Source organism: Gymnogyps californianus, chromosome 15, assembly GCF_018139145.2.
Source record: "Gymnogyps californianus isolate 813 chromosome 15, ASM1813914v2, whole genome shotgun sequence".
In the NCBI taxonomy this organism is placed as follows: domain Eukaryota; kingdom Metazoa; phylum Chordata; class Aves; order Accipitriformes; family Cathartidae; genus Gymnogyps; species Gymnogyps californianus.
In genome coordinates, this window is record NC_059485.1 from 3669945 (window position 1) to 3730892 (window position 60948).

Sequence of the window (60948 nt, forward strand, 5' to 3'; positions counted from 1 at the left end):
AAATAATGAGTTAGCCACAAAACACATGCCATGAAACACATGAGGCAGCGGTGTTTGCGCTCTCGATATGCAATCATGGCCTTGAAGCAATGCTGCAAGAGCCTGCACCGGTGCTCAGTGCCTGGCCCGGGCAAGGATTTCTTCCCTCACCTCCCGGATGCACACCCTGCACGTTGGGAAGGTGATGGAGCGGGACAGCACATACGTGTGCATCCCTGGGCACAGGCATCCCTGTATGTATCCCTGTATGTGTGCGCATCCCTGTGCGTGTGCATCCCTGTGCGCATCCCTGTGCTCGTGCATCCCTGTGCTCGTGCATCCGTGGGTCCCAGAGCAGCGTTGCCCTGCGCATGGGCACAGTGCGGGTTTCCCAGCTTGCTCTCTTCAGAGGACAGACTTGTCGAGATAAATTTATCTGGATGCACGTAGCAGAGACTTGCTAATGGGGCCGCATTAAGGACTTTATTGAAATCCCCGCTCCCTTTCTTGGTGTAGTTCTTATTCTGCTAAAGTGGGTCAGGCTTTGTTTGTGCGTTTGTCAGGTTCCCTTCAAGTGTGGCAGAAAAAGCCATTACCTGATGTTTGAGCACTCCAAAATGTTGATCTTTTATTACTTAATGCAGGGGGAGAGGAAAGGAGCTTTGTTTGGACTTTGTTTTGGCACCACTGAAAAGGCATCAGGTTAAGATTTTAGCCTGTCCTTTGCTCAAATTGCAAGTACCATTTCGCTATAATTGGCCTAATTACTGAAAACAGACAAATTTTACATGGGCTTTGCAAGATGAATCAGGTGTCCTTGAATAGTTTTATATGCCAGAGCACTGGGTTTCTGGGGCAGCGCTGGCGTTGTGGGAGACACATCTCTTGCAAATCAAGGCGCTGGAAGATGGAGAAGTCTCCATTCAGCACCAGTGAGAAACCATTTAATCCTTCTCCTGACCTGGGGAAAGGTGCATTTCTGCAGGGCCGTGGCCACGGCGAGAGCAGCATTTTGGTGAGCCTTCCTCCTCCCGGCCCTGGGCTCCCTTTGGCAACCGGAGCCGAGCCCGGACCCCCGGGGTGCTGCCGTCCCCTCGTCTGGAGCAGCCTGTCCCCCTCCTTGGCCGCGCTGGCACCTCTCGCCCGTTTTTGGGGCTGGCAGCCCGCGGGGCAGCTTGTCACGGTCACGCATCCCCAGCCCCAAAGAGCCCTGTTTGCCAAGGGTTTAATGTTTAGCTGCTAATAAACAAAGTGTATCAGAGAGGTTTTGCTGACTAGGTAGCTAAACTTTCCTGGAAATTTTGCTGGCTCTTGCGGCACAAACAAGGCCAGGATGTGGTGGCATGCTTGCCTCAGATAAAATTTTCAATGGAAAATGGCCCGGGTTTTCCTAGAGCAGGCTCCCTGCATCCTTCCAACTCCCACTCCCTTGCTCCTGGCCACCCCTCGGGCATCGGCTGGTGATCCAGCGCTCAGCCACATCCCATCCTGCCCAAAAGCTTTCTCGCCATCCCGGCCACGCTCTGATTTATCCGAGGAGGAGTTGTTTATCGGGCTGGGATTGGTTTCGGGTTTTGGCTCCGAGCAGCTGTCAGGGAGCAGGGCTTGCTTCATTCTAGCAGCGTCAAAACAAGGTTTTCAAACAATGTCGAGGGGGGAAAAGAAAAACCCTCCTTGTTGTTCTGACTTGAGAAATGAGTGAAGTTGTCCTTTATGCCTTTACCCCATGGGCATTTCTCAGCCAGAAGCCTGACTTTTTCCCCCAAAGGAATGTGCCCTAAAGCCCAGCTCAGCAGCCGCTGCCCAGCTCAGTGACCATTGGGTGCCCATGGCTCGATCCAGCCTGGAGCCAGCTTTTGCCCATTTCTACCTTGCGGATAAAGCTGAGCCCAGCCTGGCTTCTCCCATGACGGCAGCCGGCAGAGAGGCAGGCCGGAGCATCACGCGAAGCAATTCAGTCCAGAACACCGTCTTCTAAACCCAGCGTGGCTCAGCCCATTTCATCATTAATCTGAACGCAAACAAATGTCATTAGAGAGGGGCATTTGCCTTTCAGATAAACGCTTGCCCGGCCTTGCTCTCACTCCCGCGCAAAACCGGCCCTCCTGGCACTGCTCTTCGGGTGCTCCTGCTGCATTTTGCTCTTCCTCCACGGCAATGGCAGCTCCTGGCAAGGCTGGGCACCGTGTCTCTCCTGCCCGGGGATTACACCGGGAGCTGGCTGCCGGCTGGCCCATTCCGGCATCTCTCAGCAACTGCAGAGATAATTGCCATAAGTCTAATTGTTCCTGCTGGATAACGAGCATTTTGCATCATCATCCCCAGCTGCCGAAAGCATCATCTGAGTTGCTAATTCAGGGGCAGAAAGCGGCTCCTCTGAGCCGGGAAAGGCTGAACCAGGCTGGATCCGGCCATACGAAGCAAAGCCCCCGCACCGAGGCCCCGCTGACAGCAGCGCAGGTTTGCAAGCGTGCTTTGGGACAAGGCGCGGGCCAGGGACTATTCCCAAGAGGCAGCCCGGACAGGAGGGTGTGCAATCGCGGGATTTTCGGTGTGCTGGTGAAACACAGCCAAATCCCCAGGGAGTCAGGTCTCCAAAGGGCCTTCTCCCACCCGGACATGACATTGTCCCTGTGGGATGCAGAGGGCTGGAGATGCACGTGCACACGCATGGACGTGCATGCACATGGATGCACACAAGCATACACGCATGCAGGCAATGCACAGCCATGTGAACACATGCGTGTGTGTGTGTGTGCACAGAGCTACTTCCATGCTGGGAACCCATGGGCCCGTTACCCTGCTGACCTGGTGGGCTTCTGCTCCAGCTTTCCCCCGGTGAGGGCTGCGGTTTGAACCTCTCCTTCGTACAGGCGCTGGTGTCCATGAGCTCCAGAGGGTGGGGGATCTCTGAGGTCCCTCTTTTATTCCCTTTGCTAAATTTTGTAATGTTTTAAACTAGCTAACAGGCTTCATAAACCGGGCAATTGCAGGGGGAAGCTGGCAGATGAGCAGACAGAAACCTCCTCCCCTTAGAAACCAAGGAATTGCCTTTACAGCGCATGGTCGCTGCTCGGTGTAACGAGCTGTGTGTGTTCCCAAACACACCATGTTGCTCTCGGTCTGGTGGTGCCCCTCATTTTGGGCGATGCCGTTGCAGACAGCAGGGCTTGCCGCAGCCTCCCCACGCTGTTGCACCGGGGAGAGCTGCTCCACGCTGGCAAGACACGCAGCCCGGGCTGGGACCGCAGCGAATGTCACCCTCTCTCCCCAAGCGACGGGGCGGATGAACCAGCCATGCGGCAGAAACCCCTGACTGGGCATTGATTTCTCCTCCACCAACAAGCACTCTGCAAGACCCGGGAACCCACCACTTCCTGAGCAGGGCCGACCACGGCCGAGGCTGCTCTGATGCACAAGGCTTACTTGGCAGCAGGGCGAGCATTTGAGCAAGCCAAGAGCGCAGTGCTTCGCTCCCTGCACCCCATCCAGCACCTGGCATGGCTGCTGGTAATCGTTCGGTGCCGCAGGATGTATTGAGTAGCCAGCTGCGGGATCCCCGCTCCGCTCATGCTTACAAACATGCAGTTTTGGGGCAGCATCAGCAGAGGCTGTCCATCCCATCTGTCCCATCCCGTCCCATCCCGTCCATCCCATCCCATCCCATCCCATCCCATCCCACATCCCATCCCATCCCATCCCATCCCACAGCTCAGCCTTGGGCACCGCACCTCGCTTGCTTTTTACTTATTCTCCACGAACCATGAGGCTGCAGCCAACTGTCAAGTGCAAACCCTGTTCTCAGAGCAGCACGCCTCAAATTAACCCTCCAGGCTCCCCGGGCTTGCAGAAGCTTTCAAACACTGTTTTGTTTTCAAACAACTGCTCCGGAGGTTGCATGGCTGCAGCCCAGTGGCAAGGAGGCAATGCTGGGCATTGGATTCCATGCTCTGCTGCCTATGCCCTGTGACTGCGGCCAAGCTGCCTTCGCCATACCCTGCCTTGGCTGCTGGAAGGGGTTTGAGGACATCAGTGTGGCATAAAGATGTAAGGCACAAGGGTTTTGCTGCCAGGTTGTCATTTGTGCCCCTAATGTCGTGCACAAGCCCCTGGAAATGGGTTTACAAAGGATGCTGCTGAGCATGCCTTGGGACAGGGTGATTCGGGGCTTGAGATAAGAGTCCTACGAGCTGGCTGGGAAAGGAGAGAGGAAAAAATGTGTCAGGGCAAGAGAGGGGAGAGATAAGCAGTGCATCTGGGCTGGGAGCACGAAGCCGTCAGCCTCCCTGGCGCCATGGGGCTGCAGGGCGGCCGGATCCAGGCCGTGACAGCCTTGGATGGAGCCGGCCACGCGGCAAAGCCTGCTTGCTGGCAGGGCTTGGAGAGAGCTGTGTGGGAGCCCTCTGCCAAAACCCTCTGGCCGCAGAGGGCAGGGAGGAGGCAGCCCTGTCCAGGGACCTGCTCCGGCTCCCAGGGGCTGTGAGGGGAAGGGGTGATGGGGATGGCTCCCCCCAACCCCATGCAACCTGCACCTCGCTCCCTGCCACGGGCGCCATCCCGGGGCCCAGGATTTGGTATGTGCCAGGGCACGGGCCACGCTCGAGAGGGCAAGATGCCAATTTAGCGCCATGAGCTTGTTCTGTCAGTGACCGTATGTTACACCTTTGGGAATTGCAACGCGCTGCCTTTCGTATCCGCTCGAGCTTTTAGGGCTGGGGTAGGTCTTGTACTGAAACAGCCTCTGCTGCTGCCCAGAGGCGGTTTTTGGGTGGCCGAGAGGGAAAGCACCGTCCTTGGGAGCCAGCTGGGCCCTCGTGGCTGATTTTGCATGTTGTCTCCTAATTGCAGTTCTTCATGTTCTCTCAAAGCAAAAGGTGTAATTAGCTGGAGAACGGGAAACGCGGGGAGCCGGGAGCAGCCTCTGGAGTGGCGGCGAGGGGGCGGCCGCTCGAGGGCCGGGCTGCGGCTCCCGCTTTTGCAGAATCCCTTTTCCCCCCTGCACGAAACCAGCTGCTGGCATTTCTCCTACCAGCATCACCGTCCTTCTCCCTTGGTGTGCCACATCCGCTTGGGCGTCCCGGGAGGAAAACTGGGTGCTGGCAGCAGCTCCTCGCTCTCATCCCACCACTGCCGCACCCCTGCAAGCACACAAACACGCTTCTCTTCTGCCAGCTCCATATTTGCAGGCACTGTATATACAGTATAATCCACCCACAGGGTATCCAGGCTGTACTTGGCTGGGAAGGACAGAACATCCTTGTGATTTGAAAGGTCAAAACAAATGTCAATACCCTGTCGGCTTGAGTCAGCAAGAATGCCAAAGCTGCCTTGGGGACGCAGGGTGCTCGGAGGGACAGTCGTAGCTGTCGGGTATGCTGCTCCCTGAACAACAGGCACGGGGCCCCCAAAAGCGCTCCGCTTGCTGCAGGGTTGGGCAGGGCAACTATCCCTAATAATAATAATATCATGGTGGGCAAACAGCTTTGCCTGCTCAGCCCAGAGGTGCCTGTACCCCCTCTCCGCTCCTGGATAGTGAGGGGGTAAGCAGGTCGTGATGCCCCTCCACGACATCCTCCCAGCCTCCTCCAGTTTCTGGCATCAAAGCCCAGTTCCGCAGAGGTCTGGTGCAGGATTTTCCTCCCAGGGCTCAGCCGCAGAGGCTGGTCCAGGTCCACGGGCAAAATGCAGCCGTTTGCTCCGGGATCCGGAGGGCAGCGAGTCCCACAGAGCCCCAGGCCAGGAGCAGCCACCCAGGGCTCAAGGCTGGAGCAGGACCAGCATCCACCCTGGTCAAACCTCCTCCTCCTCCTCCCTGATGGAGAGAAACTGCTGTCACTTTGGGCTGGGCTGGAGGAAACTCAGCTTGGGCGGACAGCTGGGATTGATTTCCAAGTGACAGAGGCACTCGCGTGTCCCTTGAGCTCCCGGCCCTGTGCCTAACAATTTTATCTGCTAATAATCTTTGCTGAGCAGGCAGCAGCACATGCAGGCACCGAGCATGGGGACGAGGGGTACAGTTCAGAGCCTGACGTGGCGATGGCAGGGCCCTGCTGCTCTTCCTGCCATATGGACCCTTTGCATTTCTCCCCGACCTGTCCCAGCAGGAGGGCTGCCCACGAAGCCCTCGATGCCAGCAGCACCAGCACCTCTAATGAGAACGAAGCCTTCTTGGGGCTTGGGGGATTTGGAGGTGAATTAGGAAATCCCTTCACAGTGGCAGGGCAGATCCCGGGAGCTGATGGTGTTTTGCAGGAGGGCTTTGGAGTCTTCGGGGCCGTGCTGGGTGCAGGGGGTCCATGGTGCGGTCCTCTCGGATGCAGTATTCCCACGCATCTTCCCTTCCCTCTCCCCAAGCAGTACAGGGAGCAGGAACGCGAGCATGAACTTGGGTGCAAGATTTTCCAAACATGGGCTTTTGGGGAGGCCCCCGGCTCTCGCCAGCCTGGCACTGCCGGCAAGGAGCCGTGCAGCCGGGCAGGAGCAGCGGCACGTGTCGGTCCCCACATATGCCGAGGTCAGGGCGGGCAGCAGGAGCTGGCAGTGCTGCCCAGCCTGGCAGGGCTCTTGCAGCCCCGACCTTTCTGGCTTTGAAAACAGGACGGGAACAAGACGCACTTTTGTTTTCAGGTCAGGAGCTGGAATAGGACCTTCAGGCTGTTCCTGGGATGTTACGGCATCCCGGCTGTCGCGGGGGGGGACACACCACGCTCCGACAGCCCGAACGCAGCAGGCAGCCTCGCTGCACCCTTGCTCCGTTCCCATTTCATCCTTCGGTGGCAGAGCCCAAAGCTCTCCCCGTCCTCTCCTGCAGCCAGGCTAGCTGCGGGTGCTCCCCCAGGGCCACCGGCGGGGACGAGTGGCTCTGGCAAAGGGACAGCCTTCAGCTGGAAACCCCACCGGCTTTCACCACGGCTCATGAGCCCGGTGAGCCCTAGGGAGGTCAGGGAGTTTGTGCCGCTCCTTGATGCAAAATGTGACTGTTGCCCTCAGTGGCACGGGGCACTGAACTAGAAAACCAGCGTACGAGGAATGCGGGTGCCCCCACCTTGTCTCACCCCTAAAACCTAGGTCGTGGCAACCAAGCAGTCCCTGGCCAGTGACCCCAGACCGTGCTGCAGGGACGCAGCTGGGGACGGGAGGGCAGGGAGCGGCTGTGGCTTGCAGCGAAGCCATGCTTATGCCCATCACATGGGGAAAAATGGGGTTGAGCCCCGCATCCAGCCACAAGCAGGGTCAGCTGGTCCTTACCCGGGGACCTGGGGACCTTCAAGTCACAGGAATTAGGGACAATATGACCCTGCATCACCAAAATTAGGAAGATGCCCTTGGGGAGCCTGTCCCTGCACAGGGCTGGCACCGGTTTGCTGCTCGGTATATTGACCATGAAGCAAGCAGGCAGCAGATGATGAGGGTATCTTTTCCTCTGGTGTGGAAAGGGCTATTTCTAGAAGAAAAGGCAAATCACCGCATCCCCCCGATAGCCGGTGGGGACCTGGCACCTCGCTGTCACCCACCGCACGCCCCGGAGCAGCCCCAAGGACAAAAAGCTCAGCGGCTCTCTGCTTCCCGGCCCCGCTCCTTATCAATCTCCCACACCCACAGATGGAGAAATAATCTGCTGGGTTCCTGTATAAGAGATTGCGGAGCCAGCCAGTGATGAGAAATGACACGGGCCCTGCCACGTCAGTGCACGCGGCAATTGCCGCCGGCGCGGAGGCTCCTCCAGCACTTCCCGGCAAATCCCTGGGATGTGCCCGATAACTCTCCAGGAGCCACTCGTGCTCACCCTCTGGGGTCGCCTGCCCCTCTCGCGTGCCGAGAGCCCGTTTAATCTTGTTGAGTGACAAATTCATGCCACCCTTAGCAGGCTCAAGCTTTCTGCGGCAGCGGTCAAAACATGTTTTTTTGGAAGAAAATCAAGATTGCCAGGTAATCTCAGCAGCGGGGACTTGAGGAGTTCACTAGGCAAAATAAAGCCTGTTCTCAACTGCCTGTGCTACAGAAAGCTGGTGTGAGGCTGTTTGTGTGTCCTGTGGTGTTTGGTCCAAAATCTCCCCAAATCTCCCCAAATCCTTCTGCTGGCAGAGCTCAGCCAGGGCTGGGTGGGGACAGGTCCCCACGGGCCAGGAGCCACTATGGAGCTGGAAACAGGAGGGTTTGTAAAGTGTGGGGCTGGGAAAGGGGCTGGGGAAGGAGCGGGGAGCCCCCGGGGCAGCTCCGTCCCTGTCCCCTTTGGCCACAGCCCCTCTGCAACGCAGGAACACCCAGCATCGCCTTGAACCCCCCAACGCTGCGTATTCCTGCCCCGTGCCCCCGTTGCCCTGATCAATCCCTTTTCCTTGTGCTGGCATGAGGATTCACGCAGAAGCCGGGTCAGGGACCGGATCCAGCTGGAAGCATCTGCCCTGCCGAAGGTTTGTGCCCCGAGTCGTCCCTGCACGTGTCCGGCTGGATGGGTGCCGCCCCGAGGTGCCGCGGTGCCAGCACCCCCTTGCTCCGGGCTCTTCTTTCTGCCTGCGGGTAATATCGACCCTGTGAAAAACATGATCTTTGGTTTTGCTGCCTCAGGGCTGAACCGTTGCCCTCCCTGGGGACGGGTCCCTGAGGGCTGGTGGGGATTTATAGCTTGCCGTGATTTATGCTGGATGTGGAGCGGGACGGAGCCGTCGCAGCCGGCACCAAAGGAACCCAACAGCAGGACTGTCCCAGCGTGACCTTACCTGGCCATGCGGGGCAAAGCCCTGGGGACAGACAAGTGCCCCCTGAGACAGCAGTGGCATCCACAGGACGGGTGACAGGGTGCACGTGTTCAGAGTCACCTGTCCCCCTCCTGGAAAAAAAACAGACGTGAGATTTTAAAATGCGAATTTTTGCCTCTCGTTCAGGGGTTTGCTCCTCTGCTCCCGTCCAGGAGGGACATGGTGGGAGCTGGCACTGGCAGGAGGGACACCGGGTGATCCAAACGCAATGCAAATCGGGGCAAGTGGCAGCAGACATGGTGTTGGACTCAGGGAAATCAGCTGAGCAATAAAGCAGAGCAGAGGAGCTGTGGCAATAAGGAGCTCCCAAGTAACTGGGGCCTGGGGACACCCCCCAGGCACCTCTTCTCCTTGAACCATCGCCCTCCTCTACGGGGGAGCGGGGAGGGGAGAGGGCAAAGCAAGCCCCAGAGCTGACCCCAAACCCCAACCACTTCCCCTCGGCCCTCGGCCACCGCCGCTCCCTTCCCGCCCGGCTCCTTCTTATCAGCACGGGGCTCTGCGGCCAGACCAAACAGCCGCCCCTGCCGCCGCCGCACGTGGGGCAGCGTGGGGAGGGTTGGGACCCAGACGATTAAATAAAAGCATCTTGTCTTCTGCAGGGTGTCGAAATCCAACCCTGGGTGCCCTCAGGCGGCTCCGCTTCCCCTGCCCTCCTCCTTTCCTGGGTGAGAGGTCTGCGGTTGCTCAGCTCTGTTTACTAACCGTGGATTTTTCCCCTCCAGCTGTTTCTTTATTTTCACTGCAAAGCGATGCAGAACCACCTTGGCTGAAAGCAGGTGAAAGCCCAGCGCTGATGCCTGCACCACCAGTTCAGACCAGCAAGGAGCTGGGTATCCTGCCAGGGGTGTGGGATGGAACACGAGGGGACACAGGGAGGTCCCTGCGGTGGGATCGGGTACTGCCATGGGGGCTGGGGGACATCTGGGGTGCTGGGGCACGTGGGATCACACCAAAACCAGTGCTGGCTGAGGGACTGCTGGGGACCACCAACCTCCAGGGCATCTCGGGAGGCTCCTGGGGCCATCAAGATGGGGCCATCCCCCTTCTGAACCCAGCGTGGAGGTGTCCCCTGCCTCCCACATCACCAGCATCCCTCCTGGGACAGTCGGGGACAGTGGCTGGCCTTCCAGACACTTTGGTGATGAAATGCCTCTTGAGCAGCTTGGTACCAGTGGGGCCGGACACACAACCAACCCGTGCCAAGGTCACGCTCTTCCCACTGGGTTTCTACCAGCCAGTGAGTTATTGCAGGAGGAAGAAGAGATGATTTAGCCTTAATTTATCGCTGCTGCAGAGCTGGGCGTCTCTCCCCACAGCCCCGAGCCTGCGTGGATCAAGGGCAGTGGGACCCCATTCCCCCCGCGCCCCTGCGCATCCCTCACTGCCTCGCTCCTGCGAGGTCCCCGCTGCCAACCCGGTGTGTGCGGGACGCCCTGCACGATGCAAACTTCTTCCAACACACTTCCCACTCGCTGGAGCCTTTCAGAGACTTGGGTAGACCCCGGATCAGCCCCATTTTGGGTCCTTCCCGAGTCCCCCGGCTGGCCCCGCTGCCCAGCCTGCCCAGGCAGAGAGAAGGCAAAGGGCTCCAGCACACACGAACTGTGCCAGCCCTGTTCCGGTCACCGGTGCTGGGAAACACCCCGGTGAGCCCGCAGGATTGTACTCACAGGAGTATTACCCGATTGTTTTTGCTGATAACGGCCTTTTACGGCTCTTACCCGGGCTCTCCGGGAGAGGTGAATCGGGTTCAGCCTCCCACAGCCCTAAGGAGAGGGAAGGGAGGTGCAAAGAGCTAAAAATGAGTTTGGGGAGAGCCAGGGCCAGGCTGTGCCAAGCCTTCCTGCCTTCCCAGTGGGTATCGAGGAAGGCATCGCACCCTGGGAGAGCCCATTTACCTGCCACTTACCCCCCGCTAATACTTTCCGACCCCAGTGCTCATTTTCACCCAAATGGCACACAGAGGTAGAAGTCAAAAGGCTATTTCTATGCACGTCAGGAGAATTGCCGATGGAGAGGAGACACAGCTCCTGCTGAGAAAAATGCTGCAGCGTCAGCCCAGCCCTTTACTAGACACCGGAGCAGCCACCAAGCAGCAAAACTTCATGGGGAATCTGGCTTCCTTGGGCTGGTCGCTTGCGGCGTTGCTGGGTTTGTTTTGTTCTGGGCTTGAGATACTGGTCGGACAAAAAAAGTGCTTTGTAAGTATTGAATTAAAAGGATGATGCAAAAGCCGCAGGGTGCTTCGGCTAGAAAACGTGAACGGTTTGCAGTCAGCCCCGGCGGGGCGCAGGCTGTTTGGAGAACATGGGGTTCCTGCGATTAGCCTGCTCATATGACTCAATATGTAACCACCAGTTATACACTAGATTTAATCTTGGGTCAAAAGTCATGGATAATTCAAACCACGCAGAAAATGTTGATCGCATGCTTGCTGGAGCTGTTTTTTCTGCTCTTCTTTGTTTGGCCCAAACAACCTCTGCAAAGCAAATGCACCCTGGCCCAGGGCAACAGTGGGTTGGCGTTACCTGTGCTGGCTCCTGCCCTGGCCGGAGTGAGCTCTGCTCCCGCTCCGGGAGCTGCCTGCTCTGCCTGCATCCCGCATCCAGCTTTCCGAGTCTCATTTCATCTCATGCACTTGCTATGGGGGAAAAAAAAAGGATGATTCATGCCCTAAACCTCCCGTTGGAAGCACAGCATCGGTCCTCAGCCCAGTTATTTTGCTGTTCGTGCAGGTGACCGCAGTGAAGGTGCCCTCCTCACCCCAAATTAGCAGGGGTGTGGATGCTGCCTGCTGCGTCCCTGTAGCAGATCGGGTACCCGGTTCAGTGCATTCTCTATTTCCGTTGGTCCCTCTTGGGTGCTGCCCCAATTTCTTGTCTTGGGCACTTTCTTTCCTGACTGAGTCATGAAAGCCACTTCGGTATCAAAAAGATGTCATGGGGATGCTCAGGAACGTCCTGCCTGGTTAGGTTAATTGAGCAAAGGATTTAAAAGCAGTGTCTCGGAAACATTGATCGAGGTAAAGATCTTGTGCTCTGAAGTTTCGGCATGGGCTGTGGGGAGCATTGGCTGCTCCATGCACCTACGAGCGGATCGTTGCCCTCTCACTCCTTTCCAGAGGCAGCATCCACTATTTCTTGTGAGCTGCTTCTCTGATGAAGGCTTCACTGAGCAGGGAAGGGAGAAGCCATCCTGCAGTTTTGCAGAATACTGTCTTGCAAGGATGGTTATTCGTAGGGAACGCGTCGTCCCATCTGCTGGTGGCAGCAGACGTCACTGCCTCGTTGTTGCATGGGGACAAGGGCCTGTCATGGACCACGGCTGAGCTCATCCATCACTGAACCTCCTCTGTGCCTCGGTCTCCTCTTAGGTCATTAGGAAGGATGAGTGATCCCTCCCTTCTCTTGCAAAACCCTTTGCCGTGCAGCGACAGGGAGAAGGATGCAAATAGCCCCTACAAGCGCAAGAAAGCTTTTCCTTGTGGGAACGCGAAGGAGGCAGGGAAGCAGCATCATGTCCATTTTGCAATCAGGAGAAGCAGTGAGACAACCATCTCGCCCAAGGTTGGGCATGATGATGCTAAACCCCATCTCTGGGCAGACCCTCCCGGTCCCCGGCTGCTCCTGCCCTCACCGTGGAGCTGGTGGCTCCAGCCTGGTGGTGCTGGCACAACCAGAGGGTTTTGCTGGCAAACCAGGGATGTGAGCCTGGGCTAGAGCCAGCCGGAGCCTGGGAGGGCTGATTCCTCTTCCCAGCCCCAGTACAACTGCACAGGGAAGAGGAAAAGCCCTTTGGGACAAGGTAGAGAAAGCACTGGAACAGGCATAAATCGCTTAGTAATAATTCTAATGATAGCACTTAGCACGTAGGCAGCAGTTTGCAGAGCAGAGCGCTTTACAAACATTAATTAGTGCTGGTAGACAATTCAGCGATATGGTTCCCATTTTGCCAACTATGAAGAGCAGAGAACCGACCATCTGCTTAAATCCTCTTTAATTTAATCCTGGGGCATTCATAGGAAAATCCTGAGCCCATTTCAGCATCGGATGAAACCGCCCGAGTGCGTACGGGCCCTTCAGAGCCGCTCGGAGGGCGGCAGACGCCGAGCGTCTCGGGAGAGGGATGTTTGGAAGGGTGTTGGTGGCTGTGGGTTGTGCCTGGGGCGAGGAGCTGGAAAACACAGGGTGGCTGTTTTCCATGTCAATAAATACGTGTGGTGTAGCCAGAGCGCTGGTGGTTTCCCTGACACGTGTTGCTGGAGACTTTGGGGTTTGCCAGCTGGGGATGGAGGGTTTGTTTGGGCTCCTCTTGGCCTTTGCTGGTCTCTGCTTGACCTGTGGCAGTTTTTATGACCTCTCGGGACACCCAATTCACTAGCAAAAATTAAAGTAACTGCCAAGGATGATTGGGGCGAGTCAGGTGGGTTAAAGCTGTACCCGGGGCTCAGCCCTGCGGGGTGGCCGTCCTGGCCCTGGGGACATGTGTGGGCACTGGACACGGCAGCCAAGGATGCCTGGTACTGGGATAAGCTAAAACTGCTTAATTTAGGGTACCCAGTGCTTTTTTCTTTAAAGATACCTGCTTTGTATTGCACAGCAAGCAACATCCCTGCAACACACGCTGCAGCGGGGTTTTGCTAAGGATGGGGGTCAGGGCTGGGAGCTCGGCCAAGGGGCTGGGAACAAGTTTAACACCAGCATGAGCCGGACGCAGGAGCAGCACCCCAAAAAGTCCTGGGGGAAATGCAGATATTGCAGGGTGCCAAGCCAGGAGGGCGAGCAGCTGCGGGCAGCGGCCGGCCGGCGCTGGCACGGCTCGGTTGGAAGCAAAGCTGCTATTGCACCTTGAGACGGCGGCGCAAACGGCGTGCGGGGCGTGCAGCCACGCGTGGTGTTTTTCTGCGGCTTTCACTCTCTCCGTGGATAATTTGCAGGCAGGAAAAGAGGTAGGTGAAAACACGGGGGATGGGAAAGGCCAATCCTCCTGCAAGGAGTACCCCTTCCACTTCAGCAGCAGAAAAACATGTTTGTCTACTCTTAAGCTAATATTGAAACCTGCAGTCCTTTCCCAAACACTGCATTTAAATTTCCCACTGCATATGAACTCATCAACCCTACAGATGGAACACCCAGCTTAGCTACGGCGCTGCCTAGTTTTCTCAGGCTGATTTATTAGGATTAGTGGCTTTTTTTATTAAGTATAGATTTAAAAGTCTGTAATGATGGAATTTTTCCTCCTCACTGGGCAGATGGGTCCTAGCACAGAGCATGGAGGAAAGGGTCAAGTAGGGCTTACAATGAGTTTTATTTCTTCTCCAGACAAAAGAGCTCCCGAATCACTTTGTCCCTGACTGAGCACACCACATATCTTGCATAAATCCCGTGCTGAGCTGAGCTGAGCTGGACTTGCAGCTACATTGCAATTATGCAGACGCTTAAGTGCTTGGCTAAATCAGGGCCTCCCGCCTGCTCACCATCTCCAGGGCCTTTCCAGATTATCCCCCAGCCCGGCCACATTTTGGGACCAGGATGGTGCAAATGGTCCAGATAATACAGATTTCAGCAAGATCCTCTAAGCTCAGGCTCAAGCTCGCCCCGCACAGCTTGGGCTCTTGCTCGGTTTTGCCTTGTGGATGGCTTTCCCGGGCAGCTCCCGCATCCCATCTCCACACCAGGTTGCCTTGTTAAGTGTCTGATTTTAATTTCTCTCAATCAGGAGCTGGGCCCGAGCAATTACATAATAACGAGCTATTCATCCAGAGGGAGACACGGATCTAGGTTAATTGGTCTGACAATTGAACCTAATCCTTTCCGGTTTTGCCCAGTTTTCCTTATTTTTCTCTCCTTCTGCACAATATCTGCAAAGCTCTCAGCCTCGTTAATTAAGAAGGTAGCTTCACCCCGAGGGCTGTTTTGTTCTCCCCTCCCTCCTTCAAAAGCAAGAATAGAAAAAGCAGCAAGAATTAGCTAGTTTGGGATGAAGCAACCACCTCCGAGCAGGACGGAGCCGGCTGGGTCTGACAGGGGTCGGACTGTGTCGAGCTGCCGGTGTTCTCCTGGGCTTTGGGGAAACAAAATGCTGCACGGCGAAAGCAGGTGCTGTACCAGAAACACTCCTCCCGGCACGTTCGACGTGTTCAATATAGACACATCGCAAAGCTGAGCAGCGAAGAAAACAGCGGAATCCCTAGGGCTGGACGGGTGCTGGGTCATCGCTGGGGCTGCAATGCTATAAATTTGGGGGGAGAGATGCAGAAGAAGGGTTTATGGCTTCTCGGGAACACGCAGCCCTAAAGGTTCAGGCACTTCTGAAACCCTTTTAGCCAACAAGCGCTGCTGGAAAAGCCCCGTGCACAGGGGTCTGATGAAAGGGGGATGCTGGAGTCCGGCATTGTGCTCCAAGGCCACGCCAGGTGGAGCAGAAATGAAGCTTTGCCCTTTTTCGTGGATTTTTTGTGGTCTCTATTTATGAAGACCCAAAACCAGGGACCCCGTCACAGAGCTGGGCCCTGACCCGTGCCGATCGGGGTGGGACACTTGCCTCCCTATTTTCCTGGCGCCCATAGATGGGTGGGCAATCCTAACCCCGCTATATGTGAAGGAACTATAACATATTTTGTGCCTCCATTTTCATAATCTGAAAAGTCACGGGTAACCCAGAGATCGATTTTGGACCAAGGAGCTGCCAGACTAGCGAGGTTTAGAGTCAGACGTGTTTCCTCGCAGGCTGGTACGTCTTGCAGAGAATAAACTGGCATCTAGAGAGGGGAGGCCCATCACAAGGGCGAAGCAGTCCCAACACGGCAGCACTTGTGTCCCGAGCTGCAGCGAGGGGCTGTGCCCGGCCGGGCTGCGGCTGCCGCCTGCACCAGTGCCCGTCCCCAGGAGCCAGCGCGGGAGCACTTTCCTCGTGATAAAAAAGGATGTGTACAAGATGCACGAGCAGGAAGCACAGCCGTGAGACCGCACTGCTGGACTGGAAAGGAGGAATCTGTTATAAAACAGGCATCCAAGGCACGAGTTTGCTTTTCCAGAGGCTGCGGGGAGCCGGGGGGGTCTGGGACCGAGAGCAAAGGCGATGCCTGCAAGAGAAGGGAGTGGTAACACCTGAAAAGCTTCGGAGACCTGCTCTCTGCAATGCTTCCTCAGGGTTGATGGAGTCATTAGCTGGCGCGGCTGTAACTGGGAGGGGAAGCAAGCAGGGCCCTCCGGCAGGACGGGGCCCGGCTCGCCCCAGCAGCCCCCGCCGGGTTGGGGTGACGAGCCAGGCCGTTCCCAGCTGACGCCCGGCCAAAAGCTTCGTGCCGGCGGGCATGGTGCCGTAAAGGGTAACACGGGCACCAGCGATCCCAGTCCCACCGAGATGGAGAGCTGGCTGAGAGCAGGCTCTGGCTGCTGCCTGCTCCCAGCCGGTGCCTTCAGCAGCGATACGGCGGTGATGGCACCGAGCCTCGCTCGGGTGGCACCAGCGCTGTGTGCAGGTGGCTTTGCAGCACCCAGTGCAGCAGGTCCCTGCCTTTCCCATCCCTTCGCCTGGGAAGGACTCGCCCCGTGCCGCACGAGCTGCTCCCCGTCGTGGTGCATCCCCCGGCACACGCGGTGGGGCCCCCTCGCCTCCTCTTTACTAAACAGAGGCCGATTCCCGGCATCCACAGCTGCTCCCGCTGCATCTCCCAGCACATTTGGGAGTTTCGCCGAGTCCGCCGGCGTTTTGGAGCCGTCCTTGGGAGCCGTTGGATGACTCACCGCCATCACCGCCATCGCCAGCGGACGTGCAAGCGTTGAAGGCAGCGCAGGTGCTGCCCAGCTGGGGCTCCCACTGGGCTGGCATGATGGAAACGCGGCACGGGCACCAAGCAGCTCACAGGGGACCTGTGGGGCTTGGGGACAGCCAGCTATGTTTTCATAGACCCTCAAGTGCTCTCACCCGGTATCTCACTAACAGCCTTTCAGTTGCTGCTGTTAATCTCCCTTTTCTGGATCTCAAGAGACCGGACACGGCTCCAGTCCTGGCTACCCGGGGATGCTGAACGCAGACTCTGGGACATGGGGTATTGGGCTGGGCTTGACCCAGACACAGCCAAGGCAAGTTTCCCCCAAAATCTGGCAAGTTAGAGTTTAAAATAGTATATATTCAGGGTGAGTCTATTCTGGGAGAGGAGCAGCACCATGTCCCCAAGGCACCCTCTCCATCCCAGGAGCATTGCTGGAACTCGCCAGCCGAGGAGGAGCGGGGTGGGCGAGGGAGCCAGGGATGGGGATGGGCTCAGACCCGTCGAGGGAGGTTGTGGGATCCGGGTGTGCAAGCTCAGCTCCACGGGTGTCTGCCCATGGGGTGGCCTGAGACCAGCGTCCTCTCCTATGATGGGTATTTATGGAGCTGGACGGGATCCCTGGAGGTGAGCTGGGAACCTCCAGGAAGGAGGTGCTGGTGGGACGTTGCTGGCAGGTTTGGTGGTTGGTGGGAATGGCAGGCAAGGTGGCCTCAGTGCTCGGGGTTGCCGGTCACGGTGGCGTGCATGGGAACAGCGTCAGCAGCCGGTTTTCGGCAGCCGTGAGCCCCAGCCCCGCATTGCCCACGAGCTCGGCCCTGGGGAGGCAGGGAGAGGGTGACAGGCTCACGTCTAAACACAACACGTTGCACAAGATGTTTGTTAACACAGTCACAAATAAACATTTTGCAGGATCTTTGCCGGGAGGACGGGCTTAACTTGTGTGGAGCCTTGAAGGATACGAGAAAGCTGATGCAGCCCATCACCGTGGGCTCTGATCTGGCCTCCCCAGCAGTGCTGGGGCAAGGGAAGCTTTATTCCTCTCTGGGGAGCGCATTACTTAAGCCCTTGTGTACAAATAGAGAAACAAAGCCCATTAATCCTACCAGGAGGGAAATGATATCGTGGTGCTGGGGGAGAAGGGGAGGGCGAGAGGAGGCCACCAGAAACCGCCCCGGTTCCTCCTGCCCTCGCCACCCCTGGCTCTGTCCCCCCTCTGCCCCCCACAATGGGCTCCGGCTTCAGGGTGAGTGGGGAGAAAAAGCAAAGTAACGGCCCTGGGTCCTTGGGGGATTTTGGGCTTGCAGGGTCAGGATGAAGAGCCTCAGCCCTGGGAGAGCTGTGGGGTCCCAGGGGGGAGTGGAGGCAGAGCCAAGCAGGGAGGCATGGAGGAGCAGGGGGGTTGCCCTGAGTCGCCAGTGGCCTGCAGCCTGCATTTTTTCCAGGGATAATTTCTATGTGGACCCTCCCAGACCCCCAGTTCCTCTTCTGACCCACAAGTTTTTCATGCTTTTGCCCATCTCATTCTCTGCCTCATCCCGCTGCGGGGGAATGAGCAAAGGCTGGGGGGGGGGCGCTTAGCTGCTGGCTGGGGCCAGCCCAGCACATTTCCCCACCGCCTGCACCTGCAATTGCTTTCTCGGTACGCCACGGTGCTCCGGTTAGCCCTGGGTAAGCTGTGCCCTCCAGGCTGCAGTGTCCAGCGGGAGGGATGCGGAGGGCATTGGGAGCCCGGCCTGGGATAACCAAGCAGGCTGAGGACTGGAGGGAGGTCTGGCCCTGCGGCCGGAGGAGCCAGCTCCTGCTCTGCGGCCGGGCTGGCAGCGGCACGCTCCCACACACGATCACACAGTCCCCTCTAGTGGATATTTCTCCTGCATTGACACGGCTGTCCTGCCCACGGGCAGAGCTGGGCTCCAGACCCTGGCCCCGAGCAGTGACCCCGGGTCACCATCCCGCTCCTCTCCCAAAATTGGGCATGGCGGCCCTGCAGAAGCAAAGCCCCGTCCGGCTGCCACCACCGGCTGAGCCGTCGCTGCCTCCGCTCCTTCCCCTCCTGCGTATTTGGGTGACTCATCCTCCCGCCGTCCCCTGCCCTGGCTTCGTCCCCACACCACCCTTGCGTCAGGGCTGGCCCCGGCCGGCCCCTGCAGCCCTCGCTCTCCCCCTTTGCCGGGCTTTACACCAGCTCAGAGTTATTTGGGCATCGGCCAACGTGAAAAAGAGCTAACGAACACTCGCGTGGCGACAGCTTCCGAGGGGTCCAGGCGCAAGCATCGCTTGCTCCCACCCTGCCGGGTCCTGCAAGCTCGGTCCAGCTTGGACCAGGGTGAAGCGGGCTGCTCTCGAGGTGAATTCCCTGAGGGGGTCGAGTGCTCGCACCCCCATCCCGCTCCCAGCAGCTGAGGGGTTTCATGCGGTGGCTGCGCCGGCTGCCAGGAGGGCACCCAAACCTCCTGGAACTTTTCCGGTGAGTTTGGGTAATGCCCAAATTCAGCACCCAACTGAGGGCAGTGCTTACACGTTAGAGATGGCATCTTTGCTTTTGACATCCTTTCCTCCGCGGTCGGTGGTGCTGCTCTGGCCGGGGCCACCTTCACCCAGCAGCCCCTGGCCGTGGGAAGGGTGCGAAGGCTCTCACCAGCACCAGCCCGGAGCGCTCCCCTGTGCTCAGGGCCAGATCCAGGTCACCACCACCTCCTTCCCCCTCCTCTCCGCCTCTGCCTGCCTTGGGAACTGTGCTTGTCACCTGGAAGATATGTGATATCTGCAACCTGAGGCTTTTCAAGGAAAAAAAAAGGCACGCAGTAGAGCGCAGAGGAGTGGAGGCAGCCGCAGACCTGCAGGTCAGCTGCGTGCTGGTGGTTCGTGATGCTCTGCCAGCCCTCGCCAGGCCGGTGGGGATGCAGTCCCTTCACCTTGCTCCATCCTTTGCTGGGAAATGCATATCCCCATCCCTCGTGCCACCGCCGTGGCAGCCCCAGCTTGGGACAGGTCTGGTGTCAAACCCACTGCCTTTGTCCCTGTGCCAGGGAGAGGACAGCCTCTGCTCCGGGGAGCTGGGACCTCCAGCGCAGGGTGAGGGTGTTGGGGAAAAAGAGGCAGCTGGGGCCCAAGGCTTGCTGCCAGGCTTTGCGGGCAGACCCAAAAAGCCACTGCAAGGGCAGAGAGGTGCTTGTTGCCCAAACCAGCCCCGGGGCAGCTTTATGGGGCCCACAGCAGCATCTTGGCGGGGACATACACCCAGTCCAGGCTGTGCTGCCCGAGCTGACAGCCGAATCGCCCTGTCCCCATGCAAGCCAGGAGCCCCTGGGTGTCCCGGCTCCAGCAGGACGGCATCTCCAGCTCACGGATGCAATCCTGCTCACATCCCGTGTCGTGTCCTGGAGTCACACCAGTGCGAGGACCACACATCCCAGCCCTGCTGCAAATGCCCCGTCCTCCCCGCTGTCTCACGGAGCGCTGGGGCAGGTCACTGCCTCCCACGGGACACTCCTGACCCCGGCGTCAGGGGAGCAGGGTTAGACCTCGCACTGTCCAGCCACGGCCGAGCACAGCTTGGGCCCAGAAATGCACATCTCGGGCACGAGCTATGGCACAGACCACGTTTTCCCTTGCCGTAGCATCTAGGCAGGGGCTGAGCTGTGGCAGGACTGGACTCACCAGCGAACAGGCTAATTTAACCTCCGAGTGCTTGCAACCATCTAATGCAGTGCTCTGAGCTGGAAGAGAAAAATCAAGCTGTTTCTAAAGCTGCACGCGGTAGTGAGTTAGTGCTGCACTGAATACCAGGGAAAAAAACAATTCCCATGCTTTGTCCCAGCATCAGTGCTTGCTTCCTCTGTGCTGTGCTGATCCCAGCTACTGTGCTCAAGGCAAGGAGAGCCCAGGACAGGCCACTGGAGCATCACTCCCCGGATCCCGATCCAGAAATGGGAATTTTCCCAGCCCTGCTGGGATGGTCCTGCAGTCCCCCCTCCCCACCTTCGATCCTGCGTGTCTGGCAGGGCTACGGCATTGCTTACAGCATGGTCAAGAGCAGGGGTCATCCATGGCATGGCCCCACAGCCCCACGGCAGACAGGGGAAGCCCGTGGACACCTCGCAGCCAGCATGCGTGGATAGGGAGCAGCCCACAGCGATGGACAAGATACAAAATCCTGGGGAGAACTAGCCCATGGCAGCTCCAGCCCCTTTTATTGCTTCTGCTCTGTGGCCCAACGGGAGACACACTTTACAGCTTTATTTATTATAAAAGATCTTTAGGAAGCTGATTGCTACCTAAACCCATCCCTATTTCTGCCCACGGGACTCTGTCTAATGGGGTAATGGCACTGCTGGGGGCTGGTTACAGGGTTTTTGGACATGGGGATTTGCCCAAGCCCACAGGGGAACCCCCCCCCCCATCCCAACACGGAGGGCAGAGCCACGGGTGGGAAACTGCAAAACGCAAACTCCATTTCTAGGAAGCTGGATGCCAATAAAACCCAGTGTTTATTGCAGTGTTCCTCATCGGCCTTGGTTTTATAGATGTGCATTTAAAAATAGAAGCTCTGTGCATCTTAGCTGGCCACAGAAGGGCTTGAACATTGAAAGGGTCGATCTGTCGGGTGATGGAGAGCCACCTCCCGGCCCCGAGCTCGGTAGGTGCAAACAGGCCAGCTACCTGCTCAGGATTTCTGTGCGTTGAGTCGGAGCCTCATGCGTGAGAAACTCCAGCTCTGCTTTCAAGTATGTTTGGCGTGAAGCCGCGCGGTCTCTCCGGTATCACATGTCCCACTAAGGGGGAAAGACCCACTGGTCACCAGAGAGCCACATCCCTCGGGTCCACCCCAGCCTTAGGGGAAAACGGCTGGTTTGGGCAGCTGCCGTAACGACATGCCGGCTCCAGTTTCGGCTTGAGGATGGGCTGCGAGAAGGCTCTGGAGAGCTTGGGCAACTCATGTTTAAATGGTGCTGCTGGGAAAAAAACCAGCTCGGACCCCACGAGGCCACCCCAGCTGCATGAAGGGGCTGGCAGCCGGTGGGGTACGTGATGCTCAGCAGCCGCAGTGACTGCCCACGGTGCTCACCCGCTGTCCCAGCTCCCTGCCATCCCCGGCCAAGGTGGCTCTTGGCCAAGGGGCTGCATCTCAGGTGGCTGCACAATGCAAACACCCCTCCCAAATATACCCCCCAAACCAAACCCACCACCTGGAGAAGCACACTGTGGTTTAAACAGAAAAAAAAAAAAGAAAAAAAAAAAAAGGATCCTTGTGCTCTGTAACTCTCACCACCATGGGCCAACCACGCTGTCTTCATGCACTCACCCCCATCCCAAGAGATGGGGCAGCTTTCAGAAAGACCCGAGACGATGCAGGCTTCATCCCTGGTCCCACAGCAGCCGGGGAAGGCACAGGTTCGAAAACACCGACTTCAGTAGCCCCTCCAGGTCCCAGACATGGTGGGGGGCCAGCTGCCACTGCTGAAATTGTTATTTGTTGGCTGTGTAGCTTTAAGCTCACATAGCTTTTTGCTGATGAGGGACCCATAAGAGAGAGGAGAGGCAAGCCAAAGGCGTGAGCAAGCAGCGCGGGGTGGCTAACCCCGGCCAAGCCCTGGCTACCGCCCGCGCCCGTGCGGCTATGTGTCCCAGTGGGGAATTTTCCTCCTGCAGCCAGCAAGTCCTCGGGCCAGGAGAGCAGGATCGCGCAGTGGGATCCCGGACGGCGTGGGGGCAGGCGGGAGCAGGGGCCGCATGGCCTCCGCGGTGTCAGCAGTGACGCAGACGCACGCTGGCCCTGACGCAGCCGGCGCATCCCCGGGGCTTTGCCTTGGGGCAGCTCAGCACCGGCTCCCGCTTGGGAGAGTGGCCGGGCTGTGTCTGCCTTATGGCAGTGCCGTAGGCAGGGAGGGGACACCCGGCTCTCCCCAGCGGCTGGGATGTCTCTTCTCTGGGGCCAGGTGGAGGAGCAGCAGCAGCGGCTGCTTTCTGGTGCTGCTGCCGGTGCCAGCCGCGTCGCTGCAGTTCAAGGCCGGACTGGTGCGGGCTCGGGGAGGCAGGAATGAGCCCAGCAGGGGAGGAAGAGGCTGCGGGCACAGCTATGCAAAGGCATCCCTCTTGGAGCTGCCCCTTGGCCCAAATGCTCCCTTTTCGGTGCCCAGCTGCAGCTTCCCAGCAGCGCTGGCCGCTCCCAGAGCTCAGCAGCCCTGGCCCAGTCATCTGGTGGTGGTGGCTGGCACAGTCATGTATGCTGCAACCCCTTCGCACCGGCCAGGCAGCCGAACACCTCACCGCAGAGGTTCTGGCATGAGGCGAGCGGGGCCGGCAGCACGCTCCGTCCCCAGACATCCAGAGCTGGGACAGCGGCAGAGCTGCAGGCAGCTGCAGAACAAACTAACCCTGTGATACAGCCTCGTGGGCACCTCTGATGGGCTCCCCAGCCTTCAACAGCAACGTCCCCCCAACTTTTTCCCTTGTGGTACGTGAGGACTGAAAAGAGCATCCACGGATGCAGCCGTGACAATCCTCCACCAACGCAACCCTCAACCTGCCCTTTGGACACCCATGGTGCCTCTGCTTTACCCACTTCTCAGCGATGCTGTAGGTCCTCCACCAGCCCCGCTTCTCCACCCAGCAGCGTTTTCCTGGGTGGCTCCGCACTGAAGGCTTTAGGATGCTCTGCGGCATCGACCGTCCCAGTGCCTGACCCTCATGGGATGCAGCACCCAGGACTTTCTGTGTGGAAGCAGGGTGCCCGGTGGATGCACACCCAGAGCTTTCCTGGCAGGCTAAGGTCGGACACTACCATGAGGAGGGAGATGAGGTGATCTGATCATGCAGCCTGCGTGTGCAGACCTTCCTGGCTTGGAAATCCAAGGAGCTACTGTCCGATCACTGGCTGGCAAGGTGAGCCATGAGCTCCTGCAGGAACTGCCCGGCTCCCAGGAAGGGCTGGTGCTGGCACTGTCCCTACCCGCTCGCTGCCCCAGAGATGCCCCAGGCGAGCAGCCCATGAGCGATGAGCAGGTGGGAGAAGAGCCTCTCTCTTCATCCCAAATCAGCTCTAAAGCCCCAGCTCTAAAGCTGCAGCAGGTCCTCAGGGATGAGGGCAGGCGGGGATCCCTCCCACCAGCTGGAAGATGGCTACATCTCAAGTGTTACAGTGCCTCAGGGCTCTCTCCCCACAGCCAGGTCCATGGGAGGAGTGGTGCTGTCCCCATATCCCGCTGCAGGGATTTTTCCTGCAGGGAAGCAGGTAGCCGTCCTGTTGCATCAACTGCAAGGAACAGCACAGCTAGGCCGGTGCAGGCAGCCTGGGCAGCGTCTGCCTGCTCCCCCTGCCCCTCCAGCTGCCCCTCTCCCCAGACCCGGGCACCGGCCGGGAGGAAACATCCCCCAAGGGGCTCCTTGGTATGAAGCCCTGCGAGGACAAAACAAACCCGCGTGATCCTCGACCGTAACCCAGAGAGGAGGATGGAGAGCTGGTCTGTGCCATGCGGTGCACCGGACAAGGGCAGTGACATGCTGAGGGTGACCTTGTCCGTCAGAAATGCCAGGCTGGCCTCGTGAAGGGGTGCAGATGCAGCACAGAGACCCCAGGAGCCAGTGGGAAATGCCCCCCAGCCGGGCTGCCGGGTCCACGGGGCCAATCCTGCCGCTGGTCCCTTGTGGCATGGCTGGGCTGGGGTCCACTCTCTGGGTCCAGGTGGCCATGGTGCTTCAGCTCACCCTCCTCTTCCTCTCCGCAGCAGGGACAACGTCTGTCTGTCTGTCTGTCCACCTGTGGTTTCAGCCTTTAGCAGGACTCCACAAGGACACAAGCAGGTGGCCGCAGCCCCAGGCGGCGGCGGGAGGCTGGTGTTTAGGCGGCCTGGCTGGGCGGCAGGCGTTTGCTGTCCAGAATGGCCTTCCAGTCGTCGGTCCACGACTGCAGCCTACGGCTGGGGGGCTTCAGCTGCAGGTGCTTGTTGTGGCAGGCCGTGAAGAGCACGTGCTCCCAGCTGGGGTTCAGCTCGGCCCCTGCAAAGCAAGAAGAGAGGTCGGCTCTCTGGACAACTCCTCCGCGAGACGCAGAGGTTGATCTTACTCCAACATGAGGAGCCTGTGGACACAACCCCCTAATGAGAGCCTAATCAAGCAGGGAGGGACCAGCGCCCATCACCCCTGGATGCCGTCTGCCCCTTGGGGCTGCCTCCGGTCACTCCTGCCACCCCACACCTTCCTTACCTGTTATATCAGGTCTGTCGTCTATAAGCAGGTCAGCAGAAACCACTGTCTTATCTCGCGTCAAAACGATCTGCTCGAGAAACTCGGGGCCGAAGTGCTTCTCCACCCAGGCGTACTGGAAGGTGAGAGGCGAGCGGTGAGCACAGGGAAGGCTGATGGACGGGGCAGGGGCTGCTCAGCGGAGCGGCAGCAGTGCACGGCACGAGCCCTGGCCTCCACACAGAGAGGACATCTCTCTTAGTAAGTTCATTAGTGGGAAGGATTTGGATGTTGCCGGAGCACAAGTTCTTTTAAAGCCAAGCAGCTTTTGACGTCGTGATGAAATACTAAGACCAAGTGCCTCAGTGCATGCAAATGGCAGAGCTCGGCTGACGGCGGAGCCGCCACTCTGTGAAGATGCCTAGGAACAAAACTGGTGGAGCAGGGAAATAATCACTGCCGTTTTACAGCTTGCCAGCCGGAGGCATACGGGGGTCAGCCGGCTTTTGCTGGGCAGCGCGGTACAGGAGGGGGAGCTGGGATTTGGACCTGCTCACCTTCTCATAAGGGCAGTAGCGGTACTTCTTGATCGGGCTTGTGCAGATGAACACGTCGGTGCTGCCACGAGGAGAAAAACAGGGGCAGAGTGTCACTCGGTGGCTGAACATGCCGATCAGACCCTGCTCCCCCTTGAGATACACCTGGCTGCCTCTGCGAGACCCCAATTCATGCCTGAGCAGGCAGGCGCCCAAAGCAGACCCCCCACCACACACAGATCAAACCAGGGCGATTTAAGACGTTAATCCCCCATCTTGCAGGATCCCACCGCCAGAACGTGTACCCACACCCATGGCACAAGCATGTTGCCCTTTTCACCGCGCTTGCTGGGAGCAGAGAGCTGAAGGGAAGAGCTCCTGGCGACTGCTCCAGGAGTCAAAGCCCTCTCTTTCCTGCCATGCCCGGCAGGCTAGGAGGTATTTTTAATGCTGATGTAGTATTCAGCGCTTCTGCCAGGAGGCGGATGAGCCTGCAAAGCCACTGCTGCTCCCCCATCCATCCCCAAATACCATGGGCAGGTTCCTACTCACTCTGCCAAATTTGCCATTTGCTTCACAGCTTCCACAGCCCCAGGGAGCGGGTCCAGCTCAATGAAGAAGTTCTTGGATTCCCAGATGCTGATGGCTTTCTCCTGTGAGGGGAAAGAGAGCGGTTACTGCACAGGGCTTCTTGCTGCTCTTCTCCTTGCACGTACATTTTCCCCACCCTTTGCTAGGGCAGAGGACGGTGACAGTGAGAAAGGTGGGAGCACTGGCCCCAGTCCCCTCCTGCTAACCCACCTTGCCTCTGTGGGTGCCTCTGTTCCCCACCTGCCAACCTGCACCCATCTCATACAATTTATATTGGAGGAGCTCTGGAGCAGGCTTGCTTTTGCCTGTGCAGCCCCAGACACAGAGGGAGCAGCACATTCCTTCAAGGCAAAACACAAGAGATTGTCCAGAACCGAACCAAACCCCGGGTCTGCGTCTGGAGGGGCACTTCCACATGGATCCGGCTGACGTGGCCTGGTAGCCCTGCCGTAATGTGACGCTGTTCAGCTCCAGATGCTGCCTGGCCTATTTGTCTCAATCAGATCACTTAAAATAGCAGTCGGGCTGCTCTCAAAGGAGAAAGTATATTATAGGATGAAATGCATGTCAGGATGAATGCAGATGCTCTTCCTCAGGGATGCCTGGGCAAGGTCTACCAGGCAAATGCAGCACCTCCCAGGCAATGGTTTGAAACACTTAACATCCAGGTTGGGAGCCGGGGTGCACTGGTATGGCGCAAAGGGAGAGCAGAGCAGAGAGAGACCATGGGGAGCAAAACCTTGGGACGAGGGCAGAGTCCAGGGGCTGCCTGCGATGGGTCCAGCACAGCTCTAAGAAACAGCATCTCCTGCACTCCCTTCAAACAGGTAACGGCTTCTCAGCCGCCAAGCAAAGCAATTATTTCGCACAGACACTGGGTCCTTGGGGAGGAGAGTCTGGGATTGCTGCAACGCGGCTGCGGGCAGAGGAAGCCACCCCGTTCCGGCGTTGCAACGCAGCCGAGCAGCTGCAGATGCAGCTGGGAGAAGTTTTGAAAGGAGCCGTGCCCTGAAAGATGGATCTTCATTTTGAGCACCTCTGTTTCTGTATTTAAGGTAGGGGAATAGGGACAAAAGGAACTTTAAGCCCATCCTGGCCTTCTTGTATTGCACAGTATGGAGGAGCTGGCAGAGCATCAGGGTAAGGGAGAGCAGCCTCAGGGATGCTTATATGCTGGTTCTTACAGCTCATAGCAACAGACAGGCTGGTTGGACATGCCTGCTAGACTTGCAGCTCCCTCCTGCCTGATGAGTGGGAATCTAGCGGGTAACCACCACATTTTGGCTTTACTATACCTGTACTGGGGAAGAAAGCAGGCAACCATGAGCAATTGGGGCTTTGCTGGGAACTCCAGGCTCAGGGCAGCAACACCCGAGAGCAAACACAGGGCTCATTCGGGGAGTCACATTCTGCTTCATCCCGCTGGCTGCCTGTGCCAAGACGCTGGCTGCACACCTTGCCTGCTCTCAGGAAGATGAATGCATGAACCCATTATATATTTGGGCACTGAGCATTTAACATGACATGCCAGAATTAAACCCTGTATTTCTCAAAAAATCCCAGATAACGTGAGAAGACCAGACACCCAACTTAAAAGGAGAGACTACTCAGATCAGCTGTTGAATCTTCCCTTTTGCCTGAGCGGCAGAAAACATCGGTGGTTCAGAAGAGCGAAGAAAAGCCTTCTTCATACATGTTCAAAATGAAACACGCTGATTTGGTGCAACAGCACCAGCAGAAATGCCTCCTGGCACCATGACAAGAACAGCAACCCTAACAGTTTGCCACAGGGCCACGCAAACATTCAGACTCCAGTTGCTCTGCTTTAGACCGGTGAGCAATGATATTTAATTTTTAAGATACTGACTGTAGCCGCACAAGAGACACCTGAGAAACGCGGCCTGATGCAGCAAAGCACTTCAACCCGCGGTGAAGTGTCTTCTTACAGCAAGGACTTCCGTAGCTATTCTGCTTCCACTTATGTCAAAAAGCATTTTGCAATCAAGCTCACTGGGGGAAGAACTAAGCTTATCCTGAAGAAAAGACCCGCTCGGCTCCCAGAGCCAGAATAAATCCCTGCGGCACCGCAGCCAGCACGCTGCCCGGCAGACGGAAAAATCCCCCAGGCTGGGAATCCCACCACGTGCCAGGCAGGACAGACCCTCGATTTGCTGCTTCTTATCTCTCCCCATGAGCAATTTCCCTGCCCATCCAGGGCTCCCCATCCTTCCAGGTCTGTGTGCTCGGCATAGTGCTGAGATGCTGTTCTGCCTTTCAGAGCTGGGACCTTCAGCTTGTTGGACTCTTTGGCTCCTATTTTCTGGTCTCCTACAGCAGGTCGATGGTGCTCTCTGACGAGGGGGGACTGGAACGGCCCATGTGCCCGTAGCCACAGTGCGGCTCCTACTCTTTTTATCCCTGGTCTGAAACCACGGGTGACATCAGGGCTGCCCTGAGGTCGGTCTGTGGAAGTTTTGCTACTTGCTCAGCCCAAGGTTTTGGTGGTTTTACGTGAACACAGCAGAGACAAGATGAGCTCACTTCATTTACCACATCTAAACTAGTTAAGATCAAGAAGAAAAAATGAGTTATCATGCATTAACCCTGCCAAACTTTTGGCATCTGCCTTACTGCATGAATGATGTCCTCCATTTCCGTTCCATCAATCCCAGCTAGAGAGGACACGTTACTCCTTCAGCTCATCAAGCTGTTTAGGACTTTGCCAGTGGGAGAGCCCTGGACCTTATTCACACTCCCTTCCTTGTAGCCATCAAACCACTAACGACAAGAGTGCTTTTATTTGCTGTAACATCTTTCAACTGCTGCAACTGCGTTCCGCAGATGAGACCACAGACATCCCATCGAGATGGGGAACTTGTAGAGGCAGAAACCAACTTTCTGCAGCACTCAGCCCTTCGTTGAATGATAAAGTACAACATAAAGAGAGCTTCTGCTTTTAGGCTTTAATTATGAAAATGAATACAATGATTTTCAGGCATAGGAGGGCTTGGGGTTGTTTTAAGTAAGCCCTCACATGAAGAATCAATTGCACGGTTTGCTCTCAACTTCTCTGCTGCGTCCCACCCCTCACATTGCTGTTGAGGAACTAAATAATCCATCTAGGGACAGCATCAATCCATGCAGCTTGGCCAAATCAGAGCTAGAAAAACCCAGCTATGCAATCTGGGGTATTATAAAACAGATGTTCTGAAAGATCTCCTTTCCTTGCATCTATCTCCATCCACGCATGCAGGGAAAAAGAGACAGATGTGCATGAAAAATGCTGGATTTCCGGGAAAAAAGGCACTGCTGGAAGCCCTCCTGCGTGCTGACCTGTGCCTGTCTTTCGGTGGGAGCTCCGGCCAGCACCCGCAGCCCTCCCCAGCGCTGCACCCACGAACTGGGGGCCAGTGGGTCCCGCGGGGCCGGAGCTCCAGTTGCACGGCGCAGAGCGAACAAGAGCCACGCGCAGAGCCGGGGGATGCATAGACTCACACTCAGCTCAGGTCCCAGGCGCCCGTATTGCTCCGACACCCAGAAGCCCCTCCGGTCCTCCAGGGCAATGTAGGGTTTGTCGGGGTACCTGGCCCTGAACTTCTTGAGGAAGCCTCCCTCGAAGTCGGCCAGCACCCCGTCCATGTCCACCAGCACCCGCAGAGCCCTACGGGACCCCGCTGCGGTGCCGGCCCCCCTGCCCAGCCCTGCAAAGGGGCCGCAGCGTCGAGGCCGCAGGTGCAAGAAGCTGCTCAGCAAAATCATGGTGGAGAGGGGGGGGGCTCGGGGCAGGGGATGGGGGGGCTCCCCGGGCCGGGGGGGGGGGGGGCTTTATTTCAAGCACGCACCCTGCAAGCAGGCGGCCCTGGCAAGCACCTCCCTTTGCAGCAGAAGGAAGGAGCGGGGGGGCTGCAAGGGGGATGCAACGGGGAGCAGAGGGGCTGCAGGGGGGGTGCGGTGGGGATGCAAAAGCCCGTCCTCGCCCCCAGCGCCTCCTCCCCCTCCCCGCCCCATCCCTCCCCTGCAGCGAGCGCGGAGCAGGCGGCGGCGGCGGCAGCGGAGGCGGGGGGGGGGGGGGGGGAACCGGGGCCTCCCGGTGCACGGCGATGCGCTCGCCCCGACCCGGCAGTGCAAAGCCCAGTTCCTCTTCCCGGTGCCTGACCGAGCCCGGAGCGGCGGTACCGCCTTAAAGCGGCACAAGCGTCTCGGCGACGGCACGGTTCCACCGCGCCTGCCGCCCGCTTTAAGCCTGTCCCAACCCCGCTCCCTCCCCTTCCCCGGAGCGGGGGGGGGGGGCTCTGCGGGGCGGCGGGGTGCCGAGCCCGGCGGGGTACCGAGCCCTTGCCTCAGTTTCCCTAACTCTCAGCCTCGGGGGCACCCCACGCCACCGCTCCATCTCCCCTTGCCTGCTGCGGACCCTCTCTCCCCCCCCCATCCCCTGCCGACACCCCCCTCTGCCCCCATGCCCGTCCCTGCCTGCAGCAGGCAGTGGGTACATCTTTGGGGGCACAATTGCGTGGTGTGGGCGCATACCTAACATGATTTTTGCAGCTAAGCCTCGACTTAAAATATACCCGTTTCTCCTCATTCATGGGGAGGGGGCACACTCTGCCCAGGATCTCACTCGATGTGACACAGCTCTGTCCCCACGGGTGACGGGAAGCCTTAAAAGATGATACCCGGACCCAGAAGAAGCGCTGACAGCACAGCATGAAGGTCTGCATGTTCTGACACATGACCAAAGATCACGCTGGTCAAAAAACACTGTGGGGATTAAAGCTGCTAAAGAAGGGGGAGGCCTCCGAGTGTGACTAAAAGGATTAGGCAACTGCTGGAGCTGGGAAAGAAAAGATTTTGGTTGACGGCAATAATACGGCTTAGTGATTCCAAAATATTTCATCTTTCAATTCCAGAATGTCTTCCAGTGGAATATATTGTCCTTGTTTCACAGAAAGGGCAAATGAGCTGTAGAGATCAGGTGATTTGGGGAAGGTCACAGCGTGACCGAAGGAAGGAGCAGAACTGGCAGCCAGGCTGCGCCCGATGCTAAACGTAACAGTGAGGTTAGGAAGGAAAACACGAAGTTTCACGTTTGTATTCTGCTTTCACTTGCACTGAAGGCATGTTGCTTACGGCAAGGAATGGGATTTCAACACAACTTGATGTTTCTGACTAAGCAGCGAGAGAATACACACACATCCCCACGACAGGCAGAAAGGTTTCCTTCTTCTTCATGGTATATTGAAAGACCGACAAATTCCCTGCCCGCAGCAGCTCAGGGCCGCGTTACTTCACCGCTTCAGCTCCTGTAGGGATGGAAAATACACTTCCATTTACATAAGCCGAATTAACCCGAATGAAGAATGGAAACCCTGTTCCCTGATAGTAGGGCGAATGTTACACAGAACCAGACGACAACCACCTCGTTCAGCCACCCTGTTATCCCCGCCAAAGGGGATAAAAGGAATTAAATCTCCTCATACAGTGCAGCCGCTCCCTCAGCGCACGGGCAGGCCTGCAACACCCGCCGCCCCGGGGAGCCGGTGGGAGCAGGCCCCGCTGAGGCCCCCGTGTCGCGGTGTGAGGGGCGGGGGGGTGTGACGCCATCATGACGTCACCAACCCCGCCCCCCCGGCCCTGCTGAGTCACGGCTTCTCGCGCTGAAAGGGCCTCCCTTGTGCTTGACGCGGGGCGGGCGCTTCCGGGCGAGCGGAGGGAAGGCGGTGGTTGCTATAGCGACCGCGGTTCTCGCGAGAGGTGGTGGAGCGGCGGAAGTGGCGCGCGGCGGCGGGCGTCGCGCGGCCCCCGTCAGCGGCGGCTGATTGGCTGGCGGCGGCGGCGCCCGTAGCGGTGGCTCCTTCCCGCTTCCCCCCGCCGCTCCCGGCCCGCGCCGCCCCCTCCTCCCTCCCTCCCCCCGCCCGCCCCGCCCGCAGCGCGCGCGGCCGCGCCGCCAGCCGCCAAGATGGCGTCGGCCCTGGAGCAGTTCGTCAACAGCGTCCGGCAGCTCTCGGCCCAAGGTGACCGTGGCGGGGGAGAGCCGCGTGCGGGCCCGGGCGGCGGCGGGGAGCCAGCGGGGCCTGAGGAGGGGGCGGCGGCCGGTGGAGCTCGCCGGGCCCTTGCGTGGCTGGGGGGGTGGGGGGGCGGCGGGCCGGGGCCTGCCCCCTCTCACGGCTCTCCCCCCCTCTCACGGCCCTCCCTCAGGTCCGGCGCTCCGGCTCCCCCGGGGGGGGCTGCTGGCTCCGGCGGGGCCCTTGCCGGGCTCCCTCGCCGCAGGCAGAGGCGGCCTCGGAGGGATCCCGGAGGGGTTTAGCCGCCGCTGGTTTGACAGGGCAGGAGGGGCCGGCTGTGCCCTTCACAGTGCTCCTCGATTCTTCTCCCAGGGCAGCGGCAGGGTAGTGGTTTTCGGTAGCTGGAGGTCCCGGGTGAATGGAGTGAAGCCGGCACCGGCGGTCATGCCGAAATCTGAGCCTTGAAAATCGGGGAGGAGGAGCGGGCATCGCAGGGAGTTTAACTAGCATTATATAGCCCAGCCTGTCGCCTAACTGATGAGCGTGCAAGTTGTGGCATGTGTGTTTTAAAATACATTTCAGAAGTGTTAGCTCCTGGGGACAAAGTAGAGCATGGGCAGAAGAGTCCTGCCTTACCACGGCGGTGTGTGACAGGAGGCCTGAGACTGTACGTCAGAGTTGCCATAACCAAGCGTTCAGAAAGTGTTTTAATAACCATAGTTAGAATTCCTTAGTTTCGTTGACAAACTCCTAATTTTCCTGTGTGGGGGCACAGCGTTTCCTAGTTCTTGAACTTTCTGTCTGTGGTGATGCTCCCTAAAATGTGTTCTGAGTGTTTCTCTGCATGAGATGTTTGCTCCCTGGAGCTGATCAAAAAACGATGCTTTCCTCTATGGCCCCAGGCTTTATCTCTGGCAGTTACTTTTGGGTGGAGCTCCAACCTTCTCTCACTTTGGTTTAACTTATTAAATGTAGAGTATTTTTACTGGGGATATCGCATACAAGAGACAAATTATACCCGCAAGGTGCGGGTACAAACCAGATGAAAGATGATTCTTTGTACACATGTAGTTTAGCTGGAGAACTTTTTATTACGAGGTTTTGTGGATGCAAAAGGTTCAAGGGGAGGCTGGTTGATTTTATGGAATTTCTCCCATTAGGGATGAGCCAGATAGACATTCTCTGTGAGAAAGTAAATCCGGACACCAGACAGGCTGCGGGAGGTTATGAGAGCACACAGGAGAAGTCTGTGTACTTGTCGTGGTGTTGGTTTCTGGTTATCAGCGTTTGGCTGCATGGGAGGTGACATAAATGGACATTTAGTTGGGCCTGGTGTGCGTATTTCTACTTGCACTGTAAGTTGTTCAGTGTGTGTTTGCAGGTAGAGGGTTGTTTGGGGGTTTTTTTGCTTTGTTTTTTAGGGGAATGCTACTTGATAGCTGTAGAATGGGTGGATTCCTCTACTAGGGAGGACACCAGAACTAAGGTTTTGCAATGCTTGAATACCGTTATCAAACCACAGAGCGTTTTACAAGCCCTGTTCCTTTCCGTGCTTCTGCCTGGAGTCTTAATTCTGTATGGAGAGAGCGGTTTTGGGGACGGGTTTCTGGAGTTCCTGGGCTCTCGTCCCCCATTTGGAACTTTTGATCCCTCTGTTACTTCAAAGCTAACATTTCATTGCTAGGGATTCACAGGTTTTCCTTTTCAAAGGAAAAGGCCAGAGAGTTGAGGATAGTGTAAATCTCTATGAATGGCGGCACTATTCCTCATTTTATGAAGATTTTTGTAAGGGTGAGAGAACCTCTGTTTTTTTCTCTCTAATCTGCAAGGATTGAACATTGAAACAATACTCTGCTTCAGAAAGGCGTAGTTTTAATTTAAATAATTGGAGGGGGAGGAATAGTTTGAAAGCAGTTCGTGATAATTGGTCTGCTTTCTTTGTAAGGTTTTTTGGGCTTACCGTACCTTCCTAATTCAAAGTAGTTGCCTTTCGTGCTGTGTTCGTAGCTCACAACAAATAGAATAACATTGTAGTTTTAATTATACGAAGTAAATTTAAGAACAGTTTTTTAAACCCTTCTGTTGTAGGTACTTTAGTTGTAATTTTAATGTCTATTTCAAAAACATGCTTATGAGCAGACCTGAAAAGTGAATAGGGCACTTGAGAAGCAGCAAGGAACAAGCTGGTATTGGGATTTTTTTAGAAAGCGGAGGAAACTATTTTTGGTATTGTTCTGGTTTTGTTTTGTTTTTTCCCTTATAACACCTAGAAGGCACAAGTGTAGATAAATTTATCCGTATGAGGCAAAATTTTGCATCACAGTACACCGGTCAAAGTTTTGTAGACTTGGCTTAGGTGGAGCTTGGCGTTGATACAAGACCCTGAAGCCCCCTCTCTAACGAGGTGAGCTGATGCTCCTTTTCATGTTGCGTTTGTGTTCCGAGGGCCTCCTTTGCAATCCCAAAGGCCAGAAGCTTGGCTGTCACCTTATAAAAAACATACGGTGGGTACCGCACTTGTTGAAAACTAATGCCTATCGTATTAAAGAGAAGTAAATTCTCTGGGTGATACTACTTTCTCCTCAGGTTATATAGGGAAGCAAGGTGTAATGAAGTATGGGAATGTGTGAGTGTTCTCTAATTAGAGTTTGACAACTATGTTTTGTATTTCAGGGCAAATGACCCAGCTTTGTGAACTGATCAATAAAAGCGGAGAACTGCTAGCAAAAAATCTCTCCCATCTGGATACAGTGCTTGGTGCCCTGGATGTGCAGGAACACTCATTAGGCGTTCTTGCTGTCTTGTAAGTGTTGCTTTCTTTTAATTAAATATCTTAGTATTAAAACTTCAGGCAACATGCTGAACTGTCAACCAAATGTTTTTCTTTTGGACATAAATGTTTTCAAGCTGCATTTCTTAGAATGGTGCTTAGTTTCCTTTGGTGATGCACATTTTATTAATAAAAATACCAAGGCAAATTTGTATTTTCAAAAGAAAGAAAACTCTGGAGCTTGTAAATGCCATTACTGTCAAATGGTAACGTTGGGGGTGTTTTCCTTAAGGCTGTATCTATTTCTCGTGTTTATGTCTTTATAAGTATTTTTCCATACGTGTTCAGCAAAAAGGTATAACACTAACTCTTAAAACTTGATTGGCAGGATGTTAGTGCGCCGAACTGTAAGCATGAAGCAACACTTTTTTTCCCAGCAAAGCATGCGTTCATATGCTAGTTGTTGGGTATCTGTCTTGACAGCATTGAGGCTCTTGTTGCTGTCCGTAGTTTAAGATAATACTTGAATTGCCTTGGTGATGCTGAGGTGAGGTAAAGATATTTGGCCCTGAAGCTCAAACAATTGTTTCTAGCAGTACCTAACCACAAGTGAAGCGTCTACAGGTTCCACTATTATTTCAAAGTTCTCTTTTAAAGGAAAGATCAGAATTCTAGTACTTGTTATGCTATCCTTTTGAAACAAAATTACTGTAATACATAGAGATAATGCACTTGATATTACAGTTCACTAGCATCTCATAAAAATGCCTTATGGAATTTACAAAAAGCAGGGCGTTGGTACTGCTTTAGCAGAAGAATTGTATCATGGGGTACACGAAAACAGTCGTTAAAACAGGTGGAGGAAGGAAGATAACTGTTTATAAGAAACAATATGTAAAATGTATCATTTGAAGAGATGGTATCAGTGGAGCATATAGGAAGGCTCTCCTGTCTGAAACCGTGGCATGGCAAACTCCTACGCTGGTAGAATAAGACTCTCTGAAGAGACAGGGAAGGGGTGGCAGCACATAACCTGGACAGTCATAAGCCTTGTGGGGAAGGACAGTTCATCATCTGGGCAGGTTTGAACTGCATATTACAGTGTATAGCAACTGAAGTATGGGCAGGGTTGGGTACCTTCCAGCAGCATTAAACAGAGTTTTTTCTGTACATGTTTGTGACATTTGTAGGATGCATAGGTAGAGTTTTCATGGCCCTCAGATGAGCGTAATCATAGTTCATCCTACAGAAGAAGCAAGGTGCAAGGCTACAGCCTGTAGGGTGCTAAGGAACCACCAGAGATGGAGAGAAACTGGAAGTGAAGAGAAAGAACTCCTAAAAAGAGATACACATCTAATAATTTAATAGTTGAGAAATCTTGAGTGCATTCAAGCAGGAGATGGCTGTAGGATAGGCAGAAGCGTCCAGAGAAGTTGTGTGGCTGAGTATTACAATTCATCATCGTTAGCCAGTGTTTCTATTATGATTGTAACTATTGTACCAGATAAAATGATCTTTGTTTGGAATAGTTTGTTGTAAATTGTGGTTTGTGCTAGATTGAGAATGGGGGTGTGCACGGAAAGCGTATTTTCAAATGTTGTGCAGCTCCTGGGGAAATCGTATGCCATCTGTCATAAACACTTTGGATTTGTTTGCAAGCATCTACATGCATCTGCAGAGACTTAGCGATGAAGATGCAGCATTTTTTATTAATCTCCAAATGTTAAGTGCTAAACCTCTTTTTGTTTGTTTGTTTTAGGTTTGTGAAGTTTTCTATGCCCAGCATCCCTGACTTCGAAACATTATTCTCACAGGTGCAGCTTTTTATCAGCACTTGTAATGGGGAACACATTAGATATGCAACAGACACTTGTAAGTTAAGCTTACTGTCAGACTTTATATATTTTTGGATAGTTTGGTATTACTGATTTTTCACTGTGGTTTTTTTTGTGTGTTTTTTACTGTATTTAGTTGCTGGCCTGTGCCACCAGTTAACAAATGCCCTTGTGGAGAGAAAACAGGTGAGCAAGTATCATCTAGTACAAATAAGCTACCTACATATCTGAGCTCTTAAAGGGGATGTTACCAGTCTCTTGCTTCATAAAGATTTGCCACTAACTTCATGTTAAGTATTTTTGTGCAGCTCCTTACTTAAGCTTACTGAGAGGCAATGAACCTAAACCAAGAGCTTAAGATTTCTTTAAGGAAAACGTAAGGAAGATAAATTTTGGGGGGGAGAGTCACCTAAAAACGTGCTCTCTCACACAAACTAGGAAATCTGTAGTACCAGGAATGTTCTTCAGACAATGTGTGCGTGAGTAGGAGAGAGCTGCAAAAATTATTATCACTGATGAGTCAGTGATACTAGTGTCAGTGTTATTCTCACCAGTGTTATATAATGTTCTTAATGAAATGCCTTAAAATGTAAAGGAAACTTGTTTAGGAAATATTTGACCAATGTTTTTGTTGCTAAGATACTGACTTTTTCAGGCCACTTTAGTGAAATCTAGCCTGAAATAGAAGTAGAGATCAAGTCTGGTCTAAGTGGAGTAAAGCGAGAGCCTTGCCTTTGTTATTTGGTGGGAGTTTAGATGGCATCATTGAGTCAAGAAAGGTTTTCTTATCGATACAAATTCCTGTATTCCTGATGAGGTTGGCTTTGTGGAGCAGAATTGATGACTAGTTTATCAGGAGAAATTGTATAGCCACGGTTAATTTTATTTTCTGAGAGACTGCAGTATCCTACAAAAAGGGAACCTCAAGTTAACTATTACTTAATGGAACCTGTCAATTAGTGTTATTTTTCATTTGTAAGTGTCAACATAAGATCCAATGTGCTGCCATCTATGAGAAATTATCTGAAAGAGATGTAATTTCTGACAGCCCCTGCGAGGAATTAGCATTCTCAGACAAGCCATAGACAAGATGCAGATGAACACAAACCAGCTGACCTCAATACACGCAGATCTCTGCCAGGTAAGGGGAGCAGAAGGGCTTTTTATGAGAGTAAAACCTTATAAAATACCTATAACCCTTTGAGGAAATGCGTGTTCACATATTCCAATGTAAAAATGGCTTTTAACTGTGTTTTTTCCAGTAATAAATAATATGATATATTAACATAAAATTCCCTTCTATTAATTTTAAATGTTCAGTGCATGTTCCCAGATCTTTGGTTTTGCTGATGACTTCTGAAAGTCCTTTGACATCCCTTCTCTCTGGGCTGAAAGTCACACACATCTTGTCTTAGGCAGTATAAGTGCAATATCCAGATAATGTTTGCTCAAGTTTGACAAAAGGCATGTTTGTCTCGGTGTCTTTGGCCTGGATTTGCACTTCTGTCTCATTCTTGGCTCCTGGGATTTAGAGTTGGACAGGAATGTTTAATGCAATATTTAGTGCTGCCAGCATGGTAGTCTGGAAGGTCTGGAGTTTCAAGCAGCTTTGTCAGAGTCTAATTTCTTTAGGATTCAGATAATTTATAACAGCTCACAATCTGTGTTAAGGATTTTCCAAACACCATGCTACAACGAATAATCTGTGTTACAGCACTGCTGACGCGCACTGTTTTTTCACTGTTGGAGGAGTGAGATTTATTAAATAGTACTAGATAAATTTAGTTTCAACTTCTTCCTCGTGGAAATTTGAATGGAAATGGCTAATTTATGAAAACTTGATTTATTTTCTTGTAGCTCTGTTTGTTAGCAAAATGCTTTAAACCTGCCCTCCCGTATCTAGATGTGGACATGATGGATATTTGTAAAGAGAATGGGGCATATGATGCGAAGCACTTTTTATGTTACTACTACTATGGTGGGATGATATACACTGGGCTAAAGAACTTTGAAAGAGCACTCTACTTTTATGAACAGGTAACTTTAAATAAAATGGTAAGTCTAAAGTGTGATCAATTGAAAGGCAAAAGTAGCATGTGTAATAGTGCTGAGAGAACATACCATCTTTGAATTACCACCAAGGATAGCAGTAAAAGCCATGAACCTAACATAAAGTACAAGCAGTCTCCAATTATTTTCATTCTTAACCTTAAGGATATAATTCTACTAACAGATCTATACTGCTGTCAATCATTCACATAGGTTTTGGTTTAGCATGTGTGTTCATCATAGTAATACATAAAAACTGATTTGGGTTAGTGTTCACTCTTAGCTCTTTTATGAAAGGTACAGCCTGAATGGTACTCTTTAGTGTATAAAGTGAAGTAACAAGCAAGCTGTCTTTAGAGGTGTTTTCCTTTAAGAAGATCTCTTACAGCCAAGTAACTATTGCACCATAAAACTATGCAACTCAAAGGTTGAGGTTAAATTTATCTCACTATAAATATGTTTCAGATGCCTGCTTATTACTGCTAGCATAGAAACAGTTCACAGGCTGACATTCAGAATTGTGTATTCTTAAAGAAAAAATAGTCCAGTGGTTTTGCTAAGAACTTTGCTAATTTTATGAGGGGAGTTACACTTCTTCAAGGCTATTACAATATTTGCTGCTTTTACTTTCTCAGTGAAAGAAGAGAAAGTCGCAAAATTGGGAAGACTTTGTTTGTGTATGAGAGGGAAATGCTGTCAAATGTGCAAAATAAACTGGTTTACTTTTCTGTAAACAAGGGTCAGCTCTTGAGTAGCTAGCAGTATGATAGTAAACTAAAATCCCTTTTCCCTGTTCTGCAGACCTCTTTCGGCATATTTAAATATGAGATCTGATGATGTAATAGCTTTATAAAACCTCTTTAAGGATCTGTGTAAATCCAGGTTCTACAGGAACTGTATAATTATTCCTGGTAACAACTAGCTACAGGTGATTTCCAGTACAACTTTAGATATATACCAAGGAAAGAAGTTTTGATTTGATCTTAACAGGGTTATTTTAAGGTAGGCATCTCTGTAACACGATATGTTTTGAGTAGCTTGTATAGAATTTACTTTTTTAGGACATTTTTGGATAATTAATTTTGACAGAAGTTAGTTAAGCTTTAATGCTCAAAGGTGAATTTCATATGTCATTGTCTCCTTTCTGCATGCAGCTTTAAACTGAGATTTTTGTTAATGCAGTAGCTACCAGGATCTACCAGTAAGTATACTAAATTTCTATTCCATTTCTTTCTTTCTGGCTTAGGCAATAACTACTCCAGCCATGGCAGTCAGTCATATTATGTTGGAATCCTATAAAAAGTATATTCTAGTTTCTTTGATACTACTTGGCAAAGTTCAGCAGCTACCAAAATACACTTCCCAGATAGTTGGTAGATTCATTAAGGTAAGTCTTGCAAATACAGCTAAATAATAGAAAAACAAATCTGAATTTGTAAATGATTCTTTTTCTACCCTCATTTGATGGTACTGTTTAACACTGCAGATCATGGGAAATAACGCACAATGTGCCAGAGTGCAACCTCTTGCTGCCTTTCTAGTGTACAATAGCTAAAGATTGTTGGGCAACTTCTACATCTATTACAAACAAACTGTATTGTTCATATTGGTGATACAGGTTTTTAAATGTGGAAAAACTTTAGGGTTGAATAGTACTTACCAATATTCTCTTCACTGATACTGCACATCCCTTGATAGCATTTGATGTTAGAAATCAAACAAGACTCAGATTTCACTTGGCTTTCAATATGCAGTGTCCTTGTAAAAACATTCAACCCGTAACTTTATCTAGTTGAAGTACGAAATGCTAAATAGTTTATTCCAAAACTCCAGCTTTATAAAGAATAAAAGCTTCTGAAAAAGTTGCAAGTTTGGGGTCTGTAAGCATTCTGATTAGGAGGTATAGGCTGGAAGACAAAACTGCTAGCGAGAGAGTTCTGATCCTAGGTAAATAACACACTTTTAAAAGTTAGTTAGCGCTTATTTAACAGGGAGTTTGTTGACTTGTGACCAAAATTTTAAAGAGCTCCAAAAATCTTCTTCTAACTTCAGATACTAATAAGCAAGCTCTAACAACTGCCACTTTGAAGTCATTTAGGTGAACTGGCCTTCACCCTCTGATTCTCTGCTGTCCGTGCTGTGACGCATTGTGGTCAAGGACGACAGCGTCTTAGAGGGCAGAACAAATATAATGGATGGGCAGTGACTAGTCAATATGCTATGTACCTTGAATTCAGCTGACTTCAGGTGCTGGTCAGCTAATGGACTTTTTCTTGCACTGCCATAACTAGAACTGTCATACAGAGGTCCTTGAATGATGTTTCCTAAATCTTATATTGCAGTACTACAGATTTAGTGTATGAGGATCTATCATTGCCGTAAAGCCATGTATGGGCATCGTGTATTTTTGATGAGAGATGCTTGAGCTACTTAAATTTACTTTTATGCCTGCCCGGCTTCTAATGTTGAAGTAGTGAATAGATTTTGTGAGGCTGGTTGAACACCGTGTTCTTTAAGAAGGGTTCTCATTTTTCTAATTGCAGCCCCTTAGCAATGCTTACCATGAATTAGCGCAAGTTTATTCAACCAATAAACCCTCGGAGCTTCGAAATCTGGTGAACAAACACAGTGAAACATTCACAAGGGATAACAACATGGGGCTGGTTAAGCAATGCTTGTCATCTCTCTACAAAAAGAATATTCAGAGGCTAACCAAGGTAAGATGTAGGGGTTTTGTTTTGCTGAGAAATTGTGATTATTTTTCTCAAAGAGCGTATCTCTGAAATGTATTCAATTCAGAGCAAAATGATAATGTAGTAATGTCACAGAGAAATGACTAAAACTGAGATTTGTGTCTCTGAAACAAATGAGACTAATGCTGTATATAGAAAACCAATTCAGTTGGCTACTTATGCATTATTTAAAAGGTGGTTCAATATGTCTGTCTATCAGAGGGGTTTGCCCATGAGATTTTCATACATAATCAAAAAAGTTGTGAGCACTGCTACCGAATGACCTTCATCTCTATTTGAAAAATAGGAAAACTGAACTTTACAGGCTACTTCATTAGAGAAGAGTGAGTGAATAGGACAGATTTTGGAAGTGTCTGAAGTAAAAGGAAAACCAGAAGCAGTGGAGTGATGTGCTCCTTCAGCTGAGAGAACAGATTAATCCTTAAAGATGGTCAGGGGAAAGCTCTTTTTTGGCAAGCTCAAATGATGTTTGTTGCAGTAGAACTAACCTCAGAAGGAATGCAATACACGCATCTCTTGAAGGAAATTAAAGGGACGGACAGTCACCTTATTCATGTAAAAGGTGAGGGAAGAGGTTGGATGTGGTCAGGACTGTTTCAGGGGTAAAAAGGAACTGCAGAAATCGAGTAATGACTCATTAGTTTGGTCTGCATACATGCACAGTATAACAAATTAATGTCTTTGGAGGAAGAACTGACTCCACTCTCATGGTGCTTTTATAAGTAATAACTATGTGTTCCACTTGTGTCTTCCCATCGGACTTCAAAAATAAGATTGCATAGGCCATGAAGGATTGATAGAGAATGTTCTTAACATCTAGTTTTAACGGATTGATACTTTCTAAATTTCAGACATTTTTAACGTTGTCATTACAAGACATGGCAAGTCGAGTGCAGTTGTCAGGGCCCCAAGAAGCAGAAAAATACGTCCTCCACATGGTAAGGCTTGTGACTTGGCTAAACTATCCTAATTTAAAAATTGGTCCAACGTAAGACTCTGTTTGGTTTGGCAGTGCATGTTCTGAGTGGCTGAAGAACGGTTCTTTTTCAGGGTGAAGGAAATAACTGTCAGACTGCTGTGCTGTTTAGACTGTTCTCAAAAATCTTAAAAGATGTGCTCCGCCTAAGATAAGGCATGCATCATTTGTCTTTGGGAAGCGGTTAGGAAATAAAAAGCAAACAAGTTAAAGATGATTCCACAAGGAGTCTGTGTTGTAGTTACTTGAAATTCTGTTCTTAGTGATACCTCACATTAAACCCTCTCTCATTTCAGATAGAAGATGGTGAAATCTTTGCAAGTATTAATCAGAAGGATGGTATGGTCTGTTTCCATGATAATCCTGAAAAATATAACAATCCAGCTATGCTTCATAACATTGATCAGGAGGTAAATCTTTAAGATACTAACTGCTTTTGGAATTCCTGCTGAAGAACCTTAGTCTGTAATCAGAGAGCTGCTGGGAGAAGCCAGTGTAGGTAACTTACATGTAGAGATTGAGGACTATGAATCATTATTTGACTATTTCACAGTACTGGTATTGAAGGGTTTTAGATTGACAGTCGATTACTGTCAATGCGTTCCCTAGTGTATCTTCAGTACAGCTTGAGATGTTTCAGTAGACTGACCGCTTGATGTTGGTGACGTGAAGTTCCTTGAATTGAATGGATTAGAAAGATTGTTTTTAGAGTTTTAAAGGATCACTTGCACGGGCTGTTGATGACCTGCCTGTAGGTTGAGGTGGTTGACCTTCATGGGACTGTCTATCAATGGTCTTAAAAAGGATTGTTAGGAAGACATGGCTAAAAATAAGGGAATAAAAAATGGTCTGACACTTTTGTTTGGGAGATGAGGGATGAGAACATTTTGACACGGAACTTTTGTAATGGCAAGAATTATTGGCTCTACATAGCACAGCCATTAAATGTCTTGAAGATCACATACAAGCTGGACAAAGTAATCAACTTATATATATTTTTAAGATGCTGAAATGTATAGAGCTTGATGAACGACTGAAAGCCATGGATCAAGAGATCACTGTGAACCCTCAGTTTGTGCAGAAGGTAATTGATTTACTGTCTTGTGAGAGTGAGAGATTCAGTGCAGTGAGTATGTGTTGCACTGAATGTCAGTATTTACAGTGTTAATAATTACATATTATTAATAATATGTGCATAAACATCATGCTTTAAAACAAAAAGGAAGTGCATGTTATTTCATATGCACTTTATTTTCCTACCTGTTAACTTCAAAGAACTGTCTCAAAGGTAAACCTTCAGACCTGTTTTTGAAAAGAAATAACTCTCTCCCTTCCAGAGTATGGGCTCTCAAGAAGATGACTCAGGGACCAAACCATCCAGTTATTCCTGAAATTAATGTCGCTCACCACTCCGCTTTCAAGTAAAAGCTTATGAAAGAATCACGCCTGGAATAGGGCATTGAGGAGTTCCACGAAGAGAGCAGAGAGAACTGAGCTTTGCTTTTCACCTGGACATTAAGAAAATAAAAGAACACCCTCTCAGTACTGTATAATATCAGAAATATTCTCTGCAAAGAAAAAGGAAATCTCAAAAGAAACTTAAAAGTCTGTTGTGGATTTATTTATCTTCAGATTAACATCGTTAATGCATTAAATAATCTACCTTTTGTTTTAAAGGGTTTGAATGTTGCTGTGTTTCTGTAGCAGTCCTTTTTTCTCTTCTGCAAAAAAAAGTGTTATTCAGGGAAGAATACAAGCTAGTGTTGGTTCACTTACAAGATAATTACTGATTCATTGTTCTGTATTTAAAGTTGGCTCAAAGTGCAGATTTATCATATGTATGGCGGGGGGAGAGAGGTGGAGTTTAAGTAAATTCTCTACATTATAATTTGCATATGCCCGGTGTAGCTGGCTGCTGTCTATGAAATGAAATAAGAACTGTGTTCTTCCCAAAAGGATGAGCGTATGAACGAGTCCTTATAAGGCAGTTTTGCTGAAAAGCAGAAATCACCGTAGGGAATCCATACGTGACAGCTATTTATGATTTTAAGTTTCTGGTACAAAGTATCTCCTAATAATGTTTACTCTTAGATCAAATTTATTAGACCTAAAGAAAAGGATATTTGGGGGACCTTGGTGTTCTGGAGGATGCTAGATATGAAGTTGTTCACACGGAAAGAAACTTAAGTTTTTGTTCCTATAAAATTGGCACGAAGGTATTCAACAGGCTAATACTTTTCTGCAGTGGAAATAAGTTTAAGTGAAGGCGATGCTATAGATCTTTGTTTCCAAAGAAAATAATTCTACATGGAACATAGAATTCTATACAACTCTCAAAATGCAGGATTTTATTTGGAGATAACACGCTGGAATGCTCTCTGGTTTTTAATTCGCTATTTTAAACGTAAAAACTTTGTTGTTGGATTCTTTAAGTGCTTCATCCCTTAAATCAATGGGCTCTTTAATTTGCTGTAGTTCTCATGTATCTGAAGATTCTCACTGTTCAAACGCTGACACTTCATGTCAGTGCAGATCTCCTACTATCAGGTGTAAATAAACCTGTCATCAAGTCAGAATGCGAGAAGCTCGGCATCCAGTGCTTCCTCCTTAAACGCCTGACTAGGAGCTGCTTGCTACTGCTAACCTGCCAGCTTTTTTTCAGGAGCCTACGGGGGAGCTAAGCATTTCTGGCTCTTGCCGCGTGAAGCTCGTATGTATTGAGGTCACCCGTGGTTGAAAATACTCCATTCGTGCTTCCAGTGCTGATACAGAACTGTTGGGGTTTTCACTTAAAATTGGTGTCTTAATTCTAGCAGAGCCTCTGTGACAGCGGTATGCTTTCTAGTAGAAGAGATAGGTCCCCAAGTTGTTGTCTAGGTGGTGAATGATGTTTTTAAAAGTATAAAATAGCAGTTTAGTATTGAACGCAGCATAGGTCCATAGTGCTAGTAGCTCACCACTGAGTACTTGTGCTTCCTATCATAGAGACTTCCATATTTGAAGGCAACTGTTACACCTGGTCTTAAAGCAAAATCTTGGGTTTTTTCATAACTTGCCTTACCAGTCTTGTAATTAAAGATATTTATGATTTTTGAAGGATTTTTTTCCGAGTTAATCCTGCAGTGATTTCAATGCTGAACACGCTTATGCAGTTTTCCTCTCTGGCACTGTGGAAGTGTTAAATTAGTAGATTAGTAATGCTGTGGGCTCAGGCACAAAGCTGGGCTCTCGAAGTGTTTACAACCATGGGCGGTAGTCATAGAAAGGACTGCAGATGACTAACCCCAAACTGCCACCTATACAAAAATGTGGATGGCTGGCCTTTCGTTGCCAAGGGCTCACTTGCCGGGGGAGAATGTATGCAGGATGCTTTCATGAAGCTGGAGAAGAACCAGAAATGTCCGCTTCGCAATGGCTGAGCTTTTATACCACTAGTTCCTGTGAGCGAGCGTGGACTTACCTGGTGAGAGCTGCAGGATGGCTTTCTATCTGTGGAATTAGAAGCAAGCTAATATATGCAGCTGGCAAATAGCAGCTCCATTTTCTCTTCTTTTTTGCCTAAAGTACCAAAAATAAATCCATGCTCACATCAAAAGGATGGTAGAAATAGCTATGTCATAGTTTCAAATGATATATTACACTATTTTTCTTAATCTGGCTTTTAAGAGGGCAAATGTTTTTAAAGTTAGAACTGCTAAGGTTCCTTTTCTGACGTGGATAGTTGTGCTGTTGAACTCCGACTGCTGTTGAAAACTCAAAGTCAGGTCCCACCTGTAGAATCAGTAGATAAAGCATTCACCAAAAGTGCTTCAGGGAAGGGCTTTTAAGTAATAGTTTGATAAACACATATGGTCTGGCATCTGCATGTCTTGAGATACTGTTGAAATTAAGTCAGTTTTTTAATGAAGTAGCTCCTTCAAGTCTTGGAACTAATTGCGTGGGCTGTGGTCAGCTGAGATGCTTCAAGAACGCTTGAGCTTTCTGGTTTTAATTTGTATTTATTGCAGGGAAGGACTTTTGATCAAATACTAGAACACTGCGTGCTATGCTCCTCCGAGCTTAGACTCTCAGAGGTCCTGTGGCTAGTTCTTCCCATCGTGCATGGCCACAAGATGTGTTCATGAAATACTGAGTGTATGCTTTGATATCCAACTCCTATTTTCATGCATCTTAATTAGCAAAGATATAAAATGCAGTTCTGAAGGTAGCATTAGATGTGCAACTACACTTCTTAGCCACAGGAGGGGTCTCTAGTTCAGTTATTATTAGCAGGTATTAAAATCTTTCTAAGAAGACATGGTTAGAAGCTGTTTGTGTACAACCACCCCTCCTGGTTTTGTGCCACTGAGGAGCCCCAGTTAGTGACCTCTGCTAACACACCTGTAGCGCTGCCATTGCGGCACATGCTTCTGCGTAATCCAGCTGCCTCCTTCGATACCACTTCCCTTCTCTATTCTCCAGTACCACCGCGACCCGTTGTATGTGTTGTCATAGGCGATCTGTATAACCTAGGAAATGTTTTCTGCATGGCCACACCGGCTGAGGAGGTTAGTCCTGAGAAGTTGTTTCAATGTACTATTGGAAAATAAAGATAACAAACGAGTCGTTCTTAGTTTGTCTTAAATGAGATAGTAGGTCTTTTGCATTTGGCTTTTCCTTCATTTTTTTGGGGGGGTGTCTTTTGTTCTTCTTGCTTCTCAGGACACGCGACTCCGGCTGGCTGGTGGGAGGCTGCTAGTTGTCTGCTGCGTGTGGCAGTGCCCTCTGCTCAGGAGTTGTTCAAGCTCTGCTGGTGGCTTCTCGGAGCTCTCCTGAACTATCTCGAGTAGAAATAGTATTTCCTTTTGTGCAAACAGTGTGTCTTCCTTGGGAAGTGCTGCTAGAGGTCCTTGTCCGAGGTGGGCTCCAGGATTAGATGGACTTTGGATCAAACACTTGTATTCATATCTGATCTTTGTGTTACAATAATCATCTGTCTCACTGACCATCCCACTATCGCTTTCTTCAGAGGCATAATTATTAGTCCATGCATGGCTGCTTGGATCCAGAGGCGTATCTTGTAGTGGTATCAGTGATAGCTGCTCTTTTGTGATCTATGCTTTTATCTTGTGGAAGACTTACTACTTTTGTTCAGACTCAGGTATTTAAAGCTCTATAGGGGTGAACTCCACTGTAAAGGTGGGGGGGGAATCTAGTACTTTAAATTTTGAAGCCTGAAAGGATTAATAGTTCACATGGAATTTGGTTTATCTTTCCATTATGGTTTTCTAGAGATAAATAATCCTCTAATAAAACTTGATACCCTGAGGATCTGCACTGAAGAGCCTAGAACAGGCTTAACTCAAGTGTCTGCTCCCTTCCAAGGATGTTACCTGCGTGAACATCTTGATGTAACTGCTTTATAAATGGAGTGCGAAAAGATAATACCTCATGGAAGCCTTCATCTGCCCTGATCTTATATTCTAAGTAGTTTAAGGAATTAAAACACGTGATGGGTACTGCCAGTGCTTGTACTGAGTGTCTTTAACGGAGAAGTCGGGCCCGGCCTGCCACGAGCACGCCACGGCTCTGCAGGGGGACACGGGTGGGGAAAAGGGGCCCTGCGGGAGCCGATGGCGGAGCTCCTTCCACCGCCCGGTAGCTGCCAGCGCCGCCCGGGCTGGAACCCGCCGCCGCCCCCGTTCGCCTCAGCGGGGCCCCGCCTCATGACAGGCCGGGCCCCGCCCGCGTACGGCGCCTGCGCAGGGGCCGCCCCATGTCCCCTCCTGGAGGCCGCCGGTCACGTGACCCGCCATGCGGCCCGCACCACCTCGCGGGGGGGGAGCGGAGCCCGCTGCGGCTGCGGGGTCGCAGGCGGCGGCTCGTCCCCTCTCGGCTCCCGGGGGTCGGACATTATTGTCCGCTCTCTGCGGAGCGACAGTGGGGCAGGGGATAGCGAGGGAAGGAAGGTGGCGTCTTCCGCACCTTCTCATCTTCCCCCCTCTCGTGTTGAGGTAATGGCTTTGTCCAGCCCCTGTGGACAGGGCGGCGCTGGGCCGAGTCACTGCCGCACCCCGGGGGGGGGGGTGCGGGATCCTCGGGAGAGCGGCGGGAAGGACCGGCTCGGTACCGCGGTACGAACGGCCTCGTCCCCGTTCTCTACCGCTTCCTCCTCCCTCTCCTTGCCGCTCCGTGGCGGCGGCGGGTGGGCAGCCGGGAAGCTGTCTGCCCCTCTTCCCCCCTAGCTGCCGGTAGGGATGGTACGGGCCGGTGGGACAGTCTGTGTCAGGCGCCCGCTGACACGGGACGGGCCGGGGCGGGGGAGCCCGGAGCCGCGGTGAGCGGGGGCCGGGGCCGGGGCCGTGGGTGTCCGGGCACGGGGAACCTGGGCTGGGCCGGTCTTGGAGCGGGGAGGCCGGGGCCCGGAAGGGTCGGGGACCCGGAGAGGCCGGGTCCGGCTGGGCCTGAGGCGTTCGGGTCCGGGGGCGCTGAGCAGGGCCGGTCCCGACCCGTTAGGGCCTGAGGCCTCCGGGCACGGGGAAGCTGCGCCAGGCCCGGCAGGGCCCGAGGTGTCCGGGCCTGGAGGTCTGGTCTGTCAGACCCCAGCCTGTCCCTGTAAGACAGGAGATACCCGGGCACGGGGGGTCTAGCCCAGTCCTGTTCCACCCCCGTGGGGCCTGCGGTGTCCCGGCTCAGAGTCAGGGAGCCGGGTACGGGGGGGATCGGTCTGCTCTAGTCCTTTCCTATCCGGGCACTAAGGATTGGTCCTTGTTCAGGTCACCCCGTGGTGGAGTTGTGCTGGTCCTTTAGGCTGAGCTTAAGGCCAGCCACTCCTGGAAGGATATAGAGCAGGACTTGCCCCAGTCAGGCCTAAGAGGTGCTTTAATATGTGTTGTGCTGATATTGTGTGCTGTCTCGTTTGCTTGCAGGAGGCCTGACGTATGTGCTGAGCTCTCACTATGAATGCTATTGTTGCCCTCTGCCATTTTTGTGAGCTCCACGGTCCTCGCACCCTCTTTTGTACTGAGGTTCTACATTCACCGCTTCCCCAAGGCGCAAGCAGCGGGGACATCTCTGGGCAGAATGAGCAGGCAGAAGAGGAAGAAGGTGGCATTCAGATGAGCAGTCGGATCCGCTCGCACAGCCCAGCAGAAGGTGCCAGCGCCGACTCCAGCAGCCCAGGGCCAAAGAAGTCAGACATGTGTGAGGCAAGTGTGAAGATCTGTGTGCGGACATCAGTGGCCCTTGGCTTAACTAAAGGGCTTTTGGATTCTCTAATGCAAATGGAATTGTTTAAGAGAGAGGGGGGGGAAAAAAAGTGAACTACACTTGTTTTGTATGTGACTGCTAGTACCAGAAGATCTCCAAGTCCTCATAAATTGTAATGATCTGTGACAAGAGGGCAAAGCAACTGTTGTTGAGTATATAGACCTTGACAAGGTGGTGTCTTGAGGTCTCTTTAAGCCCTGTGATCTGTGATTTTCTTGTGGCTGAGAAGTGCTTCCCTCATCCTTGAAGAGCATTTACTTCATTAGACTAGGTCTAGTCATTTATTAATGGTAATTTTAAGAGCAGTATTGATTAGGAAGCAGAAAAAAAATGCAAAAGCAATTAAAACAATAGAGAAAATATATGTTCTCGGTCATTCTCATGCTTGTCTACTATTAGTACTTGTTCTGAGGTATTTGTTATTTACTTTCCTGTAGGTTATGGCCAGTTTTGTTAGGCCGGTTGGTTTCACAGCTGCTGTTAACTGAATTTTACCACTTGTAGAGCCAGCACCAAGTTTACAATCAAACTAAATAGCGCAAAATGAGCATAAGAGCAGAGGAAGTATATCACACAGAGTTCTATGTGAGGAGCTGGGTTCAGATCCTGACCCTGACTCATACTTCTTGTCTTCTCAGTATTTCTGTTCTTATCTGTATGTTTAAATAATGCTTCCCTACGTTTTGAAGGGAATATGCAGGGGCCTTTGGAAACCTTAGATAACTGCATGCTCATTTATGGCTGGATTTGCTTTTCTGTCTTCAGGGTTGCCGCTCTCTTGCAGGAGGACATCCTGGATATGTCAGCCATGACAAAGAAACTTCAATCAAGTACGTCAGTCACCAACACCCAAACCACCCCCAGCTGTTCAGCATCGTGCGCCAGGCCTGTGTTCGCAGTCTGAGCTGTGAGGTAACCGCCTGGGAGCGCAGGGAGAAAACCCGTTTATGGCCTTATGTATCGTTTCAAATCCAAGATAGTGCTTTGCTGATCCTGGCTGCTCTGTGCAGCCTGAAGCAAGGAGGGAATGGAGGTGGAAAGACAGACACACAGGTCTGTTCGGTCCAGGATTGATGGGAATTTTTAAGGTTGATCTTTGATAACTTCGAGGGTTCCTTCCTCTGACCTTGTGAGACCAGAAATTACCCTTTCTTGTTTTTGCTCCTATGTGTTTATGGTTTTTCTTTGTAGGATAAACTGGTTTTGTAAAAACATTGGAATCTGTTGTTTAGTGCCAAGAAGTATTTGATCTTTGTAGACCATTAACATTCAGCATCTCACAGAAGTGAAGGGAGAACCTTACAGATTAATGAATGTTTGTGTGTCAGAATCAGCAAAATCCCTTGTGGATTCTCAACAGTATCGTAGTTGAATAGAGCTGAATTCTTAAAAGACAGTTAAATTGAAGGTTTTGTAGTGTTTGTAGGATACCTCTGGAGGTCTGTTTGACCCTGGGTTTTGGATAGTAGTCTAAAAAAGGCTTGTTTTGTTCACCAAGTGTGTGTTAAAGAGCAGGAAGCTTTGTTCAGTTTGTTACTGTTTCAGCTGTGTGATGTGCTTAACTACTTCGGTGTGTGTGTGTCCCTCCGCTTCAGGTCTGCCCAGGACGTGAAGGCCCTATTTTTTTCGGAGATGAACAGCACGGTTTTGTGTTCAGCCACACCTTCTTTATCAAAGACAGCCTGGCTCGAGGTTTCCAGCGCTGGTACAGCATCATCACTATCATGATGGACCGAATTTACCTCATCAACTCCTGGCCTTTCTTGTTGGGAAAAATCAGAGGCATCATTGATGAACTTCAGGGCAAAGCGCTTAAGGTAGGTCAGTGCACAGAGTCTATTTGACTCAACGTTAGTAAAACATTATGATAGCTGATTTACAGCTGAGTCAAAAAGCCGATCCAGCTCATTGCAGCCAGGGTGGTCATTAAGGGTGACACAAGGGACAAGAGGACAGTGCATATCTGAGGGTCTAGGAGAGAAGGAACAGGGCGCCTCTCTCATTTTAAGCCAGTCGTAACACTTTTCACAAACCTAACTGTTAGACAATAGCTCTGTTAGAAATTTAAGTAACTAAAGTTGTGAAGGACAATGGTTTTGGAGCACAAGTGTTACTTAATGATAATTTTAGTCAATCTAAGAATAAGATGTCCCTTCCCTCTCCTTTCCCATAATTTACAATGTGTTTTGGATGACTGTGTGTGATGCACTCTTTCCACTTAGTATTTTTGTTTGGGTTTTTTGGCCCAGCTTTATGTAAGCATTTTATCTTTTTCAGTCTCTCATACTACCCTTCTTCTGTGGTGTAGGTGTTTGAAGCAGAGCAGTATGGGTGCCCTCAGCGTGCCCAGCGGATGAACACGGCCTTCACTCCCTTCCTGCACCAGCGGAATGGCAACGCAGCCCGCTCCTTAACGTCACTGACCAACGATGAAAACCTGTGGGCATGTTTGCACACTTCCTTTGCTTGGTAATGCCACTTGTGTTCCTAGCTTCTACAGCTCCTTCATGAAGAGAATATTGCCATGTTCTGAAAGGGTGGAAATGTGGTTTGAGTGTTGGGGTATTTTTTTCTTGAGGTAGTAAGTTGGACTTTGCTAAGTAGTCTCTGAATTGGAAGGAGCTAAGCACAGAAAGACAGCAGCCTGCTGATGCCTTTAGAACAAAAAAAATTTCTTGTTGCTGTGAAGTAAGCATACTAATGTGGCTGCTAATGGAAGCCATGTCTATCTAGATGGAAAGGCTTTGCAGTATAAAACTAAGCATGGAAGAAAGCAAGGAGAGATGCTCCTACCCCCAGCGTGTTGTACCTTGGGTTCACGTTTGAAGTACAGTGGTGGTTCACCTGGAAGTGCCCGTGTCTTGTGATAGGCAGCGTGGGAGGTGTAGCCATTTGGCACAGTAGTATGTCTGTGGGAGTCCAGTTGCTCCAGTGCCTGACTTGCTCATCCGACTTCCCTGGAAAGATGCCACAGAGAGGGTTGCAACACTGGCATGTGACTTGGGTGGGGGATAAGTACGTTGCACAAAGTAATCACAAAATGGTAGGCTTTTCGGTGACTGAGTGGCAGCGGTTGTAAGATGCGTTGATGGTTACCACGCCGAGGAAAGCACAGAGATGTGTTGAAAGGAAACACAAATTGGTTAGTGGTTGGATTTTTTTGTTGAGCTCATCGCACCAAGTTTCTTACTGGATTGTTACACCTAGCAAGCAGGCTTAATGAACGCTACTTCTGTTTCTTTCAACGTCTCCAGGCTTTTGAAAGCTTGTGGTAGCCGGCTTACAGAGAAGCTTCTGGAGGGAGCACCAACAGAAGACACCCTTGTTCAGATGGAAAAACTGGCAGGTGAGAGAGAAGTTTCCAGAGCTGGAAGACCCTCTGAGAATGCTTTGCATGGTAAAACACCAAGTCCTTTCATCAGCATCATAAGCACAGCCATCTCTCATCAACTTTACCTTAGCGGTAGTCTCTGCAGTAGCTGATGCGCTCTCCCATATGGAGATGACTCTGACAGGAATGTGAAATCAAGGCCCTTGGCCTCCTAGGCTCTCTGCACGCACATGTGGTGTTTGTTACTTAAGTAAGAGTGTTTCATCATCGTGATTATTGTTCTCTCTGGCTGGGTTGGCCCTCCCAATGAGCCTCTACAGCCGGACGAATTTGCAGTCACAACATATGGACTTCTTGCTCCTTTTTCTACAAAATTTCTAAAATTAAAGGTTCATATTTTTTTCTTGCATTGAATTATTTTATTAATCCATTTAGACTAGAATCTCCAAAACGTGCCTCAAAGCTTTGGCCGTGACCTTTAAAACAAGAATAGAGAATGCGTAGCTGGTCAAAAGACGTGACTTGGTGTTGTGTAGAAGATGAAAATTCCTTCTTGACGCTTCAGTGGTTATCTTATATCTGAATTAATAAACTTCTTTAACACTTTAGGTGTGTCTGTGATGCTAGTACTTTCAGTTACTGTGTTCTGAACTCTGTCTTCCCACATATAGCCAAAATCAATTGGCTGCAGCATGTGTAGGCACTTTTGAGGCAGTTCCCATTCCTAGAGAGCAGCAGTTTTTATGACCACTCTGCCTTTTTTTGCTAGATCTGAAAGAAGAGTCGGAAGGCTGGGATGGTTCTGAGGAAGAAGAGAAGCCTTCTTCCCAGCCAGATGTTGTGGAAGGGCAGGAGCTATCTAAATGCTCGCCTGAAACGTCTCTGATGCCAGATTGCAACAGCTGGAACGTAGCTCACAGAAGGTTGTCTGTCTTTCGCTCTCTCAGGCACATGAGACAGGTAAGAGAGGAGCACAGTCACTCTGATGCTGAATTCACAAGCTAATAACCTCTTTTCTCCTGATAATGTTTTTTGAAAAGATATATTTATTTCCCGCAGTCTGCACTTCTTTCCTGATTCTGTATTCAACGCTGTGCATGCACAGCTAGTAACATGGTGTTAACTGTATCTCTGGGGACACTCCCTTCCTCTGAGATCACGTGGGCCTCTGGTGATCATCGGTCATGTGGGATGGAATCTTATGATTTCTCTCAAATTCTGCACTTTTCTTCTTTCCAAGAGCAGTGACAGTAATTTAATACAGAGGTCGTGCAAGCATCTTCAAAGCCAAGGATTATTTGCTTAAAACAAAAGTGTTTCAGAGGGAAAAAAAATCATTTACAAACAAAACAAATGGTTCTGTACAGATCTAGCTTTTCTCCAGTGCTTCCAGTTACCTGACTGAGGGGGAGGTTCAGCGCGTTTGACCCACAATCTCTTTCACACCAGCTTGTTTTCCTGGACACTCCTGACAAATACCTGCTTTACGTCTTCAACCTCCTTTTGTTCTACTGTCTCCCAATTCAGAATGCTTGAAGCTGTTGAACTACACCACTGTATTGCAAGTGTGTGCCTTCGGAGGCTTGTCTAAGAATATTGTTTCATCTTCTATGCCTGAATCACTGTTGTGAACATAACCCAGATCAGAGAAATGCCTGAAAGCTGTTCTCATCTAATAGAAGTTGTTCAGTCCCATTCCAAACGGGCCTGTGTCCATCTTAACAAAACAGCTAATTTGGCCAGCAAGTGGGCTGATTGACGCAGTCTAGCCAGTGCACTGAAGAATTTGGAGCAACCGAGAAATGAAACTATTGTTCTCTTAATGTGCTCGATATTGAATTGGATCAGTGGTTAGGCATGTTGGCAAAGTGGTACTTTGCTGCTGTTCTTGAAACCGTAGATGGGGGCGAACGTTGCTTTGCATGACAGTCTGACGCCTTTCGCATCTGTCAAAGAAATACTTGATCTTGGTGCTGTGGTTTAGAGCTATTACTCTGTGCCCGAGACCTGCTAAATTTTCATGTTCATTTCTGCTGTTCAGTTCTAGCCGTTTTCTTACGTGGCAGTCATGTTTTTGACAGGGCAAACTGGACATTTCACTAATTTTCATAACCAATGCAGAACGTTTTTTTTTCAGGTTCTTGGGGCATCAGCATTCCGCATGCTGGCTTGGCATGTTCTGATGGGGAACCAGGTCATCTGGAAAGCTCGAGATACGGATCTTGTCCAGTCTGCTTTTGATGTGCTACGGGTAGAAACCTTTTCCTTTGTTTCCTGGCTGCATGTTTTTACATATATTTCTGTAGTAGTCCAGCCTTCATAATGACTGTCTCTGACATGTAATCTTGCGGACTATGTGTTCTAAATCATGTGGTTTTGAAAAAACAACAAAAAAAACCCCCCAAAACCACCCACCAAACAAAAAAAGCCTCAACCTTTGGATGTCTAGGTTGTCCTCAGCAACTGCATAGTCTTTCAAGCTGGGGAGGATACTTCTGATCCCCCAAACCAGGAGCATCTGCCTGAGCAGTGCTCCAAGTCTTGACTGGCCCTGGAAGTCAGGAAGAAAATTGTACATTACTGGTTTAGCTCCAGTGTTTCTTTTAACATGTTTCCTTCCTTCTTTAGACTATGCTGCCTGTTGGTTGTGTGCGGATCATCCCCTACAGTGACCAGTATGAAGAAGCATATCGGTGTAACTTCCTAGGGCTTAGTCCACATGTCCAAATCCCATCCCACATATTATCATCTGGTAAGAACCTGTTGCAGAACCCTCTCCTTTCCCTATCATCTTATGTTAAAGGACACAAGATGATTTTTTTTTTTTTTATTACATATTGGCAGATAGTCTAACAATGCTGCATGAACTAAAACCTGTACCACTTAATTTTATCCCCCCCCCCCCATATCCTTGCCTGATCAGTAGTTGAAAGGTGTGACATCTGCTTTAAGCACTGATCATACCGTAGCTGACAGTCCTGGTTCCTGTGGAGGAAAAGGTTCATGCTGAGCCAAATATTGTAAGCTGACAGAGCTGTGCTTTCTCGGAGCAGGGTATGTAGCTGTATTTTAGAATCTGAGCTAGTACAGTTAATGTTCTTTTGGGCTCTTGTTGCTGTAGAGTTTGCGGTCCTTGTGGAAGTTCGCACTGCCACCCGGTCCAGTCTCTACCCAACCCTGTTTGATGATGAGCAGTCCCTCAACAAGTACGAGTTTGTTGTCACCAGCGGTAGCCCTGTTGCAGCAGATCGAGGTGGGTGATTCGAAAGCAGAAAGAACCTGTATCGCTGCCGTTAAAAGAGCATCTTGATCTTTAACTGGTTTTTATGCTGTTCATGTACTGGCCCTTAAGGAAGTCTGAGTAGAAGCCAGGTCAGTATGCAACTGGGGTACTGCTATTTGACGTGAGGTTTACCACAGCCTGTTTAAAGGGTTTGCTTTACCAGATCAGCGTTTTGCTTATTAATTTTCAGAAATGAGAAACAAATTCTGTAATGTGGGTATAGCAGCAATTGTAGGGAAATTCTTCTGTAACCCGCAATGAACGTTTTCTATCCTGGAATACTTGTGTGTTTATTTTGAGTAAGTCTAGTTTATAAGGACCATGATATTACTCATCTCCCATGTTCTACTTGATAGACAAGTATGACTGATACAGAAATGCCCAGACCTTTTTTCTTTTTTTTTTCCTTTTTTTTTTTTTTCTTTTTGCCTACTTTGTTCAAGGACTTGAACGCTTGCACCTAGATGTGATTTGAGTCAGGTCCATCAGTCTCGTGTTTTCTGGGAAGTCTTAATTTAGATTAATTGGCCTCATTGACTGTCTCAAAAGACTTGACAGATGGCTAATCCTTCCTGCTCTGTCCTCTGAAGATACAGGTGCAATGCAAAGCAGAGACTTACTCTCTTTGCAGTGTTCTTCCTGTTGTAGATCCCACATGTATAATTACAGTAGTCTGCTTTGCATCCAAGCAGTGGCATGTCCAGAATCTTCTGGACAAAAAATAGTCACTGAAAGGTCTTTTCTCCACCACAGCATCAAACTTATTAGGCCACGGACTGCTGGGAAAATAGTCTCCTAGGGAATTCCAGCAAGTGGTCCAGGAAAGGAATGCCTTGGGTTGGTTGTCAGTTTGTTTTTATACTATATCCCGGAACTGCCCTGAACAAGAGGAACATTAAATCAAGAGTAAGTGGAGACTTCGAAATTGAGGTTTTATATTTTTATATATATGTATATATATTGTACAAAGCATGAAGATTTTTTATAACTTTGCAATTTTTAATGAGCTTTTGATATGGGACTAGAAACAACAAAATCTAAACAACTTCAGTTTAAAAGTGGGTCTGAAGAAAACAAAGGCCCCTGAACCTGTGTGCATGTCCCAGGATCCTTCACAAAATTCCATGTTGCTTCTTGGATCAGACGTTTTTCTAGTGGGCTGATCTTTAGCTCCTCTTCTATGGAAATGAAATCAAGGCAGGCCACTGGAGGCTATATTTTTTCCACCTTGTAGAATAGGTAGGTTTCTTCCTGACTTGAGGAAGATTATTATCTGTGAACTAGTCAAGCCAAATTCTATGTTGAAATTGGCTGCGCTGTTATTAATAGCGTAGCTTCCTGCATATAGAGGAAGCTGTATTAATGCACCAGACCGAAGTACTGGTGAAAAATGGGTGCAGACTAGTGCTCTTGAACAGAATAAGAGGTGGAATAAATGTGTATTCTTATCTGTAATTCCAGCAGGTATTCAAGCCCAGGTTATAGAATAAATGGACTAGTCCTTGCTAACAATTACTAGTAAAGGTGTAAGCGGGTAACCTATAGCTTGGGTGTCCTCTTTCTCACCCTTTTTCCCCCTCTTTCTGATCTTGTAGTTGGCCCTACAATCTTGAACAAGATCGAAGCTGCGCTCACCAACCAGAACCTTTCTGTAGATGTTGTGGATCAGTGCCTTGTTTGCCTGAAGGAGGAGTGGATGAAGTAAGTACGACTACATTGCTTTCAGAGAAACAGCTTTGGCGCTAATCCTGGAACGGTTACAGCAGAGTACAGGACAAACTTGTAGCCAGGTAACTTCTGCTGTAGTATTGACAGTAGTTGGCTTTACTGTTGGGACCTAAGAATATCGGAGTTGTTCTACTCTAGTCCTAACCCTCTTTTTGGCTTTCAGCAGTTCTTAACCTTTATGCTTCGGTTCACACATCTGTAGCTTACCTACCTGACAATACTTGTCTGCCTTATATACACTATGAGGATTAAGTATGCAAACACATATATGCCTGTCCATGTGCGCTATATTCCAGTGCAGATAACACGCCAAACAGATGTCATGATTGCGCCTTCAGGCGCTAGGTTTCAAAGACGCAAGTAGTTATAAAGGAAGACGAGTCAGTCATGTGAAATAATTCACGGAACGTTACGATTTTGTGAATTTACCTGAAGGCCAGATGGGCACTAGATGTGTCTCCCAGGGAGATTCCCAGTTGTCACAATTAATTGTTTTACTTTTCGCTAGAATGAAAAAACGGACTAGAATGCGTATTACGACTGAAAATGAGTAATCCCCCCAACTAATCCCCCCTTTTCTTGTACTCTTCTTCCCCCACCTTCTTCATTCAAAGCATGAGAATAGGTTCCATGGAATATTGTTTGAAGCTTTTATTAACATTTAGTTGCAGTAGGTACCGAGAGAAGCTACAGTTACTGCTCACTCCCTGTTTGATGCATGCAAGTCCGTTGTAATAGTGACAGCAGTTTCTTGTTTCTGCAGTAAAGTGAAGGTCCTCTTTAAATTCACTAAAGTGGACAGCAGACCCAAGGAGGATACCCAAAAACTGCTGAGCATTCTGGGAGCTGCAGAGGAGGACAACGTCAAGCTTCTCAAGTTCTGGATGACTGGCCTGAGCAAGACATACAAGTCCCACCTGATGTCAACAGTTCGCAGCCCAACGTCCTCAGAGTCCCGGAACTAAAGGGTGCCCAACCTCACTTGCTGCCTTCAGATAATCGCAGGGAACCCCGAGTTACCACTGCTGAGCCTGCAGCACGTGCATTAGGCGGATAGTGAAACGTCATCACTATTCTTCTGGTCCTCAAACTAACTTGAAGAGTGACTTGAGTCTTTTCTAATTGCTGTGAGACTGGATTAATAAGTGCTAATAAGTAGTGCTGCTGTCTGTCCTGAAACTCAACTCTAAATCTAGACCTCCACACTCAAGACTAAAATACAGCAACACTCAAAGAATCAGCATGAATTAATTAAAATCCCATACTGTCATCGTTAAGCGTTATGGTGTGGCAGTAGACCTCAGTTTTAGATTTCATTGGCAAGACTCAGATACCTGTGACAACGTCCGGAACTCCTGGGAGTCAATATAATTAATCTCTCCGAATCCCACATAAATCTCCTAAATGCGTGAGAGAGCAAGAACCAAAAATAAATGACACGTCACAGGGTATGGATCACATGTAAATTACTTCAAACCACTTTATGCTCGGATTTAAGAAGAGACTATTTTCTGCTGTAGCATAAGTCAGGATGTCCCGTCAGAGTCCTGTCACTCCACTTTATTTATTTATATCTTAACTTGAGACAGTTCCGGCATTTGCTTTGGAAATCTTGTCTGGGAGGGAGAATTGTAATATAAGAAGTCTCAAAATGCAGCCTGCTTGCTTCTCTAGAGGGTAAAATACTCGCCTTGTTTTGCCTGTGGTTGCAAAACTTCCAGGTAATGAAGATAAGCTCGCCAGGGTAAGGTTGCTGGTGTTCTGTCTTCGGAAATCGTTTCCTAGCTTCCTAATTAAGTTAAGCAGAAAAGATCCAACCTGTAGGTGCTCCCTTATATAACTCTATAGTAGCCATTTTTGCTTAATAGTTCATGGAAACATTGGTGCATTTTTTAATTACCTAAACAGATATTCCTTATCTGTATTGTAAGGAATTACTGTTTCTGTTGTGAAGTCTCTTTTTTTGGTCTTTTTTTTTTTTTTTTTTTTTCCTGGATCATTTTTGGGAAAACTTGACGTTACCGTAGGCATTTTTAACAAGCTAGAGGCAGGTTTTACCAGGTGACCTTCTACACTCATTCAAACAAGACTCAAGCTCAGAGGAGATGTTCCAACTTGTCACGAGTTCTGTTCTTATATATAAAATATGCAGGTTGATTTTTGTCTGGAACATCTGTAAAATGGCGACAGGCATTAAATCTTCTTAAGAGCTATTTTTGTAAAATGGACAAAGCCTAGTTTTGTGTTGATTTTCAATGCGTGTGTCTGTTGGGGTGGGGGAAGCAGTAGTTGATCCACAAGATAATTCCTGCATCTTAGCCTAGAGCTAATTTACAGAATTTAACAGGTATTTTTCCTCTTAACTTTGTATGTATTAGTTTCTTGTACATATGGAGCAAGAGATGCTCAGATATGTAAGTTGAAAATGCTTGACTGGACATAAACAACCGCAGGATATTCAAACAGCAAACAGATGCTTGGAAAAAGGCATTGGCCTGTTACTTGAAAAACTTACTTAATGTCGGGGTTTGCAAAAAGGCTTGCATTTCCCAATTGTCAATAAGGAAACAGGAAAGAAAAGAGGTGCTCAAGCTCTATCCACAGGAAAGGAAGCTTTGAATAATACATGCGTCTTGCTTCCTATGTGCTAGGTGCTAGTCATGAGGGAAAAACAAAGCCCACTGACAGTGGGATAAAAGCGACAGAAGTAATTCGAAAAGCGTGGACTAGTAAATCAGAATTTCCAGTGCCAGGTCAGTGCTCGCTCTTGTGGCTACCTTTTATGTGATCTAGTACTCTCTGTTCTACTTGAAAGCTATTCTGGTCCAATTCAGAGCTGCGTAACACAACAGGTAAGACATTATTTGGCATTTAGACCTTCTTGACTGCTGAACTGTTTCTGGTTTTTTAAGAATAGCTCTCCCAAGCAATCCAGCATTAAAACCTAGTCTCTGTCTAACCCGCAGTTGGTGCATAAGCACCCGTTAGCAAAGCCCGTGTTTCTGAACAGAGGGGTGGTTTCTTCCAAAACGGTGATCGCAAGGTCAAGCTTGAGGCTTCGTCCTCTTCTTCCCTGCGCTTGTGTAAGCGGTGAGTTGTACCCAAAGTCGATCGGTCTCCATCCTGATCTGAAACAGGGCTGTG

At 50.7% G+C, this 60948-nt stretch overlaps 3 protein-coding genes across 5 annotated transcripts; 2 read left to right on the plus strand and 1 right to left on the minus strand.

Moving 5' to 3' along the window:
* Nucleotides 1–24358: 24358 nt before the first annotated feature.
* Nucleotides 24359–29588, minus strand: NT5M (5',3'-nucleotidase, mitochondrial). The gene is made up of 5 exons (XM_050906176.1): nt 29325–29588; nt 25791–25891; nt 25260–25320; nt 24724–24838; nt 24359–24516 (listed from the first exon to the last, which is right to left on the minus strand). Exons 1-5 carry the CDS (start codon nt 29586–29588, stop codon nt 24359–24361), a joined length of 699 nt encoding a protein of 232 aa, XP_050762133.1.
* A 2170-nt stretch (nt 29589–31758) lies between these two features.
* On the plus strand, nt 31759–46818 carry COPS3 (COP9 signalosome subunit 3). 3 transcript variants are annotated; one of them, XM_050905826.1, is made up of 12 exons: nt 31759–31840; nt 34505–34634; nt 36361–36473; nt 36573–36622; nt 37485–37577; nt 38294–38473; nt 39732–39872; nt 41029–41202; nt 42090–42176; nt 42511–42624; nt 43218–43298; nt 43552–46818. In XM_050905826.1, exons 1-12 carry the CDS (start codon nt 31786–31788, stop codon nt 43603–43605), a joined length of 1272 nt encoding a protein of 423 aa, XP_050761783.1. In that variant the 5' UTR covers nt 31759–31785; the 3' UTR covers nt 43606–46818. The 3 variants fall into 3 exon arrangements, with proteins under 3 accessions (XP_050761783.1, XP_050761784.1, XP_050761785.1); XM_050905827.1 differs by lacking the exon at nt 41029–41202; XM_050905828.1 differs by lacking the exons at nt 31759–31840; nt 34505–34634; nt 36573–36622 and having other exon boundaries at nt 36368–36473.
* Nucleotides 46819–48156: 1338 nt separating this feature from the next.
* Nucleotides 48157–59768, plus strand: FLCN (folliculin). Its single transcript, XM_050906010.1, has 12 exons — nt 48157–48207; nt 49123–49401; nt 50228–50374; nt 51058–51279; nt 51771–51931; nt 52717–52808; nt 53563–53753; nt 54931–55044; nt 55422–55545; nt 55915–56046; nt 57672–57777; nt 58568–59768. Exons 2-12 carry the CDS (start codon nt 49153–49155, stop codon nt 58767–58769), a joined length of 1740 nt encoding a protein of 579 aa, XP_050761967.1. The 5' UTR covers nt 48157–48207; nt 49123–49152; the 3' UTR covers nt 58770–59768.
* Nucleotides 59769–60948: the final 1180 nt, after the last annotated feature.

Coding starts and splice junctions, on each gene's coding strand:
- NT5M (XM_050906176.1), bottom strand. CDS start 29,588: ATGATTTTGCTGAGCAGCTTCTTGCACCTGCGGCCTCGACGCTGCGGC. Junction 25,321..25,790: donor CAAATGGCAAATTTGGCAGA/GTGAGTAGGAAC, acceptor TCCTCGTGGCAG/CACCGACGTGTTCATCTGCA. Junction 24,839..25,259: donor GCTACTGCCCTTATGAGAAG/GTGAGCAGGTCC, acceptor CTCACCTTCCAG/TACGCCTGGGTGGAGAAGCA.
- COPS3 (XM_050905826.1), top strand. CDS start 31,786: ATGGCGTCGGCCCTGGAGCAGTTCGTCAACAGCGTCCGGCAGCTCTCG. Junction 36,474..36,572: donor TAGATATGCAACAGACACTT/GTAAGTTAAGCT, acceptor TACTGTATTTAG/TTGCTGGCCTGTGCCACCAG. Junction 38,474..39,731: donor CACTCTACTTTTATGAACAG/GTAACTTTAAAT, acceptor TTTCTGGCTTAG/GCAATAACTACTCCAGCCAT.
- FLCN (XM_050906010.1), top strand. CDS start 49,153: ATGAATGCTATTGTTGCCCTCTGCCATTTTTGTGAGCTCCACGGTCCT. Junction 52,809..53,562: donor TCAGATGGAAAAACTGGCAG/GTGAGAGAGAAG, acceptor TTTTTTTGCTAG/ATCTGAAAGAAGAGTCGGAA. Junction 56,047..57,671: donor CCCTGTTGCAGCAGATCGAG/GTGGGTGATTCG, acceptor CTGATCTTGTAG/TTGGCCCTACAATCTTGAAC.